Genomic DNA, 72,089 nt, shown 5'->3' on the forward strand with positions numbered 1-72,089 from the left:
ATTTATGATCGACGGAGTGTCGACAGGAGGTCACGCATGGCAAACGACTTGGCTTGGGAGCCAACCCGTATCCTACCGTTGTGATGTTACATTCCTGTATTGATGTGAAATATTTGGATTTTATATGCTTAGTTGAATGTGAACTTTACCGTTTTACCCCTGTTTACTTACTAAGCATATAACTTACCCCATTCCATTTGTTTTCCTTAGCAGGGGGCCGACGCGGGGATCGCTCGGGAAGGTGTTCAGTCTTTTGATTAGAGAATAGTTGAATTTATCCTTGTTATAAGTTGACTAGTAAGATGTATATAGTTATCGTGGTGGTTGTAGTTATCAGCTTTTCTAGGGTTTACTTTCCGATACTCATGGCATGTATGACTTGATGTACTAGTTTATGCAACATTTGGAGCTATTGTAGAGTACATAGAACTTACTTTTGGCGTGAACTTTAATTTCTTACGTTTTGAGAGAGTTGGTCCTGGCGAGAGCTGGGCAGGCGACCCGCCGAAACCTGGGGTACGCCCTAGGGGGAGGTTGGGCCGTCACAGGTGGTATCAGAGCCTGCTTCGCGTGGTCTCTGCGCGGAGCGAGCTTGGGGCAAGTGGTGAATAGGTATGAAGGACTAAATGCTCGTTCGAGCATAAGTTATGGATCATAAATGTTGTAGGCCTCAAATCTTTCTCATGGTATCTGAGGACCATAGATAGGTACGTCAGGTAGGAATTTCGAATGTAGATAGTTTACTCTTGGGACTGGCCAGCTCGAGATGTGAATTATCTTATTTCGGATTCTCGTGCCTGAGTACTCCAGAGTTGAGGCGCTGCTAAGTACTTGAGACTTGTATTTTGGAACATGAACAGGCTTTGTCTGGCTAGAGTGAGTACAAGAGATCAACGGACACCTTGGGAAGTGGAGTAAGAAACCGGACGGGGGTGATTTTCACTGAGTGTGGGACGACAAGTCGCGTTTTTTTTCATTTTGCCCTTGCATTGTCCCTACATGTCATTCACTCGTGGTATGTTAATGCCTACATATATAGTACTTACTGCACTTGACTTTGTCTAACTTGAAATGTCCCTTGGTGTACATGGCGCATTATATTGTGTATATTGTTGACGTGACTTGTATATATATGTACACATTTTGATCTTTTGATTATTTCATGCATTTTATAACTTTTAAACATTTTGATCTTGTACCATATTTTGTCCCAATTATAGAAACTATAAAACCATCAAATGGAGACTATGAGATAAGGATTATACGGTTGGATCTTGGATTGCGATACATAGAGTGACTAATTCTTGAGGTAATCCTTACCACTACTGATGAACTCGTTAATGAGGTTTTCGAGTATTCCAACCCTTAGCTCGTTGATTGCAATTTCGAGGACGAAATTCTTTGAAGGAGGGGAGATTGTGATACCCTAATTTTTAGGATCACCTTTTGTTTAGTCTCAAGGAGGATATTACGGTTTCTTTCGTTTATTTTTATTTTCAAACATTATTTTGTTTTAAAGAAGAAACTAAAGTTATTGCTTTGGGTTTGATTTAAAACCTTGTGTTATTTTATAAGACTGGAAACCCTAAAAGTCTAATCAAAACCCTAGTTTCACTTGTGACTGACTGTTTTCTCAAATTTCTGATATTTCAACCGAAACCCTAAATTCAATTTGTGGAATTGTAAAACCCTCACGTTTTTTTTAAAAATGCCCTTTTATTTGGAAATTATTAATTTATTATGGCCCTACTACCCAATCACCCCATAATAAGTGTAAATGAATATAGAAGTAAGGGTTTTCGTTGTCCGTTTCCAAGTTAGAGCGAATTAGGGTTTTCACGTTTTTCCGTAGTGTGACTATTCGGTACGGAGTGATGATCAAATTTGGTAGGTAAGAGTGACTTTTGGATGAGAAAATATTATATGATTAGAAGTGATAATAATAAGTTAGTGATTAGAAGTTAAAACTCAAGTATATGCGATTTAAGGAAAAACGGCTCGGACCGACGGGTGTCGCGCGCTATCGATTGAACACTACTTGATCCCTACTTTATTACCTTAATCTTCTTATTTTATTACAGCTAATTAACCCTCAAAATATCTCATACATCAGCCACAATTGTTGACTTTAAATACCAAGAGAGAGAAGGGAAAAAAATGAATGGAATTGGTGGCGACAAGTGGCGGTATTTCATTGGATGGTTGACTAACTAATTTCAGCTCAATCGGAGCAACGTAGCCTATGAAAAGACCAAAATACCCTTGCTGCCCTAGGATATTTCCAGTGATCCGTTTTCGTCAGTTCATCCAATTGACCGTGTTTATTCACTATGATCCGTGCTAATTTAGCCATTTTCCAAAACATGAAAGTTTTAGTACCTTGTCTTAGATTTTCAACGCAACCAACAACACCTCAAACGGATCTATGTAACCTGAGTTATGGCCAAAATGGTCGCATCTATTTTAAACTCAGCATTCTGCCGTGTTTCTTGTTTTAGCCTCTGACCATGTTCTGTCCGTTTTGATAACATACGAACTGGGAGGTGACCTCTTCATCAGAAATGTAGATCTTGGTCTTAGCTTCGAAACGGTATAGAGTTCATCCAAATCCGAGTTCCGTAGCTTCAGTTATGACCGAAACAAGATCGGTTGTCAGAACTGCCTTCGAATTTGGACAGTTATGACAGGAATGTTTGGACCCATTTTCCTCCAAGCTCCGTAGTGATTCAGCTTTTGGTCCAAACATGAAAGTTATAGCCTTATGAATCAGCTTTCTAACGCCTCTGGAATTTCTTGATTTCGATTTCTGAGCCGTGAGTTACGGTCTTTCAAACAGGGCCTGTTTGATAAACCGACATGAGATGGCTGGAACTATTTCGTGCATTTTTGACCAATACCTATTGAGATCTGTGTAGACACCAAATTTTTATTATTTTTAATTTCATTTTTATCATTTATTATTTATTTATTAATTGGGTTAGATTCATCATTTTCATTTTTGTAAGATGTTAAAAGTGGCTTTAATTCTCTTAAACTTGGTTTGAAAATTGTTAATTTATTTTTAATTGATTTTTGAAGAAAAATGAAAATGACAAAAAGTAAGGGAAAATGTGTGGATAGGTGGAAGTGTGCATGTTGAACAAGTGTACAAAATAATCATTAGACAAGTGTCTCTCTTGTGTTTTGGACAACAAGGCATCTATGGGGGTTAGGTGTTAGATTTTTGGTGGCCCAAGATTTGAAAAAATAACAAAAAAGGGGACGGCTGAAAAAGGGATGGCCGGAGCTGGGAAATTTTTGAAGAGAGCCACAGGGCAAAAATAAAAAGCCAAGCGGATGAAAAAGGAAAAGGAGAGGAGCTACGGTGGAATTGAAAACAGCGAGGGTACTTAACTGCAGCTCAACCCGCCGTTTGGAGCTTGAACACTTGCATCTTCAATTGTAAGCAGCATTTTAGTAGTCGTGCAAGGATATTCCAACTCAATTCCTTCGATGACCGGTTTCTCTTGGGTTTGGACGGCACGTACCAAGGCTTGAAGGGACTCCTTGAATCTCTTAGCTCGTGCTCGTGTCACTGGGCCTTGGGGCACCATCACAGGGTCTACTTGTACACTTTGGGCCTCGTGCTCAATCGCATCAAGGTGTTAGGTGGGAGTACAAGTGGAGTTCTACGGACCTTATTTATGATCGACGGAGTGTCGACAGGAGGTCACGCATGGCAAACGACTTGGCTTGGGAGCCAACCCGTATCCTACCGTTGTGATGTTACATTCCTGTATTGATGTGAAATATTTGGATTTTATATGCTTAGTTGAATGTGAACTTTACCGTTTTACCCCTGTTTACTTACTAAGCATATAACTTACCCCATTCCATTTGTTTTCCTTAGCAGGGGGCCGACGCGGGGATCGCTCGGGAAGGTGTTCAGTCTTTTGATTAGAGAATAGTTGAATTTATCCTTGTTATAAGTTGACTAGTAAGATGTATATAGTTATCGTGGTGGTTGTAGTTATCAGCTTTTCTAGGGTTTACTTTCCGATACTCATGGCATGTATGACTTGATGTACTAGTTTATGCAACATTTGGAGCTATTGTAGAGTACATAGAACTTACTTTTGGCGTGAACTTTAATTTCTTACGTTTTGAGAGAGTTGGTCCTGGCGAGAGCTGGGCAGGCGACCCGCCGAAACCTGGGGTACGCCCTAGGGGGAGGTTGGGCCGTCACAGGTGGTATCAGAGCCTGCTTCGCGTGGTCTCTGCGCGGAGCGAGCTTGGGGCAAGTGGTGAATAGGTATGAAGGACTAAATGCTCGTTCGAGCATAAGTTATGGATCATAAATGTTGTAGGCCTCAAATCTTTCTCATGGTATCTGAGGACCATAGATAGGTACGTCAGGTAGGAATTTCGAATGTAGATAGTTTACTCTTGGGACTGGCCAGCTCGAGATGTGAATTATCTTATTTCGGATTCTCGTGCCTGAGTACTCCAGAGTTGAGGCGCTGCTAAGTACTTGAGACTTGTATTTTGGAACATGAACAGGCTTTGTCTGGCTAGAGTGAGTACAAGAGATCAACGGACACCTTGGGAAGTGGAGTAAGAAACCGGACGGGGGTGATTTTCACTGAGTGTGGGACGACAAGTCGCGTTTTTTTTCATTTTGCCCTTGCATTGTCCCTACATGTCATTCACTCGTGGTATGTTAATGCCTACATATATAGTACTTACTGCACTTGACTTTGTCTAACTTGAAATGTCCCTTGGTGTACATGGCGCATTATATTGTGTATATTGTTGACGTGACTTGTATATATATGTACACATTTTGATCTTTTGATTATTTCATGCATTTTATAACTTTTAAACATTTTGATCTTGTACCATATTTTGTCCCAATTATAGAAACTATAAAACCATCAAATGGAGACTATGAGATAAGGATTATACGGTTGGATCTTGGATTGCGATACATAGAGTGACTAATTCTTGAGGTAATCCTTACCACTACTGATGAACTCGTTAATGAGGTTTTCGAGTATTCCAACCCTTAGCTCGTTGATTGCAATTTCGAGGACGAAATTCTTTGAAGGAGGGGAGATTGTGATACCCTAATTTTTAGGATCACCTTTTGTTTAGTCTCAAGGAGGATATTACGGTTTCTTTCGTTTATTTTTATTTTCAAACATTATTTTGTTTTAAAGAAGAAACTAAAGTTATTGCTTTGGGTTTGATTTAAAACCTTGTGTTATTTTATAAGACTGGAAACCCTAAAAGTCTAATCAAAACCCTAGTTTCACTTGTGACTGACTGTTTTCTCAAATTTCTGATATTTCAACCGAAACCCTAAATTCAATTTGTGGAATTGTAAAACCCTCACGTTTTTTTTAAAAATGCCCTTTTATTTGGAAATTATTAATTTATTATGGCCCTACTACCCAATCACCCCATAATAAGTGTAAATGAATATAGAAGTAAGGGTTTTCGTTGTCCGTTTCCAAGTTAGAGCGAATTAGGGTTTTCACGTTTTTCCGTAGTGTGACTATTCGGTACGGAGTGATGATCAAATTTGGTAGGTAAGAGTGACTTTTGGATGAGAAAATATTATATGATTAGAAGTGATAATAATAAGTTAGTGATTAGAAGTTAAAACTCAAGTATATGCGATTTAAGGAAAAACGGCTCGGACCGACGGGTGTCGCGCGCTATCGATTGAACACTACTTGATCCCTACTTTATTACCTTAATCTTCTTATTTTATTACAGCTAATTAACCCTCAAAATATCTCATACATCAGCCACAATTGTTGACTTTAAATACCAAGAGAGAGAAGGGAAAAAAATGAATGGAATTGGTGGCGACAAGTGGCGGTATTTCATTGGATGGTTGACTAACTAATTTCAGCTCAATCGGAGCAACGTAGCCTATGAAAAGACCAAAATACCCTTGCTGCCCTAGGATATTTCCAGTGATCCGTTTTCGTCAGTTCATCCAATTGACCGTGTTTATTCACTATGATCCGTGCTAATTTAGCCATTTTCCAAAACATGAAAGTTTTAGTACCTTGTCTTAGATTTTCAACGCAACCAACAACACCTCAAACGGATCTATGTAACCTGAGTTATGGCCAAAATGGTCGCATCTATTTTAAACTCAGCATTCTGCCGTGTTTCTTGTTTTAGCCTCTGACCATGTTCTGTCCGTTTTGATAACATACGAACTGGGAGGTGACCTCTTCATCAGAAATGTAGATCTTGGTCTTAGCTTCGAAACGGTATAGAGTTCATCCAAATCCGAGTTCCGTAGCTTCAGTTATGACCGAAACAAGATCGGTTGTCAGAACTGCCTTCGAATTTGGACAGTTATGACAGGAATGTTTGGACCCATTTTCCTCCAAGCTCCGTAGTGATTCAGCTTTTGGTCCAAACATGAAAGTTATAGCCTTATGAATCAGCTTTCTAACGCCTCTGGAATTTCTTGATTTCGATTTCTGAGCCGTGAGTTACGGTCTTTCAAACAGGGCCTGTTTGATAAACCGACATGAGATGGCTGGAACTATTTCGTGCATTTTTGACCAATACCTATTGAGATCTGTGTAGACACCAAATTTTTATTATTTTTAATTTCATTTTTATCATTTATTATTTATTTATTAATTGGGTTAGATTCATCATTTTCATTTTTGTAAGATGTTAAAAGTGGCTTTAATTCTCTTAAACTTGGTTTGAAAATTGTTAATTTATTTTTAATTGATTTTTGAAGAAAAATGAAAATGACAAAAAGTAAGGGAAAATGTGTGGATAGGTGGAAGTGTGCATGTTGAACAAGTGTACAAAATAATCATTAGACAAGTGTCTCTCTTGTGTTTTGGACAACAAGGCATCTATGGGGGTTAGGTGTTAGATTTTTGGTGGCCCAAGATTTGAAAAAATAACAAAAAAGGGGACGGCTGAAAAAGGGATGGCCGGAGCTGGGAAATTTTTGAAGAGAGCCACAGGGCAAAAATAAAAAGCCAAGCGGATGAAAAAGGAAAAGGAGAGGAGCTACGGTGGAATTGAAAACAGCGAGGGTACTTAACTGCAGCTCAACCCGCCGTTTGGAGCTTGAACACTTGCATCTTCAATTGTAAGCAGCATTTTAGTAGTCGTGCAAGGATATTCCAACTCAATTCCTTCGATGACCGGTTTCTCTTGGGTTTGGACGGCACGTACCAAGGCTTGAAGGGACTCCTTGAATCTCTTAGCTCGTGCTCGTGTCACTGGGCCTTGGGGCACCATCACAGGGTCTACTTGTACACTTTGGGCCTCGTGCTCAATCGCATCAAGGTGTTAGGTGGGAGTACAAGTGGAGTTCTACGGACCTTATTTATGATCGACGGAGTGTCGACAGGAGGTCACGCATGGCAAACGACTTGGCTTGGGAGCCAACCCGTATCCTACCGTTGTGATGTTACATTCCTGTATTGATGTGAAATATTTGGATTTTATATGCTTAGTTGAATGTGAACTTTACCGTTTTACCCCTGTTTACTTACTAAGCATATAACTTACCCCATTCCATTTGTTTTCCTTAGCAGGGGGCCGACGCGGGGATCGCTCGGGAAGGTGTTCAGTCTTTTGATTAGAGAATAGTTGAATTTATCCTTGTTATAAGTTGACTAGTAAGATGTATATAGTTATCGTGGTGGTTGTAGTTATCAGCTTTTCTAGGGTTTACTTTCCGATACTCATGGCATGTATGACTTGATGTACTAGTTTATGCAACATTTGGAGCTATTGTAGAGTACATAGAACTTACTTTTGGCGTGAACTTTAATTTCTTACGTTTTGAGAGAGTTGGTCCTGGCGAGAGCTGGGCAGGCGACCCGCCGAAACCTGGGGTACGCCCTAGGGGGAGGTTGGGCCGTCACAGGTGGTATCAGAGCCTGCTTCGCGTGGTCTCTGCGCGGAGCGAGCTTGGGGCAAGTGGTGAATAGGTATGAAGGACTAAATGCTCGTTCGAGCATAAGTTATGGATCATAAATGTTGTAGGCCTCAAATCTTTCTCATGGTATCTGAGGACCATAGATAGGTACGTCAGGTAGGAATTTCGAATGTAGATAGTTTACTCTTGGGACTGGCCAGCTCGAGATGTGAATTATCTTATTTCGGATTCTCGTGCCTGAGTACTCCAGAGTTGAGGCGCTGCTAAGTACTTGAGACTTGTATTTTGGAACATGAACAGGCTTTGTCTGGCTAGAGTGAGTACAAGAGATCAACGGACACCTTGGGAAGTGGAGTAAGAAACCGGACGGGGGTGATTTTCACTGAGTGTGGGACGACAAGTCGCGTTTTTTTTCATTTTGCCCTTGCATTGTCCCTACATGTCATTCACTCGTGGTATGTTAATGCCTACATATATAGTACTTACTGCACTTGACTTTGTCTAACTTGAAATGTCCCTTGGTGTACATGGCGCATTATATTGTGTATATTGTTGACGTGACTTGTATATATATGTACACATTTTGATCTTTTGATTATTTCATGCATTTTATAACTTTTAAACATTTTGATCTTGTACCATATTTTGTCCCAATTATAGAAACTATAAAACCATCAAATGGAGACTATGAGATAAGGATTATACGGTTGGATCTTGGATTGCGATACATAGAGTGACTAATTCTTGAGGTAATCCTTACCACTACTGATGAACTCGTTAATGAGGTTTTCGAGTATTCCAACCCTTAGCTCGTTGATTGCAATTTCGAGGACGAAATTCTTTGAAGGAGGGGAGATTGTGATACCCTAATTTTTAGGATCACCTTTTGTTTAGTCTCAAGGAGGATATTACGGTTTCTTTCGTTTATTTTTATTTTCAAACATTATTTTGTTTTAAAGAAGAAACTAAAGTTATTGCTTTGGGTTTGATTTAAAACCTTGTGTTATTTTATAAGACTGGAAACCCTAAAAGTCTAATCAAAACCCTAGTTTCACTTGTGACTGACTGTTTTCTCAAATTTCTGATATTTCAACCGAAACCCTAAATTCAATTTGTGGAATTGTAAAACCCTCACGTTTTTTTTAAAAATGCCCTTTTATTTGGAAATTATTAATTTATTATGGCCCTACTACCCAATCACCCCATAATAAGTGTAAATGAATATAGAAGTAAGGGTTTTCGTTGTCCGTTTCCAAGTTAGAGCGAATTAGGGTTTTCACGTTTTTCCGTAGTGTGACTATTCGGTACGGAGTGATGATCAAATTTGGTAGGTAAGAGTGACTTTTGGATGAGAAAATATTATATGATTAGAAGTGATAATAATAAGTTAGTGATTAGAAGTTAAAACTCAAGTATATGCGATTTAAGGAAAAACGGCTCGGACCGACGGGTGTCGCGCGCTATCGATTGAACACTACTTGATCCCTACTTTATTACCTTAATCTTCTTATTTTATTACAGCTAATTAACCCTCAAAATATCTCATACATCAGCCACAATTGTTGACTTTAAATACCAAGAGAGAGAAGGGAAAAAAATGAATGGAATTGGTGGCGACAAGTGGCGGTATTTCATTGGATGGTTGACTAACTAATTTCAGCTCAATCGGAGCAACGTAGCCTATGAAAAGACCAAAATACCCTTGCTGCCCTAGGATATTTCCAGTGATCCGTTTTCGTCAGTTCATCCAATTGACCGTGTTTATTCACTATGATCCGTGCTAATTTAGCCATTTTCCAAAACATGAAAGTTTTAGTACCTTGTCTTAGATTTTCAACGCAACCAACAACACCTCAAACGGATCTATGTAACCTGAGTTATGGCCAAAATGGTCGCATCTATTTTAAACTCAGCATTCTGCCGTGTTTCTTGTTTTAGCCTCTGACCATGTTCTGTCCGTTTTGATAACATACGAACTGGGAGGTGACCTCTTCATCAGAAATGTAGATCTTGGTCTTAGCTTCGAAACGGTATAGAGTTCATCCAAATCCGAGTTCCGTAGCTTCAGTTATGACCGAAACAAGATCGGTTGTCAGAACTGCCTTCGAATTTGGACAGTTATGACAGGAATGTTTGGACCCATTTTCCTCCAAGCTCCGTAGTGATTCAGCTTTTGGTCCAAACATGAAAGTTATAGCCTTATGAATCAGCTTTCTAACGCCTCTGGAATTTCTTGATTTCGATTTCTGAGCCGTGAGTTACGGTCTTTCAAACAGGGCCTGTTTGATAAACCGACATGAGATGGCTGGAACTATTTCGTGCATTTTTGACCAATACCTATTGAGATCTGTGTAGGCACCAAATTTTTATTATTTTTAATTTCATTTTTATCATTTATTATTTATTTATTAATTGGGTTAGATTCATCATTTTCATTTTTGTAAGATGTTAAAAGTGGCTTTAATTCTCTTAAACTTGGTTTGAAAATTGTTAATTTATTTTTAATTGATTTTTGAAGAAAAATGAAAATGACAAAAAGTAAGGGAAAATGTGTGGATAGGTGGAAGTGTGCATGTTGAACAAGTGTACAAAATAATCATTAGACAAGTGTCTCTCTTGTGTTTTGGACAACAAGGCATCTATGGGGGTTAGGTGTTAGATTTTTGGTGGCCCAAGATTTGAAAAAATAACAAAAAAGGGGACGGCTGAAAAAGGGATGGCCGGAGCTGGGAAATTTTTGAAGAGAGCCACAGGGCAAAAATAAAAAGCCAAGCGGATGAAAAAGGAAAAGGAGAGGAGCTACGGTGGAATTGAAAACAGCGAGGGTACTTAACTGCAGCTCAACCCGCCGTTTGGAGCTTGAACACTTGCATCTTCAATTGTAAGCAGCATTTTAGTAGTCGTGCAAGGATATTCCAACTCAATTCCTTCGATGACCGGTTTCTCTTGGGTTTGGACGGCACGTACCAAGGCTTGAAGGGACTCCTTGAATCTCTTAGGCAAACGACTTGGCTTGGGAGCCAACCCGTATCCTACCGTTGTGATGTTACATTCCTGTATTGATGTGAAATATTTGGATTTTATATGCTTAGTTGAATGTGAACTTTACCGTATTACCCCTGTTTACTTACTAAGCATATAGCTTACCCCATTCCATTTGTTTTCCTTAGCAGGGGGCCGACGCGGGGATCGCTCGGGAAGGTGTTTAGTCTTTTGATTAGAGAATAGTTGAATTTATCCTTGTTATAAGTTGACTAGTAAGATATATATAGTTATCGTGGTGGTTGTAGTTATCAGCTTTTCTAGGGTTTACTTTCCGATACTCATGGTATGTATGACTTGAGGTGCTAGTTTATGCAATATTTGGAGCTATTATAGAGTACATAGAACTTACTTTTGGCGTGAACTTTATTTTCTTACGTTTTGAGAGAGTGGGTCCTGGCGAGAGCTGGGCAGGCGACCCGCCGAAACCTGGGGTATGCCCTAGGGGGAGGTAGGGCCGTCACACACAGCATCAAGAAAGAGATCTTAATTGGGATACTGTGGTGCCAGACAGTTGTAGTACACCAAGATCTGTTATCAACCTGCTGGACTAGGGAGTATGCCGAAGACGTGGAAAAGCAACCAGAGGTCGTCAAAGCCCAAACCATTCTATCTGGAACTTGAAAGGTTGGTGGAGCCATGTCCAGGATGCGCGCCACCAAACCTGCCTCTAAGTGTTGATTAAGCATAGCAATATTCCAGGCCCCCTGATCCACAAAATCGGCAACCAAATGGTCGTGAAATATCTCCATCTTCTTACAGAGCGCCCCTGACCCCATCCAATTGTCATGCCAAAAATGCATCCCGACCTGCTTGACAACCCAGCTAATGCTGTTCTCCGCCACCTGCTGCACTGCACACATCCTCCTCCACGTGTGGGAGCTCCATGGACTCACCTCCGCCAGACAAGGGTGTAAAACCGAGCAATACTTCCTTGACATGTAATACTTTCTTGTATTAAAAGACTTAACTTTGTTTATAAATAAGTCCCCCAAGTTTAATTTGCCTTATAGATTAAACTACAAGTTACAAAACTTTTCTTTCAAGTTTCCACTTAAGTTTCTTTTAAGCTAACTAACGAGATTCTTAATGTATGTGACCTACTAGATTCTCATGTACTTTAGTCATAAGTATAAGTTATAATTTTTAATAAATAAATATTTTTTTCTTTGGCTAATCTCGTACATAGGGAATGGTTGCCATTCCAAATATTTATTAATAATAATAAAAAAAGAAATTTACATGAGGGGGACTAGGCCTTACATCAATGAATACTCAAGAAACAAGAAAACAATCATTAAGCTCTAATCTTCCTAATATAAGGCATTTTAATTCTATAAAGTTTGAGTTCACCACGAATCAAATGAGAAATATCATTTTGACATTCATAAATTCAAAGTGGATGCTAATCATATGAACACCCCACATTTGATAAGATGTCCACCACCTTGTTTGCTTCCCGTAAACAATGTGAAAAACAAGATGCAGCAGAAAGGAGGTGCCAAATTTGTGAAATCTCTCTACGAATACTCCATGGGCACTTCGATCGATGCTGCAAAATTGCTATTAACACCTTTGAATCCGATTGGACTAAATCCTGAGAGAAACCACGCTGGAAACAAAGCTTCACTCCTTGTAAAACTGTCAAACCTTCTGCTTCCAAACTTGTCATCTCCCCGAAAAAAGCTGAAAATGCTAACAAAAAACTCCCATCTGAATCCCATAATACCCCTCGTCCACCAGCAAGTCCTAAATTTCCTTTGAAACAACCATCTGTATTAAGCAACAATGACCCAACTGAAGTAGCAATCCACCGAACAAGTTTGAAATGATACAACATAGGTGAATGAGACAACAAATCATATAAGTGATGGAATTTCCTAAAACTGTAGACTCAAAATGGCCTTTATCTCCCGAAAGATGACCTGAAAAATAGTATCAATTCTCATAGAATCACCTTCAAAGAAAGTCTTGTTTCGCACTTTCCAAATGTTCCAACAAACATAAGTTGGAATAAGCCAAAAGGAAACACAACTTAATTGATTTCGAAGGCGCATACTACCAACTAACTATTCTTGTGCGCAAATCAGTGGAAGAAAAAGTAATTCCACAAGTAGTTCCAAAATAATTTCATATCACATCTGCTACCTGTCCTAAAGAAAAAATATGTTCAACATCCTCTACCTAAGGGGTGAGCAGCAAAAGCAATTGGAGGGTATATTGAATCCCATGCCCATTAGCACATCATCTAGAGGCAACCACCCCACCAATAATCACATCATGAAAGAGGAAAATTTCAAAAGAATCCCCCAATGCCAAACTTGGGAGGATATGTAGGAACTAGCTCGACCCTTCCTTACCTCCTAAAAGACCGATGGCAAAGAAAAATTTCAAGACTTAGTTGGAGCCCAAACAACTTCATCAACTACTCCACGTCGAGGAATATGAGTGCGCACCACCTGAGAAACAACATTTTCAGGCAACACTTCACTTAGCGAATAAGAGTCTCAATTATTTTTGACAATAAAGTTACTAAATGATTAACTAGTAACTTCTTATGCTCTGAGAAACAACGCATCACTACCCAACCAATTGTCATACCAAAAAATGACATGAACCATCATTGATCAACCATCAAATGTAAAGCTCCATAAATTGACTCACATTTAACATTCTTCTCCAAGTAGATGAACTCTTAGAATTAATAGATGCCTGACACGGATGAATCCCCACATAGTATTTAGCTCGCATAAAATCTGCCAAAAGAGACCCCCTACGAAAATTCCACCATAACTTACATGAAAAGGTCATATACATATCCTCTAAAGAGTGAAACTCAACTCCTCTTTCTTCAACAAGATAACATAAAGTAAATCACTTAACCCAATGAAACTTATTACCTTCCATTTAGATCCCCACAAAAAATTGACACAAACTTTCTCCAAGATACAGAAGATCGATTTAGGCATAACCGTCGCAGCTAACAAATAAGTAGTGTGAGGACCCGAATTTTTCTTACTTTTATTTTATTTTACTGGCCTATTTAATTATTTAATTATCCATTTTCTCCGATTAATTTATTTCATTCATTTTAAATTCATTTACAATAAACAATGTCTCATTTTATGTTTTAAACGTTTTGTTAGTGAATTTAATTTTCTGCGGCTAGTTTAGTAAGGAATAGCGAATACACGTTTTTTGAGGCAATATTTGGTCATCGAGTGCAATGATCTTGGAGAATTAATTTTAGACTAGTAAGTATGAGTAATTGTAGTGCTAGAGGAATTACCTTGGAGGATTAGTGTATAAGTGTAGCAAACAAAAGAGAAAGTGGTAGTGTAAGACACTATTTCGCTACTATTGAGAGTTGACTTTTTATACAAACTTATGGTTAGCCTTTTCTTCATTTTTCCTCCACACAAAAATCAAACATTTCACTCCCTCACACACCCTCTCTCTTGGCCGAACAAGAAAAGAAAAAGAGGGAAGAGAAAGCTTCACTCCTTGCTCCAATCTTGCTTGACACTCTCCATCCAACCCACAAATCTCTTGAAATTTTGCTCTAACTAGAAGAAAGGTGCAAGCTTGTGGTGTTTCTTGGTGAAGTAGTGGTGGAAAGTCTTGCTTACAGCTAGGGTTTAGGAGCTTGAAGAGGTAACCACTTCATCCTTCTTTAATCTTTCAAGTTTTACCAAGAGTAGAGGTTGTATTTCATGGGTTTGAAATCCTAATTAAGATTCTAGGCTAGAGGATTTGAGGAACTTTTATGTCTTGCTTTATATCGTAAGCTAGTGGTCTTGAGGTGGCCTTTAGGTAGCTGACTTGAGGCTTTTTACTTGATTGTTGTTGTTTGTGTGATGAGTGACTTGATATTGGCTTGGTAAGAGGAGAGAAAGTTGGAAGAAACTCTTGAGAGGTGCTGGCCGAAATTTCTGCCCTGTTGTCTTGCTTGGATTTTGAATTTTTGTTGTTTATATGGCTGCTAAAATGGTTTTTATATGTTGTATTATGTGTGTGAAAATTGTCTTTCAAAAATCATTTCAATTGGTTACATAAAACTTGGGTTTTGTGGAAAGGTAGAAATCTGGAAAATAGCTGCCAGGGCAGCCGACCAGGTGTACTTTGTCTGTGTATAAATTTTTGTACAAAAGTCAAAATCAAGTTCTGTTCATGGCATTTGAAACTAGACACCAAGACCTTTCCAACAGTATAAAACTCCCCTGCTAATTCGTTTTGAGTGAGCTGTAGCGAATCGGCAAAGTAGACTGACCTGTTTTACCTTTTTCTGCGAGAGAAACTGTGAAACTGTATTTTGTGGCTCAATTTCGTCTCACTTGTGAAAGGAGTTTGGAAACGATGTTTTCTGATGATTTGAAGCATTTTGAATCTAGTTTCTAAAGCCACAAACCATTCTCAATTTGGACTTGTGTAGAGTTAGATATGGTCTAATTTCAAAACTATGTCAAAGCTGGTAACTGGAAAATTGTTGAACAGGTTGTGAAATCCAGCCATCTTCAAACTATTGTATCTTGCTGTTCAAAAATCCGAATTTAGTTATGCTTGTTGTGTTTGAAACTTTACTTGAAACTCTTACTGTGTTATAAATTTCATTGGTTAATTCAATACCTGTGAGTTTTGCCAAATTTTCAAACTTTGCTGAAAAACAAGAACTGGTTCTGCCCTGTCTTCATGAAACAGCAACTTTGAGCTGAGATTTGAATGATTTTTAGTTGGAATCTGGGAAAAGTGTCTTCTGAAAAGTTTTATTACTTTGAATCTAGTTTCCAATGGTGTAAATTTTCCAATTTTTGGGCTTACCAAACTCGAGATATGATTTTCCAAGTATTGTCGCGTAAAACTGGAAATTTCTGATTTTTTAAGAAATGAACTTTTAAGAACTTCCAACTTCCTTTTGAGATTGATAGTTCATTTCAAACTTGATTTCATGGATGATACAAGTTCTCTTGTGACTTTAACACCCTCATTTTTTTTTGAAACTCAATTCCCGATAGAATAAACCTCTCTTGATGCGTTTTCTTAGTTGTTTAACTTCTTGGTTATTGTGTCTCATTTTTAAACTTGAGAAATAGACTTCACTCCCTTGTCTTATGTCTTTGATTTCCATGAGTTTGAACTTTAAGAATGGAGCGTTTTAACTCGAGTGATTCTTAGGGAATTTCTCTAGTTTTCTATCCAAAACTTGAAACCTTTAGCTTTGACAATTTCCATGAAATGAGGAGAGTTTTGGATGAGCTTTGACTCCGTTAGTTTGAAAATGTGAACGCTCTTTATACATTTTAAAGTTTGGATATGAGATTAGAAGTTTTGACAGATGAAAACTATCTACCTTTTTCTCGATTTTTGTGCCGAAAGTGAAATTGGTACTTTCTTTTGGAATTGAGATTTACTTACCACGACATGAATCAAAAATTACTTTTGAGTTATTTTTGAATATTATTTCAATGATTTAGCGAGAAAAGTTTCTTTAACTTGACTCGAACTTGAGACTTTAAATCCTCATTTTGAATCTCGATTTTCGATGAGTAAAACTCTTTTAAGGCGTTCTCTTAAATTTTAAGCAAGTGCATTTTCTTTCTTGAATGTTAAGAGGTCCAGAGTATACGTGAGTGATGGTTGGTCACTGTTTCTTCAGGTGCTCAAGAGGGTTTCGAAGGGAATCTCAGTGTGGACAACTAAAGGCCTTATTTGCTCACTTACTTTTGAATTGGTGAGTGTCAAGTGCATGAATTGTTGCTAAGTACTTGAATTGTTTCTTATTTATTAAGTGATTGGGACTTGTCGAGATGAGTGTGTACTTTATCGCACTCGTTCTCTTGTACTTAACTAGATAATTGAATTGCGTGAACTTGCCAAATTATATTTGTACATCTGGGGATGCCCAAAACTCATTGGCTAACCTTGCGACTCAAGCCGGTATGGGCTTGGTCGAGAAGCCTGGTGAACCATGAGAAAATCATAAACTTGATCTTTTGAGGTCTTGCTTGGCATACTCGAGTAGTATTGCCCTTCCAGTGAATGTTTGGTTATGGATCCGAGAGGGTGAAATGAGGGATGGAGAAAGTAAGCGGGGTTTCTACGGACTTGCTACCTACCCAATTGACAAAGTGTCATTACGTGGAGATATTGGATCAAGCCTTGGCAAAGCAATTGGAATTTAGCTCCTGAGAGCTCCCGTATCCTTATTGTTTGTGCTTTACTGTTATTTGTGAATTACATGAAGTTTCTAGCTATATTACTTGTACCAGTGTTATTGTTACTTGAACTTATGTGTTTGCATGCTTTTCTTGGCCTCACTGAGAGTTAGCTCACCCCCGTAGTTTGTTTTCCTTAACAGGGGCTCGGAATGGAAAGATTTTTGGAGAAGCTGTCTTGACTTTATTTGGTACAATTATGGATGTAATTGATTAGTCGACTCATGGTGGTTGTATTTTGGAGAAATTTGATGTACCTTTTGGAAACCTTGTGATGTAAGACTCAAATGATTATATAAGGAAGTGACTTTTCTTTATATTGACTTTTTTTGATTGGTTGATTACCTTTAAGTTTAAATTTGACTCGTATTGAGCCTTGGTGAGAGCTAGACAGACGGCCCACCGAAACCCTAGGGTTCGCCCTAAAGAGAAGTGGGGTCGTCACAAGTAGGAATTGAAGAAAGTACATGTTTAATTAACACTAACTTTCCACCCGAAGATAAAAGTCTAGACTTCCAAGATAGCACTCTATTGATAAGTTTTTGACAAATCTCAGTAAAGTAGGATGTCTTACAATGACCCAAATAAAGAGGACATCCCAAATATTTGGTAGAAAAATGTTGCTTGGTGAAATTAGTGATGCATTCAATGACTTTTCTCCTTGCCGCTGATAGCTGAGCAGCTGACCTGAATCTTTTTTATATTTATCCAACACTAACATAATTTTTTCAATGCAACAAACGATCCATTAGCAAAAATAATTACATCATCCGCAAAGACCAGATAAGTAACTTGAGGATAGCCCTGGGGAACTTTAAAAGCCACAAATCGGGTCTGATTAGCTAATTCATTTAAATCTTTAGACAAAACCTCAGCCCTAAGAACAAATAAAGTTGGGGACAAGGGGTCTCCTTTTCTCAGACCCCTAGACGATTTGAAAAAATCATGAGCAACTCTATTTATGATAATCGAAAACTATATATTAGAAACCAACCTCCAAATCATATCAATGAAACATTCCCCAAATTCGAAACGTTGTAAAACATTAAGCACAAAAAACCAAGATAATCTGTCATAAGTTTTAGTCATGTCTAATTTTAATACCACATTACCACCTCTACTCTTCTTTTCAATTTCTGAGACAATTTTTTGTACTAGAAGATAATTGTCTGTAATTTTATGGCCCCTAGCAAAACTAGTCTAATGAGGAGAAATAAGGTGAGGCAAAGTAGAATCTAGTCTGTTCACCAAAAGTCTAGACAATATTTTATTAAAGAAATTACACAAACTAATGGGCCGAAATTTAGAAAAATCTTGAAATTTGGAACTTTTAGAATCAAAACAATGGTTGTTGAAGTCATAAACCGAGGCAACTCGACACCACAGAAAAAATTGACAACTACAATATAAATGTCATAAGCCAACACATTCCAAGCAAATGTAAAGAATTTACTCGTAAATCCACCAGGTCTAGGCGAACTTTCACCATCCATCTCAAACACCACTTGCTGCACTTCATCCACAGTAGGAATAGCCTCCAAAGCCTTATTATCATCCTCCATTACCAATTGTGGAATCAAATACAATAATTCTGAAGAGATGGAAGAATCATTAAAAAATAATTCGGTAAAAAATCGAATTGCCTTAGTAGCAACCTGATCATCTTGAGATAACCATGTTCCATTTGAATCCTTGATCCAATGAATCACCCCTTGGACTCTTTGTGGTTTTAGAACTAAATGGAAGTACTTCAAATTTTATCCCCATGCTGAAGCCACTTCACGCCTGAATTGTTCTTCTAGCAGCAAAGCATTCCGCAATTGAGCTTGGGACTTTTGCAAATTGGCATGTTCCTCTTGAGACATGTCATGTTCCAATTTCTCCTCAGATGCCAATACTTCAGTTTTTGCCTTCTTTACAGTTTGAAAAATATTGCCAAACAATTCCTTGTTCCAATGCTGAATTGCCCTTCTAGCAGCCAATAATTTTGAACATAAAATTCTCGATAGAGAACTAGGAACATCCATCTACCATACATTTCGAATAATATCAAGTAAATTCGGCCTGGTTGTCCAAACATTTAGAAAACAAAATGGCCTTATTTTATTATCAAACTAACTAGATAACGAGATAAGTTGAGGTGCATAGTCCGATGGATCATGAGCTAAATGTGAAACCGAAATAGAAGTAGAAAAATTTGCACAATCAGCATTTTTAAGGAACTGATCCAATCTTTTCCCAACTCTACCACGCACTCTTCGATTGTTGCATCATATGAAATTGGATTTCAAAAACCCACATCAAAAACTACAACATTTTTCACGAAAGACAACAATTCTAACCCCTCAGAAGGGTAATAGGCTCTACCTCCTTGTTCCTCATGCAGAGCTACTACTCAATTGAAATCTCCACCAATACACCATGGACCTTGGAAAGATTTATCGGTCAATAAAGCAAACCAAAGAACTCTCCTATTTTCCAATGTGCACCTTGCATGTGAAAAGGACAAAACCACCGTTCCTGGAAAAAATGGATGTTGAATAGATAATGATAAATGCTGATCAGAATCACTAATTATATAACAAACAAATGGATAGATGTAACATATTGATAAATCACTAGAAGAATTAACTAATACTGAATCAAAACGAAGCTTTAATTGAATGCTATCAATTTGAGAAACGTTTAGTTTCAGTTCACAAATTGCTACCAATTTGACATCATGCATCCGGATCAATTTTAACAATCTTCTCAAATTAGAAGCCTTAGAGACCCCTCTGATGTTCCAAAAAATTGCACTAATCATGAGATAAAATCTAAAAAGAATTTTTTGCAGATGATGTTGACCGAAACTGCCTATCAGTAGGAATTATAGCTTTTTTCCTACGCCCTTTAACCTCCTGAAAAACACCCTCTAAAATTGCCGATTAATCCACATTTAAAGCCAAAAGGGTAGACTGTACATTACCCTTATCCTACATAAGCTGCCTTGGTGAGAGGTTCCTCGCGGAAGGAGACAACTCTGCTAGAACATCCTCATCTATCCCTTCCGATGCATCACTCGCCTGATTAACTTATTCTTTTAGATGAAACTTAGCATCTAGTAATGTATTATGACCACCCAAGTAATAAGAATAGTTAAGTAGACAATTTCATCTTTCATTGATTGTCTCCCATGTAATTAATATCTTTACCATACTCATCTTATATTAGTGTTATAGTATGGAATATGAGCTTATTTCACTATGATTAATATTATTTCCTTAAATCGAAATATGACTCCAACGAAGAAGTAATTAGAAATACCTTTCTAAGACTTATCTATTTAACTCTAAAATTTCTTGAGTTGTTGACGGGTTTTTACTTTAAGTGCAAGTTTAATTCCGAATTATACCCGTTTTACTGCAAGTATATAGGCCAAAATCGTAATATTGGGTATGTATCGGGTCGATCCCATGAGGAGCAATTAAAACAATTATTAGATACTAATTTACTCTATTATCTAGACTCACAATAAATTTGAGCAGAAAATTCAGAATTTAATCCAACTACAAAAATTCTTAACTAGATAAATGCAATTTCACAAAAGGAGTAGAATTCACTAAATATTAAGATTTAGGGATGTAGATTCCACTTATGACACAAAAGATCTAAAATGAATGAATTTAACACTTGTTACAACTCTTGTTTAACCAAGGATTCATTTCCAACAATACCAAAATCACATTCTCATGATAATAATGGGTTAAAACAGATTAGTTTTTCCTAATCTCTTGAAAAATGCTAAATCTGTTTTGTGCATACCTGAAATATAGATTTTATCCACTTGAATGTATTTCTATTCTCATGAATATACTACTCAAGCTCTACTTATGTCATTCCATTATTTTTACCATTTCTCAATGAGTAAAAATGACTATAAACCTGCTATTGGTGATCAAGCAACAACAAGTAATCCAACATACACAAGTAGATAGGTTAATACAAGACATAACAAGTATAAATCACAATCACTTCATATCATTTGACCATAAGCTTCATCTACTCCCTAGATAAAGGAAATTAGCTACTCATGAATGATGAAACACTCATAACTTCATTAATGTAAATCATCATGAATTACAAATACAAAAAGAGTAAAGAAAGTCTTAGCCAAGATATGGTGAAGCCTTCCAAAAATCTCCTTTGTCTTGAACTTAGATGATTACAAGATGAAACCTCAATTGCCCCTTGCAAGTACCTAGCTAGAGAGACTATGTTTTTTAGTGAGAATACTAGCTACGTCTGGATCTTCAGACCTCACTCAATGTCTCTGCATAAAAACTACTCAAAGGCTCCATTTTTCCAAGTCAAATTCTAACCTTTGATTCCCAAATCTCTACTTTGTTAGCATAGTCAAAAACCAATATTTTTGACTTGAAAATAAGCCACTTTTCTTGCCCTTTTGTCTTCTGAAGCATGTGCACCGAATTCCCTTGCATCTTATAGCTGGAAAGTGGTATGAACACAAGAGAAATGGATGAGTCAAATTACAGAATTTCAGCTATAAAACGCGCCTACACAAAACGCGGCATTAACTCGCGTTTTGTCTACTCGCGTTTTCACTCTGGCCTTATTTCAACTGCGATTTTCTTCATGATAAAAGCCGAACTCGCTTTTGTACAAAACACAAAAGTTGTAGCCCTTTGAGTTAGCTTTCCAATTCTTTAAGAATCATCCAAATCGAAGCTTTGTAGCCTGAGATATGATCGAAATACTATCACCTGGTCAAACCTCTGTTTTAACTTCCGACCACATAATGCAGCTTCTGTATTCAGACTTTTTGTCCATGAAAATGGCAGAATTGGATTTTGATATCTTCATACTAATTTTAGGTCTCTTTCTTAGCTTTAAAATGGTATAAAGATCACCTCAATCCGATAAGTGTAGCTCCAGATATAGTCAAAATACCGAAGAGTGTCAAAACTGACTTGTATTACATTTCCTCACTTGAACGTTTTTCACTTCATTCTTCTTGTTACCACTTGAATTCATCACCAAATCTCTATTTTTTACCTCATTTGACATCCTTTGGTGATTGAATCATCATTCTTGCATAAAAATGAAGTTTTTACCGTTAAAATCAATAGAAATGCAATATTATCCACTTTTACCAAAAACCTCTTTATTTTATTTATAAAACTAAATAATCAACTCAAAATTAACTAATAAAATGCATTTAAAAATACGTAAAATAAACTCTTATCAAATACCCCCACACTTGAATCATTGCTTGTCCTCAAGCAATATAAAATTCCAACCATCAATGATCCAAAAATTTGAAAATAAACATATGTAGTATTTCAACTCCATTTCCTCGAATCAAAGTAAATAACCCTTATGTGATCTTTCAATTAACCTCAAGTACTCATCATATCAAGCAAAGAGGGGCCAAATATACCATAATTTTTACCAATTCAACTCAACTTCTTATTTTTATCCAATTTCGCAAGCAAGCAACTCCTATAGTCAATAAAGATGCTAACTAATCTCATGATCAACTTCTTATTTTTCTTTTAAAGAGGGATTTATTTTACTTACTCTTTGTTTTTTTTTATGTATATATTTTAAGGGTTAAATATTACTTAAGTTGTGAAAAATGCCTTTTGACGCGAAGATCGACATTTTTAGATGAAGATCCCCGGTTACTCAACATTTCGCATACTCAAGTTGCTTTTCATACTCTTAATTTAAGTACCGTTTTACGCGAAAGTCGACATTTGTAGATGAAGACTCCCGGTTACTAAGTACAAAAACTATTGGAGTAGAATAACCCTTTATATATATATATATATATATATATATATATATATATATATAATAAAATTCCCTCTAAGAATAATCATGAGAAAAGTATGACACTTATTGACCATATTAATTTCTTATCTTATAAAATCAGATGAAAAGAAGAATTTTCATCAAATATGCAAAATGTACGCATAATTTTCTCCACTTTACTAGATATACTTTCCTATAGATGTAAAAATTATAATCACATAAAAATCATTTCCAAATTCCATGAGAAAAGAAGTTTCAAAACCACATATATTTATTTCAAAAGGATAAGTGACAAAATTTTATTTATTTATTATGGTTAATAACATATATATGTATAAGGTTTTGGAAAAATTTTGACAGCATCTCCCCTTAAAAGTGGACTAAAACTCCCTGCCAGCAACCACAAGAAACACAATTTATGCACAAGAATTATATCAAACACAACTAAAACCACAAGTACCACACATATTTCTCCCCCCCGCACTTAAATTACACATTGTCCTCAATGTGTAGGGAAGGAAATAAACAAAAGTAGAAAAGAAAAGAAAGAATTACTCCCCAAGTCAATGGTTGAGATCCGTATCAGCCACTAATCACAGACCACTGTCAAAATACAAGTACCTACCACATAGAAAACAGAAAAATAAAATGAAGTTAAACATCTTAAGTTCCACAAGTTAAGATAATTAGGCAAGCAATTCCAACAACTAAAGATAGCTTCTGCAGTGTGCCAAGTCAGTCATCCCCCTTAGCATCATCGTCATCCTGTGCATCACGATTGGGCGGTGGATGAATGCCCAAATGATCTTCAATTCGGCTTAGACGATTCCTAACGTCAGCGAACTGGAATGCAAAGTCCTTCATATGGTCAAAAAGTCGCTGCCAATTAGTTTGTGGTGGAGGAGGAGGTGGTGCTGCAGTAGATGGTCCGGCTTCATCACGACCATGTCTATCCTTCTGTCTCCGCTCCTGAACAGGGCGTGGAATGTCCCCCGTGCCAATACCAAGGCGGCGAAGAGTAGTGATAGTCATCTCAGCCCGTGGTGGAACAATCTCCCACCTCATTCCTTCCAACTGAACCTCAAAACGGGGGAAGATTAAAGTCAGTAGACGAGGAAATGATAGTTTGAAGGAAGTTGTCTTACGCCTCGCCGTAGACCTAATGTGGCTGATGATGATGTTAGGCAATGAAATCCGAGCATATGGAGACGTCCGGTTATGGAACATGTAATCCAAGAAGTAGATATCGCTCTTGCGGACCTCCGTGTGCCCCGTCTTCTTTGGGATGACATTGTGAGCCATCATGTAAATGATAAGACGATGACGAGGTTCGAATACATTCGCCAATATGGTCTCCTTTCTGGTAGAGCGAAAAGGTTGGTACTCGAGACCAAACCTAGCCATGGCCAACGAGGGATCCCACCTCCTATTCGGGCGAACAAACTCCTTCTTCAGATCTACTGGACGTCCGTCATCCATACACCCCAAAATAGCTGCCAAATCTTGACGTGACAAGGTGATTCGTCTTCCACGCACCCAGGACTCAACTATTTCTCCACTATGGCGCGGCTTACTTTCAATGTTGGCGTAAAACTCGCGCACCAAGTCGGGGTAGTAATGGTTTGGTAGGGTGAGAATCGGCGCCCATCCCAGCTGAGCAAAAGCCTCTGAGATGTTATACATCATCTCAACTGTTGGGTTGACATGCATCTCAAACAGGAACTCCAAGTTAGCATGCTCCTCATGCCATTCTTGATTCCTGCGAGTATTGAACCTAGCACTGTCAAATACCGATCTACCCGCTCCACGGGAGGTGCCCTCACCAGGTGGAGGAGAAGGTGAATTCTCCTCCTCTGTCACCTCCATCTCCTCATTAACCTCCCTCTCCTCACTACTAGAGGATGAAAGTACCGCTCTTCTTCCCCTTGGCATAGTACCTAAAAGAAAATGTTGCAATTAACCACATGTATTTAGACACAATGCACAATTTGGCAATGAATATCCTAAAATGATCCACATAATCTCTAATGTGTCCTTGCAAGTGATAATTCGTCCAATAACTAATGTAAGAAATCGAATCAAGAAGAGCCATAATTTATGCCAAAAATTGCTCAAACTCACCAATTGAAACAAGATATTGAATAATTATAACCCAATCAGTGAAATTAACAACAATTATGATTATAACTATTTAAACGTAACAATAAAAATATGCTTTTAGCTATAATCATGTTTAAGCAAGAATTAAACCAATTAACTCACCAAATCAACCAAATTACTCACTATACCCAATGCATATGCTCAAACATCATCAACTAACCATTCTTAACCATAATTAAACATCACCAATGGCTCAAAAACATCCTAACTTCATTTTTTGATTTCCTTCAAATATAGCAATTATGAATTTGTAAAGCAATAATGACCAACAAATTGCTACATTTAAACTCATAAACATACTTAAACAATCTCAATAAGCATAAATAAATTCAAAAATAGTCAAATACATCATCAAATTTTTGACTTTAAAAGATGTCAGATAGCTCAGGATAAAAAAATATGACTTTCTAAAATCAAAAGATTTGATGAAGAAACTTACCTCAATCACGTAGAAGGATGTTTGGTGATGCTAAAAATGCAAAAAGCCCTATGAAACAACCTCCAATTGACCTCCAATTGAAGAAATTAGAGTTGAAGAACCCTAATCTTCAATCCTTCAAAAACTGAATTTGAGGTGTTTTTCTTGGATTTTAATCAGTTAAAAAGGTTGTATGAAGCTCAAAAGGTGTTGGGTTGATGTTTTCTAGCAAGATTATGGAACAAAATTGAAGATTTGTGAGTTAGGTAGAAGAGAAGAAGAAAAACGCGCCTGGAAAATTAAGAAGAGAGGAAGAAATGAAGCTGAAATCGCGATTTTGAAGGCTATATTCGGACACAGAAAACGCGACTAGAAACGCGCCTTCAACTCGCGTTTCTGAAGTCGCGTTTTATGCACATATCTTGCAGGAGTAAAAACGCGGCTGTGTTTGAAAACGCGACTTTGAGTCGCGTATTTGAAGTCGCATTTTTGGATTATGATCCAAGCTTGAAAACGCGATTTATCTGAGAAACGCGACTCTATGTCGCATTTTAAAGCGCGTTTTCTTCATTGTGGTTGCAGAATTGGAAACGCGTTTTGATGAAAACGCGACAACGAAGCGCGTTTTTATTCTAGGCGCGTTTTCTTCTGCAATTTTTTTGCAGAAAATGAACTTTGAAACCTTACCATTGGTACCCCAATCACTCAAAATGCATCATGGATCATTTGTTTGCAAAATTTATCAATGTATGCACAAGTAAAATGATAAAAACATGCATTTTACCCCTTTTCGACGGATCAAATACACCTTGAACGCAAATCAAGGGGTTGAGTGGATTGATCAAAGTTCGCCTTTTTTACCTCAAATGGTCATTCTTGCTTCCAATTGTCAACCCTATAACACAAAAATAACAAATTAACTAAAACACTTTTTCAAACCACAAAATCACACCAAATTAACACATATAACATAAACATTGGGTTGCCTCCCAATTAGCGCCCTTGTTTATAGTCGTTGGCTCGACTCACATATTAGGGTTCTTAAATTGAAGAGGGCTCGTCCAAAAGACATATAAGCCCCTTGGGTACGATTTCACCTGCCAAGTAGGGTTTCAATCGTTGTCCGTTGACCTTAAACCTTTCATTTCTTGAATTTGCCACTTCAACCGCTCCATAGGGAAATACTTGAGTGACTTCAAATGGTCCAGACCACCTTGACTTCAATTTTCCTGGAAATAACCTCAGGCGTGAATTGAATAAAAGCACTTTTTGCCCTACCTGAAATTGTTTAGGAATAATGTGCTTGTCATGCCAATATTTGATCTTTTCTTTATAAAATTTGGCATTTTCGCATGCATGTAACCGGTGTTCCTCCAATTCACTCAGTTCAAGTAATCTCCTTCCACCTGCAAGATTAAAATCCATATTAATTGCTTTAATAGCCCAATAAGCTTTATGTTCAATCTCTACAGGTAAGTGACAAACTTTTCCATAGACTAAACGATACGGTGACATCCCTAAGGGAGTCTTAAATGCCGTTCGGTAAGCCCATAGTGTGTCATCTAGCTTTGTAGCCCAATCCTTGCGTGATTTATTCACAGTTTTCTCCAAAATGAGCTTTATCTCACGATTAGCTAGCTCCGCTTGTCCATTGGCTTGAGGATGGTACGGGAGTGATGTCTTGTGCCTACAGCCATATTTAAACAATAAGGAATCCAGTTGTTTGTTACAAAAATGTTTTCCTTCATCACTTATTATGGCCTTAGGTATACCAAATCTACAAAAAATATTCTTTTTAAGGAATCGGAGTACAACCTTAGAGTCATTAGTAGGTGAAGCGATTGCTTCTACCCATTTAGAAACATAATCCACTGCTACTAAGATGTACTTATTATTAAAAGAACTTGGAAATGGTCCCATAAAGTCTATACCCCATATATCAAATAATTCAACTTCTAAGAAGGTAGTTAGGGGCATTTCATTCTTTCGAGATATATTTCCAGTTCTTTGGCATGCATCACAACTTTTAACATATTCCCGAACATCTCGATACATAGTTGGCCAATAAAACCCTGATTGCCATACCTTTTGTGACAGCCCCACCTCCCCCTAAGGCGAACCAAAGGGTTCGGCGGACCGCCTGCCCAGCTCTCGCCGGGACTCAGTCGTTCCTTAATCAAATCCAAAATACAACCAAAGGGATAACATACAACAATCCAAAACTTAAGTGAAACTTATATATACATTGCTATCTCAAAAGGAAGTACAACCATCAAATGTACAAAGGTTCTCACTTCACCATACAACTAGTCCGTGCCAAGCACTAGGGTGAGAACCATTACAAAAACAAAGAGCTAGACCAAGCTAGTCTATACCAAGCTCTCATCCTTGCGTGCCTTCCCCTGTTAAGGAAAACAAAACTAAAGGGATGAGCTAAAAGCTCAGTAAGGTTCCGAACACATAATTAAATAATCAATCCAATACATTAAACATAGAGCATCAATAATTCAAGAAACATTTACCATGGAAAGCGATATTAACACATACATTAAAAGGATACGGGCTCACAAGGAGCCATAAATTCGTTCGTTTGTTCGTTCTCCTGACATTTCCCCTTATTCCTCCATTCTTTAGAAAATGCATTTTTGAAAGTAAACCCTCGTTTGTTCTTTCGTTTCATTCACCCCCTCCTGGAAATTGGCCAGGCTCCACCAACCTACAAGGTAATACTCGAGTATACCAAACGTTCACCCAGGTCACCAAATCGCCCGACCGAGTCCGCTTCTGGCTCAAGTCGATCAGCAACAAGGGCAAGGGCCCAGTTCAGTCAAAAAGGCTTACATTCATGCGCAACTAGTATTTCAACATTTAATCATTGAAAATTTCATGTTTCATTTAGGTCGAGTGCGGTAAAGTACACGCTCGCCTAGAAAACTCGTTTTGGAAATCCTTGAAAGCACTTAACACATTATCAAACAGGAACACAAGTCATGAAATCAAGAAAAATATAGCAAACATGGAACACTCACCTATTTAAGCAAAATAATGCCCAAAGTATCCTCCTGGATAACACTCTCAATCGCCAAGAAACCCTAATATAGCCAAGAGAAAATATTACAGTTAAACCCCTCCAAAGTTTAAGTGAACCAAAGAAAATCCAAATAACTACTAGTACAAAGTATAAGTATAGTTTTGGAAGTGAAAAAAGTACATTTAAACCAAAGACTATGAGTAAAATATTTGTAAAACTTATGCTTGCTCGTAAAACTTTGAAATCTCCATTTAAGTCGAAGTGACAAAGAAAACGTACTCCGAGCAGTCATTATTTTATTTCTCAAGGGTATAAATTCGGCCAAGTCCTTACTCAAGTTGCAAGTATAGTTCTCGAGTTCTCGAGCGTAAATTTGGGCAGCATGCCCTTTGTGTTTTCCTATTTCCAGCCATTTATGGCTTCATTATTTTTCTCATCAACCCAAAGGTATACACACAACAATCCAAGTTCAATAGCCATTCAATAGGCTTAAGACAATACAAGGACATAAATCAACTAATAACAAATGCGGAAATGAAGTTTACAAAAGATAGATTTGACGGGTTTTTGCGGAAAGAACACATCTGAGGCTACGCTTATCAGATTGGTGTACAACTTATACCGTTTCAAAGCTAAGACGAAGGTCTACAACTTTCATGAAGGTCACTTAGTCAAATTGCCAGTGTAACCTGGTCAAATTCCCAATTTACAGAGCCAACGTCCAACTATACGGCTAATTAACCGTACTGCACTAGAATGGTCATATCTCAGGCTACCAAGGTCCGTTTAAGGTGTTCTTGTAGGTGTTGAAAAGATAAGACAGAGTACTAAAACTTTCATGTTTTGGTAAATGGATAAATTAGCACGGATCCTAGTGAATAAACATGATAAACTGGATGAACTGACTAAAACGGGACACTGGAAACATCCTAAAATAGTGATGGTATTTTGGTCTTTTCACAAGATACGTTACTCCGATTGAGCTGATATTTTGTAGGAACCTATAAAATACCATTCTATACAACTTTCATGTTTTATGCCAAGCCTAATTCAGCCTCTAACATGGTGAAATAAAACCGGACAGAATAGAGCTGAAATTTTCCAGAAATCTGGAATTTTGGGATTCAATGCTACCTTTCTTGATTTCTTGCTCCAATAATCACCACAACCACTTATATAAGCTTAAATACAACATATATCATCCATATAGCAAGGATAGGCAGCAAATTCCTCAAACCCTAACTCACATAAATCACCTTTAAATCATCATAACAACTTGTATCACCACTAATCCAACCAAAACAAGTATTATATAACAACTTAAACCAAAATAAAAGAATCAAAGCCATGGTTTAGCCTTATACCTCAACAAATGAAGCTTGCAAGAGTAATACTTCACCTCCTCTTGGAATTTTTGTTTCCCCTAGCTTCCCAAGGTCACAACTCACACTTTAATCGGTTTAGAATTTTGGTTCCTCACTTGGATGGTGCAAATCAAGATGAAATGGTGAAATTCTTGCTCTCTCTTTCTCTCTCTATTGTCCAGGCCAAACCAGAAGAAAATCAGGAAGAATGAAGCTAAATGGAAGATAAAAAGGCAAGACAATTGGTTTGGTCAAAGAGCCATAGGTGTGTGACACTTGTCACCACCAAAGCCTTCCAAATTTCTCTTTCTTTTTCCTTGCATTTTGGGCCACATATTTTGGTCACATGGCTGAGGATGAGGGGGGATATTTTGTAAAAATATCAAGGGTATGTGGTAGTAAAAAAGTGGTGATCAAGTTGTGGGTTCAATCGGTAGTGATCGATACCCGTCGGTTCGCACCGTTTTTTCTTAAATCACGCGTATTAGGGCTTCTACTTCCTATTCACTAACCTTTTATCATTGCTTCTAATCACATATTATTTCTCACCTAAAAGTCACTCTTAAACACCAAATTTGATCCTTACTCCATACCGAAGAATCACCCTTCGGAAAAACGTGAAAACCCTAACTTGCTCCAACTTGGAAACGAAAAGTGAAACCCTACTTTCTAGGTTCATTTGCACTTATTGTGGAATGATTGGGTAGTAAGGCTATAATAAATAAATAATTTCCAAATAAAGGGTATTTTTAAGAAAAACGTGAGGAATTTTACAATTCCAGTGATTAAAATTAGGGTTTCAATTAAAATATGAGGGATTTAAGAAAACCGGTTGGTCACAAGTAAATTAGGGTTTTTGATTAAAATTTTAGGGTTTCTAGTCTTTTTAAAACAAAATAAGGTTTTAAATCAAACCCAAAGAAATACACTTTAGTATTTTCTTTACAAACAACCTCCTAATTTTCGGGGTATCACACCTTTGCCACAGTCTTTGAAGTGCTAAAATGACCACCTGTTTCAAGGTTATGACAATGATATAAAATATTATGTACCTCATTTTCGGGAATACATCTACGCACCATACCATCGGCACAATGTTTATACAGCAATGGTTCCTCCCAAAAGTAACTTTTGACATCATGTAAGAATTTCTTCTTTTGATGGTAATTAAATCCCCTTGGAATCTCTCCACTTACCAAAAAATTAGCAATATCAGCATACCATGGAGAATTGATAATTGCTAGGACAAACTCATCCGGGAAATTCTCTTGAATAGGAACTTGATCCTTGACTGGAATATATTCTAGGCGTGATAGATGATCCACTACTAGATTCTCCGTTCCCTTTTTATCTTTTATCTCCACATCAAATTTCTGCAATAAAAGAATCCACCGAATTAGTCTAGGTTTTACATCTTTTTTATGTAGCAAATATTTAAGAGCCGCATGGTCCGTATATATAATAACTTTAGATCCTACTAAATAAGATCTAAATTTATCCAAAGCAAATATCACTGCCAATAGCTCTTTTTCTGTAGTTGCATAATTGAGTTGTGCCTCATTTAGCAACTTGCTAGCATAGTAAATGACGTGCAACCGTCCTTCTTTCTTTTGTCCCAAAACTGCTCCAACCGTATAATCACTTGCATCACACATCAATTTAAATGGTAGTGACCAATCGGGCGAAGTTATAATTGGGGCCGAAATCAATTCCTTCATCAACCTTTCAAATGCAACCAAACAATTGTCATCAAATTGAAAAGGGGTATCTTTACATAATAAATCACATAATGGCTTTACTATTTTAGAAAAATCTTTGATAAAACGTCTATAAAAACCAGCATGTCCTAAAAAACTCCTTATCCCCTTGACATTGCTTGCGGGTGGCAATTTTTCGATGACTTCTATTTTGGCTTGATCCACCTCAATTCCCTTGGAGGAAATCTTGTGTCCTAAGACAATTCCTTCTTTTACCATAAAATGGCATTTCTCCCAATTCAGTACAAGATTTGTTTCCTCGTATCTCTGCAAAATCAATTCCAAATTATGAAGACAATGGTCAAAAGATGAACCATACACAGAAAAATCATCCATAAATATCTCCATAATTTTCTCAATATAATCTGAAAATATAGCCATCATGCATCGTTGAAAAGTTGCAGGAGCATTGCATAAACAAAATGGCATTCTTCTAAAGGCAAAAGTGCCATAAGGACATGTAAATGTGGTCTTCTCTTGATCCTCTGGAGCTATAGCTATTTGATTATATCCTGAAAAACCATCAAGAAAACAGTAAAATTCATATCCAGCTATTCGCTCCAATAATTGATCAAGAAATGGTAGGGGAAAATGATCTTTTCTTGTTACCGTATTTAACTTACGATAATCAATACATACTCTCCACCCTACCACAAGTCTAGATGGAATCAATTCATCATTTTTACCCACGATTGTAGTTATTCCACCTTTCTTTGGTACCACATGAATTGGACTAATCCAAACACTATCGGAGATGGGAAAAACTATACCTGCGTCAAGCCACTTAAGAATTTCATTTCTTACCACCTCTTTCATGTTTGGATTGAGTTTTCTTTGTGTTTCCACCACTGGTTTGCAACCATCCTCCAATAAAATTCGATGCATGCATATAAAAGGACTTTACTTTTAATGTCTGAAATTGTCCATCCAATTGCCTTCTTATACCTTCTTAGAACTCTTAACAACTTTGCACACTGCTCATCATCAAGGTCATCACTAACAATTACAGGTAAAGTGCTATTTTCTCCAAGAAATTCATACCTTAGATGAGTTGGAAGTGGCTTGAGCTCTAACTTTGGAGGGTCAATTTCTGAAGGTGGTGAAAGCCCTTTTCCTTGGCCAAGACTTTCATACAAATTACCTCTTTTATAAGGTACTTGAAAATCCAGATACTTGGCCCATTCTTCAATCTCTTCACAAACATCTTCTTGCTTACCTAAACTCATTAAACAATACTCAAGAGGATCTAAGTCAAAGTTAACTTGACTCATCTCTTGGGTTAGTTTATCAATTGTGCCAATAGAATAAGCATGATCGGTAAAAGAAGGGTATTTTTCCATTTCATTCAAATTAAATTCTACCTCTTCTTCATCTACTTGAAACTTAAGCTTGTCATTTTTGACATCAATAATAGTACCTGCAGTAGCTAGAAATGGTCTACCTAGAATAATTGGCGTAGATATATCTTCTTCCATGTCTAACACCACAAAATCCACTGGAATGATAAATTTTTGAACTTTTATCAATACATTCTCCAACACTCCCAATGGATATCTAATAGACCGATCCGCTAGTTGCAAAGTAATATTAGTGCGTTTAAGCTCATGCAAACCCAATTGTCTAGCCACCGTTAAAGGTATTAATGATACACTAGCACCAAGATCACACAATGCCTTAGAAAAATCAACGTTACCTATGGTGCAAGGTATAGAAAAACTCCCCGGATCCTTCAACTTCGGTGGTAGCTTATTTTGAATAATTGCACTACATTCCTCCGTTAATGCTATTGTTTCGCAGTCTTCCAACTTTCTTTTTCTAGTCATGATTTCCTTGAGAAATTTTGCATAAGACGGAATCTGCAAAATAGCATCGGCAAAAGGAATGTTAATGTGCAATTGTTTGAAAAGTTTAACAAAATTTTCAAAATCTTTATCAAACTTATTTTGCTTTAATCTTTGTGGAAATGGAACCGCAGGAGGTATTGGAATGGTAGTGGAAGATGATGGTTGCTTTTCTCTTGGATTCTCCCGACTATTTTCCTCCACAATCGCCTCTTGGTTCCTCTGCTTTTCTTCTTGTTTTTCATTCTCATCTTTCTCAATTTCCACCTTTGGAGGATCTTCTAATTGTTTACCACTGCGAAGAGTAATGGCTTTGACATGCTCCTTAGGATTAACCTCCGTTTTGCTAGGTAATTCTCCTTGATTTCGATTATTCAAAGAACTAGCAATTTGATCAATTTGGACCTCTACATTCTTGTACATTGTAGTGAGTTGATCCAGTCTCCCTTCTACTCGTTCAAATCTGTCCGAGGTAACCTTAGCAAGCTTTTCCACCGCCATCTCCCAACCAGGTTTAGTTTCAGTTTGTGGTTGCCTTGATTGGAACCCCGGTGGATTGGTTAGCCTTGGTTGATTTCCTTGGTCCTTCCATCCAAAGTTTGGATGATTTCTCCACCCTGGATTGTAAGTATTCGAGTAGGGGTTATTTTGAACATTACGATTGTAATTATTGACGAATTGTACCTGCTCAAAATCAACACACTCATTAGTATCATGTTCACCTCCACATATAGAACAACACGCTACATGTGCATTAGATGAACTTGGACCAACTCCACCTTGTCTACTTAGCAACTTCATCACATTATTCATTTGAGCACTCAGCATATTGAGAGTGTCCATTTCTATCATACCTGCGTGACGTCTTGTATTACCTCTCTCATTGGCCCATTGGTAGTTATTTGCAGCCATTTCTTCTATCAAATTCTGAGCTTCTTGGGGTGATTTACCCATTAAAGCTCCACCTGCAGCTGCATCGATCATAGTTTTAGTAGAAAAAGCTAAACCATTATAGAAGGTTTGTATGATTAACCACTCCGGCAGTCCATGATGTGGACATTTTCGAAGCAAATCTCTAAACCTTTCCCATGCTTCATATAATGATTCACTTTCTAATTGGCTAAAACTAGTGATATCCATTCTTAGCTTAGCAGTCTTACCTGGTGGAAAATACTTATTCAAGAATGCTCTTGATAAATCATCCCATCCGGTGAAAGTATTAGAAGCATGAGAATGTAGCCAAAGTTTGGCCTTATCTCTCAATGAAAATGAGAACAATCTTAGCCTTATAGCATCATCACTAACTCCATTCATTTTAATTGTATCACAAATTTCCAAAAATGTAGCTAAGTGTGAATTAGGAACTTCTACTGCATTATGTGAGAACCCGTAATTTGCATTTTTTAGGTTTTCGCATTTTTCATGGCTTGTTTTCTGCATTTTCGTGATTAGGAAAAAATTTTAGATATTGTTAAGGAGCAGATATAGTTTTTAGATGATTTTTCTAGTATCGAATAGGTTTTGAGAAATTAAGAGCGTATACTGGATGTGGGACCCACTAGTGCGAAAAGTTCGGAAAAATTCGGCCAACTAGGTTAAGTTTTGAATACTGGAATTAAATTACCGGGTGTTATGAGATATTTAGAGGTTGCCAAGTGGATAGGTGTGAGAGAGACAAAAGTTAGGCAAACCATTAATGCAAGTGACATGTGTCACTTAGAGATTAAATTCTACTTTTGACTTACTATTCATGCTTTTACCATTTTACCAAAATAACTCAAAAATTTGACCAAAAAATTCCCACAAATATCAAGCTCATAGCCGGCCCTCATTAGAGAGAAAAGAAAAGAAAAGCTCTTCCAAAATTTGATCCAAACTTGCTCAATCTTCCACTCCTACCGTTTAATTTTGGTTTTGCTCCACAAAACTCCTCCACTTTGTGACAGCCCCACCTCTCCCTAAGGCGAACCAGAGGGTTCGGCGAGCCGCCTGCCCAGCTCTCGCCGGGACTCAGTCGTTCACTACATTCCTCAAACAGATTACAAGATAAAACTCAAATATTACATCAAATTCTCCAATAATTACATGTCAAAAGCGAAGCGAAAATAATTCTCAACTATACATAAAATGATTTCCAAATCCAAACTGTACAAAACATAGGCCATCCAGACATGTGAATAAGCACAACAAGACCTTCCTTCGCTTTGAGCCCTGTGGAGGGGAATAAAATATTTTTGGGGTGAGCTAGAAGCTCAGCGAGTAACCAGTAAAATCAGAAATCAAATATATTTCACAATAATGCATTTCGATCATTTCGATGATGTCATGATTCAGAGATCAAATGTCCGTTTATTGCTCTCGTGAGCCAGTGAAATCATAGTACTTGAACACCCAACGCTCAAACAGATCATTTAACATTAACATTAACATTAAGAGGGAGCCCCTTTTTGAGCTCCAGATGAACATGAACATAAACAAACGGAGGAGACGTTGGTGTTCAGCACAAGACTCCCCAAGTACTCATTTCAAGCCAAAACATGTCATGAACTCACATGCAAGCACGCATGATATGCAGTCGAGTAAATAATGCAAGAAACACTTCGTAAGTAACTTTGGAAACAGTTTAGGGTCACTTACCTCCATGGCTCAGAAATAATGCAAGAAACACTTCATTGCCTTGCTCAAATCCAAGTCCTAGATCGCAAACTCAATGCAAACAAATCCCTTCAAAGTTCGGACAGCACTTCCCCTGAATTTGCTAACTTTTCCAGCCGTCATGGCTTCATGATTTCCTCATTCCAACCCAAAGGTACACACACAACAACAAATTCATCCAATAGCCATTCAGCAAACTCCAAGTAGTACTAGTACAAGTCAAACTAGGGAAAAGTTTGGAAATGAAAGTTAAGCTCAAAACCAGAAAAAAACAGTTTTGACGTCATTTTGCGGGATGAAGGTGTAAGACCCACCATTTCGAAGCTAAGAGATAGGGGTACAATATTACAGAAGGTCACTCAACCCAGTTTCGAGTGTAACCAGGTCAAAAATGCAAGAAACTATACCAGAATCACAAAAATAGATTCACAGAACGCATTCTAGAGGAAACATCATAACTCAGGCTCTCCAAATCCAAATCCAGAAATTCCAAAACCAGCTGAAATATAAGAAACAGGGTTAAATTTCATCAGAAGACCTCAACAACCAATTCGGAAGCAATTCTAGCCAAAACAACCAATTACAGTCGCAAATCCCAATTTCGGGTAAAACCAGAATAGCAATAGTAATTTCGACTTTTCTCACTCTACGCTACTCTGATTGACCTGAAATTTTGTAGGCACCTTTATAATGTCATTCCCTACAACTTTCATGTTTTGAGCTAAGGCCAATTCAGCCTCTATCTAGGACCAAAAATTTCGGATAGAATGAAGAACCAAGAACCCTAATTTTCCAGATTTCTTCCAAAACAGAATTTACTTGCAATCTTCCACTTTTTCCACCTTCTAGAATCATTAAACATCATTTCCAATCATCATACATAACCACATAATCATACTCATATTAGAACAGAAAAATCCCCAAAAATAATAAAAGTTCATCAATTCAACCACAACTCAAGATATAATCCATCAAACCATCTCTTTAGACATCACAAGTCTCTAATTTAGCATAATCAAGAACAAAGAAAGGATGGCTAGACATGATACCTTCAAATATCAAGAAAGGTGATGACTTAGGGATTTTTCTTCCAAAACAACTCCACCAAGAGCTTCAATCTTCCTTAGCTAGCAAGTTTTATGGAGTGATTTGCAATTTAATCGGTTGGAACTCAAGATTTGGACAAGAAATTAAAGTGCAAGATGATGGATTTTCTCTCTCTTTTTCTCTCAAAATTTCGTCCAAGACAAGCTAAAATGGAGAGAAATTGGGTCCAAATTGGTTTTAGTAAAGTTAGAAAAGTCTTGGTCAAAAGTCAAGGTCCAATGGTTTTGTGACAAATGGTCCTTTAGGATTTTATTCTTATCTTTTTGTCTCTCCAATACAAATATCTTAACACATTGTAAAATAATATCACTTAATACAAAATTCCAACAAGTTGTCAAAAATATAATGCATTTACCGCACTAGCGGGTCCCACGTCCAAAATACGCTTTTAATTTCTCAAAAACTAACCGATACTAGAAAAATCATTTTAAAATTATCTTTGCTCATAAACTTTATCTGGGGAATTTTTCTAACAAAGAAAATGTAGAAAACGCGGGCGATTAAATAAAATAAACCCTAGAAAATTAGAAAATTTCCGGGTTCTCACTCTTATTCTTTCGGGGCGTCACATACTTGGTGATTTTAAAGTGATTGGTGAAGTTGTTTGAAAAGCTAAGGTGACCAATAGCTCTCTCTCCCTTGTTTTAAAGGTAAGTTGTGAAGAACCACCCTCCTCCTTTAATTGATGCTTAAATCATGCTTAGTGGTTGTATGAGATGCAAATTTATGGGTTATTTCTTGATTTGTGGTTGAAATGATGAAGTTTTATTATTTTTGGGGATTTTTCTGTTTTAATATAAGCATGATTGTGTGGCTATCTATGATGATTGGAAATGGTCTATATTGACTCTAGGAGGTGGGAAAAGTGATTAATTGCAACCAATTTCTGTTTTGGAAGAAAATTGAAAAACCTAGGGTTCTTAAGGGAGCATTCTGTCCGAATTTTTAGGTCCTAGATACAGGCCGAATTGGCCATAGATCAAAACATGAAAGTTTTAGGGAATGACATTTTAAAGGTGCCTACAAAATTTCAGGTCAATCGGAGTAGTGTGGAATGAGAAAGGTCGAATTAGTATTGCTGTTCTGGTTTTACCCGAATGTAAGAATTGCGCCTGTAATTGGTTGTTTTGGTCAGGATTGCTTCCGAATTGGTTGTTGAGGTCTTCTTATGAAATGTAACCCTGTTTCTTAGCTTTCAGCTGGTTTTTGAATTTATGGATTTGGACTTGGATACCCTGATTTATGATGTTTCCGCTAGAATGCGTTTTGTGAATCTGTTTTTCCGGTTCTGGTGTAGTTTCTTGCATGTTTGACCTAGTTACCCTCGCAAATGGACTGAGTGGCCTTCTTCAATATTGTAGCCTCTTATGTCCTGAATATATCTGCAAAATTTCCGGTCAAACGGATCTGTGTAGCTCGAGTTATAACCAAAACACTCGCACCTATTTTGTACCCTGAAATTGTGTACGTTTTGAATTTCAGCCTCTGACCGTGCATTTTTCGGTTTTGATCCTGTACGATCTGGGTGTCGACTCCTTCATAAGGAATGTAGATCTTAGTTTTAGCTTCGAAACGGTATAAAGTGCGTCGAATTCCGAATTCCGTAGCTTCCGTTATGACGAAAACAAAATTGATCGTCAGAACTGCCTTTGATCTGGACAGTTCTGACGGGTACTTTGGCACTCAATTTTCGTTCTGTTCTGAATGGATTCAGGTCTTGACCAAAACATCAAAGTTTTACCCTTATGTCTCAGCTTTCCAATGCCTTTGGAATTTTATGATTTCGATTTGTGAGCTGGGAGGTATGGTCCATCCAACATACCCTGTTCGTCACTCTAAAGTGCAAATTTCTTGAACAATTTTCCATACTTTCGACCTATTTCTGTTCAGATCCGGACTTAGGTGTCTTCATGAAAATAGTAGCCCTTCCTCTTAGCTTCGCAACGGTACCTCATGTACCTTCATCCGACATTCCTAGGCTAACTTTTGATCAAAACGGTTTGAGAAGGCAGATTTGACCATTTCCGTTTACCGTTCCGCGCAGGTGCGTGCACCCGTTTTGCCGTTTCCGCTCTTGCATGTGTCGATTTTGCCGTTTTGCTTGTTTTAAGTATGTTAGTAGCCGTTTGTGATATATTGTGACACAATCTTCAATTTCAGACGTTGGTGAGTTAGGTGGAGCCGGTGGGGCCTACTAGCTACTCCTCGCGGCACGAATTTCGTACTTTTGCTCTTTTGTTCGTTGTGTAAGTATTCAGGCCGCTCTTATGTGTTAGTTGCTTATGTGTTTTGATATGTATGAAAAGGGTACCTAGGCGAGGGTGTACTTTATCGCACTCGACCTAAACCCTAATTTACGCACACATTTGTATATGGCATATGTATATGAATCATTTTGGAACTAAACCCCTTGAGCTTGTGGCTCGGGGTGACTTTTGAATAATTTTGTGAAGTTTGTGAGTTTGGGGTTGATCTTCCGACCGAGATGGACTATTCGAGCCGGTCAGGGCTTGGTCGAAGCCAGTCCAACTTAGTCTGAGGTCACCAAGTTTGTGAATCCGGTTCACCGAGAATGTGGACCAAGTTTGTGACCCGAGCTTGTGACTCAAGCTCAAGTTTGTGATTTCGTTCGCCCGGGCAAGTTTGTGAGGTGACTGGCCAGTGAGGGTGATAAGGTGTTCGGTGGGTGTACAAGTGAAGTTTCTACGGACCTTATTTATGGTCGACGGAGTGTCAACAGGAGATCACGCATGGCAAATGACTTGGCTTTGGAGCCACCTGTATCCTTATTATGTGATGTTACTTTTCTGCTTTTGCTTTACTCTTACTGTGCAACTGTTGTTACGCGAGATTTACGCTTTTGCCCCTGTTTACTTACTAAGCATATAGCTTACCCCTTTCCTTTTGTTTTCCTTAGCAGGGGCCGACGCGGGGACTTTTGACACATACACTAGTATAGTTAGGTTTGATTGTAACAGTCGGACAGTTAGGATGTTTGTTTTTGTTTTGGTGGTTTGTATAAGAACCCTCCATAGGGTCTACCTTCTGCTGGTTGTTATTCTAATGTATTAGAGTGGTTTGACTCGATACTTTTGAAGATGTAAATAGAACTCTTTTGGTGTTAGATATCTTGTGAATAGTATGCTTGTAGGTTTATTTAATTTTATTGTTTTAAAATTTTGAGTCCCGGCGAGAGCTGGGCAGGCGGCCCGCCGAACCCTTTGGTTCGCCTTAGGGGGAGGTGGGGTCGTCACAGTTGGTATCAGAGCCTGCTTCGCTTGGTCTCTGCGCGGAGTGAGCTTGGGCTGAGTAGTGAATGGGTATGAAGGATTAAGTGCTCGTTCGAGCATAAGCTATGAACCCTGAAGTGTTATAGGTCTTCAATCTTTCTTATGGTATCTAAGAACCATAGATAGGTATGTCGGGCAGGAATTTCGATTTGTAGATGGTTTACTCTGGGGACTGGCCAGCTCGAGATGTGAACTATCTTATTTCGGCTTCTCGTGCCCGAGTACTCCAGAATTGAGGCGATGCAAGCTACTAGGTATTTGAGCCTTGTATTTTGGAAACGAGCCTTGTATTTTGGAAACATGAACAGGCTTTGTCTGACCAGAATGAACACAAGAGATTAATGGACATCTAGTTTGGATAGTAAGTGACGTGAGAGACCAGATGGGCTGATACTGGGACGACTTCACCTTTTCCTTTTGGTTCGTCCGTATGTTACGACTACCTAACGTTAGTATATGTGCTTGTATATGTGCTTGTGTACATGGTTATCTGTCCAACTTGATATGTATTTGTGTACTTGCTTATCTGTCTTTTAATATGGCGTGTTATGTGCGATATGTTACTTGTGTAATTGGTATGATAGATTTTGTTCTTTTAGTCAATTTATTGCATTCATGCATGAAAGTACCCTTTTGGAAAGAAAAGAGAGAAGGGGAAAAAAAAAAAGGGGGACGTAATCGCGGACATGGTCAGAGCAGTGAAACAAAACGAGACCAAGAGTCAAGAGAAGAAAGGGAGGAAACAACAGCTGAACCAAACATGGACCAAGAGTGCCACTTGTATTCAAGACTTTATTATGACCCATTGTTTTGCCGACAGGCTACCATCTGAGGTCCAGCAATTCTGTTAGATGGCACGTTGGGTTGAGATGTATAAGGAAATCGCGGTTCTTCGAGACGAAATAGAAGTCCAAAAGAAACTTGTTGCATACTGGGAAGGGCGATGGAAGCACGAGTATTCAGAGAAAATTGAGCTCTTGCAGAAGAACTTAGAGCTAAAAAGGAAATACGAAGGGATTTTCGAGGAGGCCCTTGAAAATGCCCAACGAATCGAGAAGGCAAAGGCGCTGGTGAAAGCTTCTCAAATAAGAAAAAGGGGTGCAGTGGGTAGCGTGAGTGAGGAACCTAGCGAAGCAATGGCACCTTCTAAAGTACGGAAAGTGAACCAGTTATTCCGGCCGCCATGGACATTGGGGGCGGTAAATGAAAGATTTATCAAAGGAAGCCAAACCGGATAGGGGGAGACTTCTCCGGAAAGCAAAAAGATGGCTTCCCACTTGACTTGTGACTATTGCGGGAAGGCCAATCACACCGAGAACGATTGTTGGAGAAAGTGGAGGAGATGTCTGCGCTGTGGGAGCGCCAAGCATCGAATTGCTCATTGTCCGATTAAAGTGCGTAAAAAGAAAGGAACCCAACAACCAACCAAGACCGACCCTGGACCGTCAAGTGGAGAAGGGACTGGAATGAAGAACCTCGTTTCTTCTGACTCTGAAGACGGAGAAGGTACAGGCCATTGGTTACTTTAAATTTGGAAGGTAAAATTTCGAGGGCGAAATTCTTTTAAGGGGAAGAGAGTGTGAGAACCCGTAATTTGCATTTTCTAGGTTTTCGCATTTTTCATGGCTTGTTTTCTGCATTTTCGTGATTAGGAAAAAATTCTAGATATTGTTAAGGAGCAGATATAGTTTTTAGATGATTTTTCTAGTATCGAATAGGTTTTGAGAAATTAAGAGCGTATACTGGATGTGGGACCCACTAGTGCGAAAAGTTCGGAAAAATTCGGCCAACTAGGTTAAGTTTTGAATACTGGAATTAAATTACCGGGTGTTATGAGATATTTAGAGGTTGCCAAGTGGATAGGTGTGAGAGAGACAAAAGTTAGGCAAACCATTAATGCAAGTGACATGTGTCACTTAGAGATTAAATTCTACTTTTGACTTACTATTCATGCTTTTACCATTTTACCAAAATAACTCAAAAATTTGACCCAAAAATTCCCACAAATATCAAGCTCATAGCCGGCCCTCATTAGAGAGAAAAGTAAAGAAAAGCTCTTCCAAAATTTGATCCAAACTTGCTCAATCTTCCACTCCTACCGTTTAATTTTGGTTTTGCTCCACAAAACTCCTCCACTTGGTGATTTTAAAGTGATTGGTGAAGTTGTTTGAAAAGCTAAGGTGACCAATAGCTCTCTCTCTCTTGTTTTAAAGGTAAGTTGTGAAGAACCACCCTCCTCCTTTAATTGATGCTTAAATCATGCTTAGTGATTGTATGAGATGCAAATTTATGGGTTATTTCTTGATTTGTGGTTGAAATGATGAAATTTGATTATTTTTGGAGATTTTTCTGTTTTAATATAAGCATGATTGTGTGGCTATCTATGATGATTGGAAATGGTCTATATTGACTCTAGGAGGTGGGAAAAGTGATTAATTGCAACCAATTTCTGTTTTGGAAGAAAATTGAAAAACCTAGGGTTCTTAAGGGAGCATTCTGTCCGAATTTTTAGGTCCTAGATAGAGGCCGAATTGGCCTTTGCTCAAAACATAAAAGTTGTAGGGAATGACATTTTAAAGGTGTCTACAAAATTTCAGGTCAATCAGAGTAGTTTGGAATGAGAAAGTCGAAATTACTATTGCTGTTCTGGTTTTACCCGAATGTAAGAATTGCGCCTGTAATTGGTTGTTTTGGTCAGGATTGCTTCCGAATTGGTTGTTGAGGTCTTCTTATGAAATGTAACCCTGTTTCTTAGCTTTCAGCTGGTTTTTGAATTTATGGATTTGGACTTGGATACCCTGATTTATGATGTTTCCGCTAGAATGCGTTTTGTGAATCTGTTTTTCCGGTTCTGGTGTAGTTTCTTGCATGTTTGACCTAGTTACCCTAGCAAATGGACTGAGTGGCCTTCTTCAATATTGTAGCCTCTTATGTCCTGAATATATCTGCAAAATTTCCGGTCAAACGGATCTGTGTAGCTCGAGTTATAACCAAAACACTCGCACCTGTTTTGTACCCTGAAATTGTGTACGTTTTGAATTTCAGCCTCTGATCGTGCATTTTTCGGTTTTGATCCTGTACGATCTGGGTGTCGACTCCTTCATAAGGAATGTAGATCTTGGTTTTAGCTTCGAAACGGTATAAAGTGCGTCGAATTCCGAATTCCGTAGCTTCCGTTATGACGAAAACAAGATTGATCGTCAGAACTGCCTTTGATCTGGACAGTTCTGACGGGTACTTTGGCACTCAATTTTCGTTCTGTTCTGAATGGATTCAGGTCTTGACCAAAACATCAAAGTTTTAGCCTTATGTCTCAGCTTTCCAATGCCTTTGGAATTTTATGATTTCGATTTGTGATCTGGGAGGTATGGTCCATCAAACATACCCTGTTCGTCACTCTAAAGTGCAAATTTCTTGAACGATTTTCCATACTTTCGACCTATTTCTGTTCAGATCCGGACTTAGGTGTCTTCATGAAAATAGTAGCCCTTCCTCTTAGCTTCGCAACGGTACCTCATGTACCTTGATTCGACATTCCTAGGCTAACTTTTGATCAAAACGGTTTGAGAAGGCAGATTTGACCATTTCCGTTTGCCGTTCCGCGCAGGTGCGTGCACCCGTTTTGCCGTTTCCGCACTTGCATGTGCCGATTTTGCCGTTTTGCTTGTTTTAAGTATGTTAGTAGCCGTTTGTGATATATTGTGACACAATCTTCAATTTCAGACGTTGGTGAGCTAGGTGGAGCCGGTGGGGCCTACTAGCTACTCCTCGCGGCACGAATTTCGTACTTTTGCTCTTTTGTTCGTTGTGTAAGTATTCAGGCCGCTCTTATGTGTTAGTTGCTTATGTGTTTTGATATGTATGAAAAGGGTACCTAGGCGAGGGTGTACTTTATCGCACTCGACCTAAACCCTAATTTACGCACACATTTGTATATGGCATATGTATATGAATCATTTTGGAACTAAACCCCTTGAGCTTGTGGCTCGGGGTGACTTTTGAATAATTTTGTGAAGTTTGTGAGTTTGGGGTTGATCTTCCGACCGAGATGGACTATTCGAGCCGGTCAGGGCTTGGTCGAAGCCAGTCCAACTTAGTCTGAGGTCACCAAGTTTGTGAATCCGGTTCACCGAGAATGTGGACCAAGTTTGTGACCCGAGCTTGTGACTCAAGCTCAAGTTTGTGATTTCGTTCGCCCGAGCAAGTTTGTGAGGTGACTGGCCAGTGAGGGTGATAAGGTGTTCGGTGGGTGTACAAGTGAAGTTTCTACGGACCTTATTTATGGTCGACGGAGTGTCGACAGGAGATCACGCATGGCAAATGACTTGGCTTTGGAGCCACCTGTATCCTTATTATGTGATGTTACTTTTCTGCTTTTGCTTTACTCTTACTGTGCAACTGTTGTTACGTGAGATTTACGCTTTTGCCCCTGTTTACTTACTAAGCATATAGCTTACCCCTTTCCTTTTGTTTTCCTTAGCAGGGGCCGACGCGGGGACTTTTGACACATACACTAGTATAGTTAGGTTTGATTGTAACAGTCGGACAGTTAGGATGTTTGTTTTTGTTTTGGTGGTTTGTATAAGAACCCTCCATAGGGTCTACCTTCTGCTGGTTGTTATTCTAATGTATTAGAGTGGTTTGACTCGATACTTTTGAAGATGTAAATAGAACTCTTTTGGTGTTAGATATCTTGTGAATAGTATGCTTGTAGGTTTATTTAATTTTATTGTTTTAAAATTTTGAGTCCCGGCGAGAGCTGGGCAGGCGGCCCGCCGAACCCTTTGGTTCGCCTTAGGGGGAGGTGGGGTCGTCACAGTTGGTATCAGAGCCTGCTTCGCTTGGTCTCTGCGCGGAGTGAGCTTGGGCTGAGTAGTGAATGGGTATGAAGGATTAAGTGCTCGTTCGAGCATAAGCTATGAACCCTGAAGTGTTATAGGTCTTCAATCTTTCTTATGGTATCTAAGGACCATAGATAGGTATGTCGGGCAGGAATTTCGATTTGTAGATGGTTTACTCTGGGGACTGGCCAGCTCGAGATGTGAACTATCTTATTTCGGCTTCTCGTGCCCGAGTACTCCAGAATTGAGGCGATGCAAGCTACTAGGTATTTGAGCCTTGTATTTTGGAAACGAGCCTTGTATTTTGGAAACATGAACAGGCTTTGTCTGACCAGAATGAACACAAGAGATTAATGGACATCTAGTTTGGATAGTAAGTGACGTGAGAGACCAGATGGGCTGATACTGGGACGACTTCACCTTTTCCTTTTGGTTCGTCCGTATGTTACGACTACCTAACGTTAGTATATGTGCTCGTATATGTGCTTGTGTACATGGTTATCTGTCCAACTTGATATGTATTTGTGTACTTGCTTATCCGTCTTTTAATATGGCGTGTTATGTGCGATATGTTACTTGTGTAATTGGTATGATAGATTTTGTTCTTTTAGTCAATTTATTGCATTCATGCATGAAAGTACCCTTTTGGAAAGAAAAGAGAGAAGGGAAAAAAAAAAAAGGGGACGTAATCGCGGACATGGTCAGAGCAGTGAAACAAAACGAGACCAAGAGTCAAGAGAAGAAAGGGAGGAAACAACAGCTGAACCAAACATGGACCAAGAGTGCCACTTGTATTCAAGACTTTATTATGACCCATTGTTTTGCCGACAGGCTACCATCTGAGGTCCAGCAATTCTGTGAGATGGCACGTTGGGTTGAGATGTATAAGGAAATCGCGGTTCTTCGAGACGAAATAGAAGTCCAAAAGAAACTTGTTGCATACTGGGAAGGGCGATGGAAGCACGAGTATTCAGAGAAAATTGAGCTCTTGCACAAGAACTTAGAGCTAAAAAGGAAATACGAAGGGATTTTCGAGGAGGCCCTTGAAAAGGCCCAACGAATCGAGAAGGCAAAGGCGCTGGTGAAAGCTTCCCAAATACGAAAAAGGGGTGCAGTGGGTAGCGTGAGTGAGGAACCTAGCGAAGCAATGGCACCTTCTAAAGTACGGAAAGTGAACCAGTTATTCCGGCCGCCATGGACATTGGGGGCGGTAAATGAAAGATTTATCAAAGGAAGCCAAACCGGACAGGGGGAGACTTCTCCGGAAAGCAAAAAGATGGCTTCCCACTTGACTTGTGACTATTGCGGGAAGGCCAATCACACCGAGAATGATTGTTGGAGAAAGTGGAGGAGATGTCTGCGCTGTGGGAGCGCCGAGCATCGAATTGCTCATTGTCCGATTAAAGTGCGTAAAAAGAAAGGAACCCAACAACCAACCAAGACCGACCCTGGACCGTCAAGTGGAGAAGGGACTGGAATGAAGAACCTCGTTTCTTCTGACTCTGAAGACGGAGAAGGTACAGGCCATTGGTTACTTTAAATTTGGAAGGTAAAATTTCGAGGGCGAAATTCTTTTAAGGGGAAGAGAGTGTGAGAACCCGTAATTTGCATTTTCTAGGTTTTCGCATTTTTCATGGCTTGTTTTCTGCATTTTCGTGATTAGGAAAAAATTCTAGATATTGTTAAGGAGCAGATATAGTTTTTAGATGATTTTTCTAGTATCGAATAGGTTTTGAGAAATTAAGAGCGTATACTGGATGTGGGACCCACTAGTGCGAAAAGTTCGGAAAAATTCGGCCAACTAGGTTAAGTTTTGAATACTGGAATTAAATTACCGGGTGTTATGAGATATTTAGAGGTTGCCAAGTGGATAGGTGTGAGAGAGACAAAAGTTAGGCAAACCATTAATGCAAGTGACATGTGTCACTTAGAGATTAAATTCTACTTTTGACTTACTATTCATGCTTTTACCATTTTACCAAAATAACTCAAAAATTTGACCCAAAAATTCCCACAAATATCAAGCTCATAGCCGGCCCTCATTAGAGAGAAAAGTAAAGAAAAGCTCTTCCAAAATTTGATCCAAACTTGCTCAATCTTCCACTCCTACCGTTTAATTTTGGTTTTGCTCCACAAAACTCCTCCACTTGGTGATTTTAAAGTGATTGGTGAAGTTGTTTGAAAAGCTAAGGTGACCAATAGCTCTCTCTCTCTTGTTTTAAAGGTAAGTTGTGAAGAACCACCCTCCTCCTTTAATTGATGCTTAAATCATGCTTAGTGATTGTATGAGATGCAAATTTATGGGTTATTTCTTGATTTGTGGTTGAAATGATGAAGTTTTATTATTTTTGGGGATTTTTCTGTTTTAATATAAGCATGATTGTGTGGCTATCTATGATGATTGGAAATGGTCTATATTGACTCTAGGAGGTGGGAAAAGTGATTAATTGCAACCAATTTCTGTTTTGGAAGAAAATTGAAAAACCTAGGGTTCTTAAGGGAGCATTCTGTCCGAATTTTTAGGTCCTAGATAGAGGCCGAATTGGCCTTAGCTCAAAACATAAAAGTTTTAGGGAATGACATTTTAAAGGTGCCTACAAAATTTCAGGTCAATCAGAGTAGTTTGGAATGAGAAAGTCGAAATTACTATTGCTGTTCTGGTTTTACCCGAATGTAAGAATTGCGCCTGTAATTGGTTGTTTTGGTCAGGATTGCTTCCGAATTGGTTGTTGAGGTCTTCTTATGAAATGTAACCCTGTTTCTTAGCTTTCAGCTGGTTTTTGAATTTATGGATTTGGACTTGGATACCCTGATTTATGATGTTTCCGCTAGAATGCGTTTTGTGAATCTGTTTTTCCGGTTCTGGTGTAGTTTCTTGCATGTTTGACCTAGTTACCCTAGCAAATGGACTGAGTGGCCTTCTTCAATATTGTAGCCTCTTATGTCCTGAATATATCTGCAAAATTTCCGGTCAAACGGATCTGTGTAGCTCGAGTTATAACCAAAACACTCGCACCTGTTTTGTACCCTGAAATTGTGTACGTTTTGAATTTCAGCCTCTGATCGTGCATTTTTCGGTTTTGATCCTGTACGATCTGGGTGTCGACTCCTTCATAAGGAATGTAGATCTTGGTTTTAGCTTCGAAACGGTATAAAGTGCGTCGAATTCCGAATTCCGTAGCTTCCGTTATGACGAAAACAAGATTGATCGTCAGAACTGCCTTTGATCTGGACAGTTCTGACGGGTACTTTGGCACTCAATTTTCGTTCTGTTCTGAATGGATTCAGGTCTTGACCAAAACATCAAAGTTTTACCCTTATGTCTCAGCTTTCCAATGCCTTTGGAATTTTATGATTTCGATTTGTGATCTGGGAGGTATGGTCCATCCAACATACCCTGTTCGTCACTCTAAAGTGCAAATTTCTTGAACAATTTTCCATACTTTCGACCTATTTCTGTTCAGATCCGGACTTAGGTGTCTTCATGAAAATAGTAGCCCTTCCTCTTAGCTTCGCAACGGTACCTCATGTACCTTGATCCGACATTCCTAGGCTAACTTTTGATCAAAACGGTTTGAGAAGGCAGAATTGACCATTTCCGTTTGCCGTTCCGCGCAGGTGCGTGCACCCGTTTTGCCGTTTCCGCTCTTGCATGTGCCGATTTTGCCGTTTTGCTTGTTTTAAGTATGTTAGTAGCCGTTTGTGATATATTGTGACACAATCTTCAATTTCAGACGTTAGTGAGCTAGGTGGAGCCGGTGGGGCCTACTAGCTACTCCTCGCGGCACGAATTTCGTACTTTTGCTCTTTTGTTCGTTGTGTAAGTATTCAGGCCGCTCTTATGTGTTAGTTGCTTATGTGTTTTGATATGTATGAAAAGGGTACCTAGGCGAGGGTGTACTTTATCGCACTCGACCTAAACCCTAATTTACGCACACATTTGTATATGGCATATGTATATGAATCATTTTGGAACTAAACCCCTTGAGCTTGTGGCTCGGGGTGACTTTTGAATAATTTTGTGAAGTTTGTGAGTTTGGGGTTGATCTTCCGACCGAGATGGACTATTCGAGCCGGTCAGGGCTTGGTCGAAGCCAGTCCAACTTAGTCTGAGGTCACCAAGTTTGTGAATCCGGTTCACCGAGAATGTGGACCAAGTTTGTGACCCGAGCTTGTGACTCAAGCTCAAGTTTGTGATTTCGTTCGCCCGAGCAAGTTTGTGAGGTGACTGGCCAGTGAGGGTGATAAGGTGTTCGGTGGGTGTAGAAGTGAAGTTTCTACGGACCTTATTTATGGTCGACGGAGTGTCGACAGGAGATCACGCATGGCAAATGACTTGGCTTTGGAGCCACCTGTATCCTTATTATGTGATGTTACTTTTCTGCTTTTGCTTTACTCTTACTGTGCAACTGTTGTTACGTGAGATTTACGCTTTTGCCCCTGTTTACTTACTAAGCATATAGCTTACCCCTTTCCTTTTGTTTTCCTTAGCAGGGGCCGACGCGGGGACTTTTGACACATACACTAGTATAGTTAGGTTTGATTGTAGCAGTCCGACAGTTAGGATGTTTGTTTTTGTTTTGGTGGTTTGTATAAGAACCCTCCATAGGGTCTACCTTCTGCTGGTTGTTATTCTAATGTATTAGAGTGGTTTGACTAGATACTTTTGAAGATGTAAATAGAACTCTTTTGGTGTTAGATATCTTGTGAATAGTATGCTTGTAGGTTTATTTAATTTTATTGTTTTAAAATTTTGAGTCCCGGCGAGAGCTGGGCAGGCGGCCCGCCGAACCCTTTGGTTCGCCTTAGGGGGAGGTGGGGTCGTCACAGTTGGTATCAGAGCCTGCTTCGCTTGGTCTCTGCGCGGAGTGAGCTTGGGCTGAGTAGTGAATGGGTATGAAGGATTAAGTGCTCGTTCGAGCATAAGCTATGAACCCTGAAGTGTTATAGGTCTTCAATCTTTCTTATGGTATCTAAGGACCATAGATAGGTATGTCGGGCAGGAATTTCGATTTGTAGATGGTTTACTCTGGGGACTGGCCAGCTCGAGATGTGAACTATCTTATTTCGGCTTCTCGTGCCCGAGTACTCCAGAATTGAGGCGATGCAAGCTACTAGGTATTTGAGCCTTGTATTTTGGAAACGAGCCTTGTATTTTGGAAACATGAACAGGCTTTGTCTGACCAGAATGAACACAAGAGATTAATGGACATCTAGTTTGGATAGTAAGTGACGTGAGAGACCAGATGGGCTGATACTGGGACGACTTCACCTTTTCCTTTTGGTTCGTCCGTATGTTACGACTACCTAACGTTAGTATATGTGCTCGTATATGTGCTTGTGTACATGGTTATCTGTCCAACTTGATATGTATTTGTGTACTTGCTTATCCGTCTTTTAATATGGCGTGTTATGTGCGATATGTTACTTGTGTAATTGGTATGATAGATTTTGTTCTTTTAGTCAATTTATTGCATTCATGCATGAAAGTACCCTTTTGGAAAGAAAAGAGAGAAGGGAAAAAAAAAAAGGGGACGTAATCGCGGACATGGTCAGAGCAGTGAAACAAAACGAGACCAAGAGTCAAGAGAAGAAAGGGAGGAAACAACAGCTGAACCAAACATGGACCAAGAGTGCCACTTGTATTCAAGACTTTATTATGACCCATTGTTTTGCCGACAGGCTACCATCTGAGGTCCAGCAATTCTGTGAGATGGCACGTTGGGTTGAGATGTATAAGGAAATCGCGGTTCTTCGAGACGAAATAGAAGTCCAAAAGAAACTTGTTGCATACTGGGAAGGGCGATGGAAGCACGAGTATTCAGAGAAAATTGAGCTCTTGCAGAAGAACTTAGAGCTAAAAAGGAAATACGAAGGGATTTTCGAGGAGGCCCTTGAAAATGCCCAACGAATCGAGAAGGCAAAGGCGCTGGTGAAAGCTTCTCAAATAAGAAAAAGGGGTGCAGTGGGTAGCGTGAGTGAGGAACCTAGCGAAGCAATGGCACCTTCTAAAGTACGGAAAGTGAACCAGTTATTCCGGCCGCCATGGACATTGGGGGCGGTAAATGAAAGATTTATCAAAGGAAGCCAAACCGGACAGGGGGAGACTTCTCCGGAAAGCAAAAAGATGGCTTCCCACTTGACTTGTGACTATTGCGGGAAGGCCAATCACACCGAGAATGATTGTTGGAGAAAGTGGAGGAGATGTCTGCGCTGTGGGAGCGCCGAGCATCGAATTGCTCATTGTCCGATTAAAGTGCGTAAAAAGAAAGGAACCCAACAACCAACCAAGACCGACCCTGGACCGTCAAGTGGAGAAGGGACTGGAATGAAGAACCTCGTTTCTTCTGACTCTGAAGACGGAGAAGGTACAGGCCATTGGTTACTTTAAATTTGGAAGGTAAAATTTCGAGGGCGAAATTCTTTTAAGGGGAAGAGAGTGTGAGAACCCGTAATTTGCATTTTCTAGGTTTTCGCATTTTTCATGGCTTGTTTTCTGCATTTTCGTGATTAGGAAAAAATTCTAGATATTGTTAAGGAGCAGATATAGTTTTTAGATGATTTTTCTAGTATCGAATAGGTTTTGAGAAATTAAGAGCGTATACTGGATGTGGGACCCACTAGTGCGAAAAGTTCGGAAAAATTCGGCCAACTAGGTTAAGTTTTGAATACTGGAATTAAATTACCGGGTGTTATGAGATATTTAGAGGTTGCCAAGTGGATAGGTGTGAGAGAGACAAAAGTTAGGCAAACCATTAATGCAAGTGACATGTGTCACTTAGAGATTAAATTCTACTTTTGACTTACTATTCATGCTTTTACCATTTTACCAAAATAACTCAAAAATTTGACCCAAAAATTCCCACAAATATCAAGCTCATAGCCGGCCCTCATTAGAGAGAAAAGTAAAGAAAAGCTCTTCCAAAATTTGATCCAAACTTGCTCAATCTTCCACTCCTACCGTTTAATTTTGGTTTTGCTCCACAAAACTCCTCCACTTGGTGATTTTAAAGTGATTGGTGAAGTTGTTTGAAAAGCTAAGGTGACCAATAGCTCTCTCTCTCTTGTTTTAAAGGTAAGTTGTGAAGAACCACCCTCCTCCTTTAATTGATGCTTAAATCATGCTTAGTGATTGTATGAGATGCAAATTTATGGGTTATTTCTTGATTTGTGGTTGAAATGATGAAGTTTTATTATTTTTGGGGATTTTTCTGTTTTAATATAAGCATGATTGTGTGGCTATCTATGATGATTGGAAATGGTCTATATTGACTCTAGGAGGTGGGAAAAGTGATTAATTGCAACCAATTTCTGTTTTGGAAGAAAATTGAAAAACCTAGGGTTCTTAAGGGAGCATTCTGTCCGAATTTTTAGGTCCTAGATAGAGGCCGAATTGGCCTTAGCTCAAAACATAAAAGTTTTAGGGAATGACATTTTAAAGGTGCCTACAAAATTTCAGGTCAATCAGAGTAGTTTGGAATGAGAAAGTCGAAATTACTATTGCTGTTCTGGTTTTACCCGAATGTAAGAATTGCGCCTGTAATTGGTTGTTTTGGTCAGGATTGCTTCCGAATTGGTTGTTGAGGTCTTCTTATGAAATGTAACCCTGTTTCTTAGCTTTCAGCTGGTTTTTGAATTTATGGATTTGGACTTGGATACCCTGATTTATGATGTTTCCGCTAGAATGCGTTTTGTGAATCTGTTTTTCCGGTTCTGGTGTAGTTTCTTGCATGTTTGACCTAGTTACCCTTGCAAATGGACTGAGTGGCCTTCTTCAATATTGTAGCCTCTTATGTCCTGAATATATCTGCAAAATTTCCGGTCAAACGGATCTGTGTAGCTCGAGTTATAACCAAAACACTCGCACCTGTTTTGTACCCTGAAATTGTGTACGTTTTGAATTTCAGCCTCTGATCGTGCATTTTTCGGTTTTGATCCTGTACGATCTGGGTGTCGACTCCTTCATAAGGAATGTAGATCTTGGTTTTAGCTTCGAAACGGTATAAAGTGCGTCGAATTCCGAATTCCGTAGCTTCCGTTATGACGAAAACAAGATTGATCGTCAGAACTGCCTTTGATCTGGACAGTTCTGACGGGTACTTTGGCACTCAATTTTCGTTCTGTTCTGAATGGATTCAGGTCTTGACCAAAACATCAAAGTTTTACCCTTATGTCTCAGCTTTCCAATGCCTTTGGAATTTTATGATTTCGATTTGTGATCTGGGAGGTATGGTCCATCCAACATACCCTGTTCGTCACTCTAAAGTGCAAATTTCTTGAACAATTTTCCATACTTTCGACCTATTTCTGTTCAGATCCGGACTTAGGTGTCTTCATGAAAATAGTAGCCCTTCCTCTTAGCTTCGCAACGGTACCTCATGTACCTTGATCCGACATTCCTAGGCTAACTTTTGATCAAAACGGTTTGAGAAGGCAGAATTGACCATTTCCGTTTGCCGTTCCGCGCAGGTGCGTGCACCCGTTTTGCCGTTTCCGCTCTTGCATGTGCCGATTTTGCCGTTTTGCTTGTTTTAAGTATGTTAGTAGCCGTTTGTGATATATTGTGACACAATCTTCAATTTCAGACGTTAGTGAGTTAGGTGGAGCCGGTGGGGCCTACTAGCTACTCCTCGCGGCACGAATTTCGTACTTTTGCTCTTTTGTTCGTTGTGTAAGTATTCAGGCCGCTCTTATGTGTTAGTTGCTTATGTGTTTTGATATGTATGAAAAGGGTACCTAGGCGAGGGTGTACTTTATCGCACTCGACCTAAACCCTAATTTACGCACACATTTGTATATGGCATATGTATATGAATCATTTTGGAACTAAACCCCTTGAGCTTGTGGCTCGGGGTGACTTTTGAATAATTTTGTGAAGTTTGTGAGTTTGGGGTTGATCTTCCGACCGAGATGGACTATTCGAGCCGGTCAGGGCTTGGTCGAAGCCAGTCCAACTTAGTCTGAGGTCACCAAGTTTGTGAATCCGGTTCACCGAGAATGTGGACCAAGTTTGTGACCCGAGCTTGTGACTCAAGCTCAAGTTTGTGATTTCGTTCGCCCGAGCAAGTTTGTGAGGTGACTGGCCAGTGAGGGTGATAAGGTGTTCGGTGGGTGTAGAAGTGAAGTTTCTACGGACCTTATTTATGGTCGACGGAGTGTCGACAGGAGATCACGCATGGCAAATGACTTGGCTTTGGAGCCACCTGTATCCTTATTATGTGATGTTACTTTTCTGCTTTTGCTTTACTCTTACTGTGCAACTGTTGTTACGTGAGATTTACGCTTTTGCCCCTGTTTACTTACTAAGCATATAGCTTACCCCTTTCCTTTTGTTTTCCTTAGCAGGGGCCGACGCGGGGACTTTTGACACATACACTAGTATAGTTAGGTTTGATTGTAGCAGTCCGACAGTTAGGATGTTTGTTTTTGTTTTGGTGGTTTGTATAAGAACCCTCCATAGGGTCTACCTTCTGCTGGTTGTTATTCTAATGTATTAGAGTGGTTTGACTAGATACTTTTGAAGATGTAAATAGAACTCTTTTGGTGTTAGATATCTTGTGAATAGTATGCTTGTAGGTTTATTTAATTTTATTGTTTTAAAATTTTGAGTCCCGGCGAGAGCTGGGCAGGCGGCCCGCCGAACCCTTTGGTTCGCCTTAGGGGGAGGTGGGGTCGTCACAGTTGGTATCAGAGCCTGCTTCGCTTGGTCTCTGCGCGGAGTGAGCTTGGGCTGAGTAGTGAATGGGTATGAAGGATTAAGTGCTCGTTCGAGCATAAGCTATGAACCCTGAAGTGTTATAGGTCTTCAATCTTTCTTATGGTATCTAAGGACCATAGATAGGTATGTCGGGCAGGAATTTCGATTTGTAGATGGTTTACTCTGGGGACTGGCCAGCTCGAGATGTGAACTATCTTATTTCGGCTTCTCGTGCCCGAGTACTCCAGAATTGAGGCGATGCAAGCTACTAGGTATTTGAGCCTTGTATTTTGGAAACGAGCCTTGTATTTTGGAAACATGAACAGGCTTTGTCTGACCAGAATGAACACAAGAGATTAATGGACATCTAGTTTGGATAGTAAGTGACGTGAGAGACCAGATGGGCTGATACTGGGACGACTTCACCTTTTCCTTTTGGTTCGTCCGTATGTTACGACTACCTAACGTTAGTATATGTGCTCGTATATGTGCTTGTGTACATGGTTATCTGTCCAACTTGATATGTATTTGTGTACTTGCTTATCCGTCTTTTAATATGGCGTGTTATGTGCGATACGTTACTTGTGTAATTGGTATGATAGATTTTGTTCCTTTAGTCAATTTATTGCATTCATGCATGAAAGTACCCTTTTGGAAAGAAAAGAGAGAAGGGAAAAAAAAAAAAGGGGACGTAATCGCGGACATGGTCAGAGCAGTGAAACAAAACGAGACCAAGAGTCAAGAGAAGAAAGGGAGGAAACAACAGCTGAACCAAACATGGACCAAGAGTGCCACTTGTATTCAAGACTTTATTATGACCCATTGTTTTGCCGACAGGCTACCATCTGAGGTCCAGCAATTCTGTGAGATGGCACGTTGGGTTGAGATGTATAAGGAAATCGCGGTTCTTCGAGACGAAATAGAAGTCCAAAAGAAACTTGTTGCATACTGGGAAGGGCGATGGAAGCACGAGTATTCAGAGAAAATTGAGCTCTTGCACAAGAACTTAGAGCTAAAAAGGAAATACGAAGGGATTTTCGAGGAGGCCCTTGAAAAGGCCCAACGAATCGAGAAGGCAAAGGCGCTGGTGAAAGCTTCCCAAATACGAAAAAGGGGTGCAGTGGGTAGCGTGAGTGAGGAACCTAGCGAAGCAATGGCACCTTCTAAAGTACGGAAAGTGAACCAGTTATTCCGGCCGCCATGGACATTGGGGGCGGTAAATGAAAGATTTATCAAAGGAAGCCAAACCGGACAGGGGGAGACTTCTCCGGAAAGCAAAAAGATGGCTTCCCACTTGACTTGTGACTATTGCGGGAAGGCCAATCACACCGAGAATGATTGTTGGAGAAAGTGGAGGAGATGTCTGCGCTGTGGGAGCGCCGAGCATCGAATTGCTCATTGTCCGATTAAAGTGCGTAAAAAGAAAGGAACCCAACAACCAACCAAGACCGACCCTGGACCGTCAAGTGGAGAAGGGACTGGAATGAAGAACCTCGTTTCTTCTGACTCTGAAGACGGAGAAGGTACAGGCCATTGGTTACTTTAAATTTGGAAGGTAAAATTTCGAGGGCGAAATTCTTTTAAGGGGAAGAGAGTGTGAGAACCCGTAATTTGCATTTTCTAGGTTTTCGCATTTTTCATTGCTTGTTTTCTGTATTTTCGTGATAAGGAAAAAATTCTAGATATTGTTAAGGAGCAGATATAGTTTTTAGATGATTTTTCTAGTATCGAATAGGTTTTGAGAAATTAAGAGCGTATACTGGATGTGGGACCCACTAGTGCGAAAAGTTCGGAAAAATTCGGCCAACTAGGTTAAGTTTTGAATACTGGAATTAAATTACCGGGTGTTATGAGATATTTAGAGGTTGCCAAGTGGATAGGTGTGAGAGAGACAAAAGTTAGGCAAACCATTAATGCAAGTGACATGTGTCACTTAGAGATTAAATTCTACTTTTGACTTACTATTCATGCTTTTACCATTTTACCAAAATAACTCAAAAATTTGACCCAAAAATTCCCACAAATATCAAGCTCATAGCCGGCCCTCATTAGAGAGAAAAGTAAAGAAAAGCTCTTCCAAAATTTGATCCAAACTTGCTCAATCTTCCACTCCTACCGTTTAATTTTGGTTTTGCTCCACAAAACTCCTCCACTTGGTGATTTTAAAGTGATTGGTGAAGTTGTTTGAAAAGCTAAGGTGACCAATAGCTCTCTCTCTCTTGTTTTAAAGGTAAGTTGTGAAGAACCACCCTCCTCCTTTAATTGATGCTTAAATCATGCTTAGTGATTGTATGAGATGCAAATTTATGGGTTATTTCTTGATTTGTGGTTGAAATGATGAAGTTTTATTATTTTTGGGGATTTTTCTGTTTTAATATAAGCATGATTGTGTGGCTATCTATGATGATTGGAAATGGTCTATATTGACTCTAGGAGGTGGGAAAAGTGATTAATTGCAACCAATTTCTGTTTTGGAAGAAAATTGAAAAACCTAGGGTTCTTAAGGGAGCATTCTGTCCGAATTTTTAGGTCCTAGATAGAGGCCGAATTGGCCTTAGTTCAAAACATAAAAGTTGTAGGGAATGACATTTTAAAGGTGCCTACAAAATTTCAGGTCAATCAGAGTAGTTTGGAATGAGAAAGTCGAAATTACTATTGCTGTTCTGGTTTTACCCGAATGTAAGAATTGCGCCTGTAATTGGTTGTTTTGGTCAGGATTGCTTCCGAATTGGTTGTTGAGGTCTTCTTATGAAATGTAACCCTGTTTCTTAGCTTTCAGCTGGTTTTTGAATTTATGGATTTGGACTTGGATACCCTGATTTATGATGTTTCCGCTAGAATGCGTTTTGTGAATCTGTTTTTCCGGTTCTGGTGTAGTTTCTTGCATGTTTGACCTAGTTACCCTCGCAAATGGACTGAGTGGCCTTCTTCAATATTGTAGCCTCTTATGTCCTGAATATATCTGCAAAATTTCCGGTCAAACGGATCTGTGTAGCTCGAGTTATAACCAAAACACTCGCACCTGTTTTGTACCCTGAAATTGTGTACGTTTTGAATTTCAGCCTCTGATCGTGCATTTTTCGGTTTTGATCCTGTACGATCTGGGTGTCGACTCCTTCATAAGGAATGTAGATCTTGGTTTTAGCTTCGAAACGGTATAAAGTGCGTCGAATTCCGAATTCCGTAGCTTCCGTTATGACGAAAACAAGATTGATCGTCAGAACTGCCTTTGATCTGGACAGTTCTGACGGGTACTTTGGCACTCAATTTTCGTTCTGTTCTGAATGGATTCAGGTCTTGACCAAAACATCAAAGTTTTAGCCTTATGTCTCAGCTTTCCAATGCCTTTGGAATTTTATGATTTCGATTTGTGAGCTGGGAGGTATGGTCCATCCAACATACCCTGTTCGTCACTCTAAAGTGCGAATTTCTTGAACGATTTTCCATACTTTCGACCTATTTCTGTTCAGATCCGGACTTAGGTGTCTTCATGAAAATAGTAGCCCTTCCTCTTAGCTTCGCAACGGTACCTCATGTACCTTGATCTGACATTCCTAGGCTAACTTTTGATCAAAACGGTTTGAGAAGGCAGATTTGACCATTTCCGTTTGCCGTTCCGCGCAGGTGCGTGCACCCGTTTTGCCGTTTCCGCACTTGCATGTGCCGATTTTGCCGTTTTGCTTGTTTTAAGTATGTTAGTAGCCGTTTGTGATATATTGTGACACAATCTTCAATTTCAGACGTTGGTGAGTTAGGTGGAGCCGGTGGGGCCTACTAGCTACTCCTCGCGGCACGAATTTCGTACTTTTGCTCTTTTGTTCGTTGTGTAAGTATTCAGGCCGCTCTTATGTGTTAGTTGCTTATGTGTTTTGATATGTATGAAAAGGGTACCTAGGCGAGGGTGTACTTTATCGCACTCGACCTAAACCCTAATTTACGCACACATTTGTATATGGCATATGTATATGAATCATTTTGGAACTAAACCCCTTGAGCTTGTGGCTCGGGGTGACTTTTGAATAATTTTGTGAAGTTTGTGAGTTTGGGGTTGATCTTCCGACCGAGATGGACTATTCGAGCCGGTCAGGGCTTGGTCGAAGCCAGTCCAACTTAGTCTGAGGTCACCAAGTTTGTGAATCCGGTTCACCGAGAATGTGGACCAAGTTTGTGACCCGAGCTTGTGACTCAAGCTCAAGTTTGTGATTTCGTTCGCCCGAGCAAGTTTGTGAGGTGACTGGCCAGTGAGGGTGATAAGGTGTTCGGTGGGTGTACAAGTGAAGTTTCTACGGACCTTATTTATGGTCGACGGAGTGTCGACAGGAGATCACGCATGGCAAATGACTTGGCTTTGGAGCCACCTGTATCCTTATTATGTGATGTTACTTTTCTGCTTTTGCTTTACTCTTACTGTGCAACTGTTGTTACGTGAGATTTACGCTTTTGCCCCTGTTTACTTACTAAGCATATATCTTACCCCTTTCCTTTTGTTTTCCTTAGCAGGGGCCGACGCGGGGACTTTTGACACATACACTAGTATAGTTAGGTTTGATTGTAACAGTCGGACAGTTAGGATGTTTGTTTTTGTTTTGGTGGTTTGTATAAGAACCCTCCATAGGGTCTACCTTCTGCTGGTTGTTATTCTAATGTATTAGAGTGGTTTGACTCGATACTTTTGAAGATGTAAATAGAACTCTTTTGGTGTTAGATATCTTGTGAATAGTATGCTTGTAGGTTTGTTTAATTTTATTGTTTTAAAATTTTGAGTCCCGGCGAGAGCTGGGCAGGCGGCCCGCCGAACCCTTTGGTTCGCCTTAGGGGGAGGTGGGGTCGTCACAGTTGGTATCAGAGCCTGCTTCGCTTGGTCTCTGCGCGGAGTGAGCTTGGGCTGAGTAGTGAATGGGTATGAAGGATTAAGTGCTCGTTCGAGCATAAGCTATGAACCCTGAAGTGTTATAGGTCTTCAATCTTTCTTATGGTATCTAAGGACCATAGATAGGTATTTCGGGCAGGAATTTCGATTTGTAGATGGTTTACTCTGGGGACTGGCCAGCTCGAGATGTGAACTATCTTATTTCGGCTTCTCGTGCCCGAGTACTCCAGAATTGAGGCGATGCAAGTTACTAGGTATTTGAGCCTTGTATTTTGGAAACGAGCCTTGTATTTTGGAAACATGAACAGGCTTTGTCTGACCAGAATGAACACAAGAGATTAATGGACATCTAGTTTGGATAGTAAGTGACGTGAGAGACCAGATGGGCTGATACTGGGACGACTTCACCTTTTCCTTTTGGTTCGTCCGTATGTTACGACTACCTAACGTTAGTATATGTGCTCGTATATGTGCTTGTGTACATGGTTATCTGTCCAACTTGATATGTATTTGTGTACTTGCTTATCCGTCTTTTAATATGGCGTGTTATGTGCGATACGTTACTTGTGTAATTGGTATGATAGATTTTGTTCCTTTAGTCAATTTATTGCATTCATGCATGAAAGTACCCTTTTGGAAAGAAAAGAGAGAAGGGAAAAAAAAAAAAGGGGACGTAATCGCGGACATGGTCAGAGCAGTGAAACAAAACGAGACCAAGAGTCAAGAGAAGAAAGGGAGGAAACAACAGCTGAACCAAACATGGACCAAGAGTGCCACTTGTATTCAAGACTTTATTATGACCCATTGTTTTGCCGACAGGCTACCATCTGAGGTCCAGCAATTCTGTGAGATGGCACGTTGGGTTGAGATGTATAAGGAAATCGCGGTTCTTCGAGACGAAATAGAAGTCCAAAAGAAACTTGTTGCATACTGGGAAGGGCGATGGAAGCACGAGTATTCAGAGAAAATTGAGCTCTTGCAGAAGAAATTAGAGCTAAAAAGGAAATACGAAGGGATTTTCGAGGAGGCCCTTGAAAATGCCCAACGAATCGAGAAGGCAAAGGCGCTGGTGAAAGCTTCTCAAATACGAAAAAGGGGTGCAGTGGGTAGCGTGAGTGAGGAACCTAGCGAAGCAATGGCACCTTCTAAAGTACGGAAAGTGAACCAGTTATTCCGGCCGCCATGGACATTGGGGGCGGTAAATGAAAGATTTATCAAAGGAAGCCAAACCGGACAGGGGGAGACTTCTCCGGAAAGCAAAAAGATGGCTTCCCACTTGACTTGTGACTATTGCGGGAAGGCCAATCACACCGAGAATGATTGTTGGAGAAAGTGGAGGAGATGTCTGCGCTGTGGGAGCGCCGAGCATCGAATTGCTCATTGTCCGATTAAAGTGCGTAAAAAGAAAGGAACCCAACAACCAACCAAGACCGACCCTGGACCGTCAAGTGGAGAAGGGACTGGAATGAAGAACCTCGTTTCTTCTGACTCTGAAGACGGAGAAGGTACAGGCCATTGGTTACTTTAAATTTGGAAGGTAAAATTTCGAGGGCGAAATTCTTTTAAGGGGAAGAGAGTGTGAGAACCCGTAATTTGCATTTTCTAGGTTTTCGCATTTTTCATTGCTTGTTTTCTGTATTTTCGTGATAAGGAAAAAATTCTAGATATTGTTAAGGAGCAGATATAGTTTTTAGATGATTTTTCTAGTATCGAATAGGTTTTGAGAAATTAAGAGCGTATACTGGATGTGGGACCCACTAGTGCGAAAAGTTCGGAAAAATTCGGCCAACTAGGTTAAGTTTTGAATACTGGAATTAAATTACCGGGTGTTATGAGATATTTAGAGGTTGCCAAGTGGATAGGTGTGAGAGAGACAAAAGTTAGGCAAACCATTAATGCAAGTGACATGTGTCACTTAGAGATTAAATTCTACTTTTGACTTACTATTCATGCTTTTACCATTTTACCAAAATAACTCAAAAATTTGACCCAAAAATTCCCACAAATATCAAGCTCATAGCCGGCCCTCATTAGAGAGAAAAGTAAAGAAAAGCTCTTCCAAAATTTGATCCAAACTTGCTCAATCTTCCACTCCTACCGTTTAATTTTGGTTTTGCTCCACAAAACTCCTCCACTTGGTGATTTTAAAGTGATTGGTGAAGTTGTTTGAAAAGCTAAGGTGACCAATAGCTCTCTCTCTCTTGTTTTAAAGGTAAGTTGTGAAGAACCACCCTCCTCCTTTAATTGATGCTTAAATCATGCTTAGTGATTGTATGAGATGCAAATTTATGGGTTATTTCTTGATTTGTGGTTGAAATGATGAAGTTTTATTATTTTTGGGGATTTTTCTGTTTTAATATAAGCATGATTGTGTGGCTATCTATGATGATTGGAAATGGTCTATATTGACTCTAGGAGGTGGGAAAAGTGATTAATTGCAACCAATTTCTGTTTTGGAAGAAAATTGAAAAACCTAGGGTTCTTAAGGGAGCATTCTGTCCGAATTTTTAGGTCCTAGATAGAGGCCGAATTGGCCTTAGGTCAAAACATAAAAGTTGTAGGGAATGACATTTTAAAGGTGCCTACAAAATTTCAGGTCAATCAGAGTAGTTTGGAATGAGAAAGTCGAAATTACTATTGCTGTTCTGGTTTTACCCGAATGTAAGAATTGCGCCTGTAATTGGTTGTTTTGGTCAGGATTGCTTCCGAATTGGTTGTTGAGGTCTTCTTATGAAATGTAACCCTGTTTCTTAGCTTTCAGCTGGTTTTTGAATTTATGGATTTGGACTTGGATACCCTGATTTATGATGTTTCCGCTAGAATGCGTTTTGTGAATCTGTTTTTCCGGTTCTGGTGTAGTTTCTTGCATGTTTGACCTAGTTACCCTCGCAAATGGACTAAGTGGCCTTCTTCAATATTGTAGCCTGTTATGTCCTGAATATATCTGCAAAATTTCCGGTCAAACGGATCTGTGTAGCTCGAGTTATAACCAAAACACTCGCACCTATTTTGTACCCTGAAATTGTGTACGTTTTGAATTTCAGCCTCTGACCGTGCATTTTTCGGTTTTGATCCTGTATGATCTGGGTGTCGACTCCTTCATAAGGAATGTAGATCTTGGTTTTAGCTTCGAAACGGTATAAAGTGCGTCGAATTCCGAATTCCGTAGCTTCCGTTATGACGAAAACAAGATTGATCGTCAGAACTGCCTTTGATCTGGACAGTTCTGACGGGTACTTTGGCACTCAATTTTTGTTCTGTTCTAAATGGATTCAGGTCTTGACCAAAACATCAAAGTTTTAGCCTTATGTCTCAGCTTTCCAATTCCTTTGGAATTTTATGATTTTGATTTGTGAGCTGGGAGGTATGGTCCATCCAACATACCCTGTTCGTCACTCTAAAGTGCGAATTTCTTGAACGATTTTCCATACTTTCGACCTATTTCTGTTCAGATCCGGACTTAGGTGTCTTCATGAAAATAGTATCCCTTCCTCTTAGCTTCGCAACGGTACCTCATGTACCTTGATCCGACATTCCTAGGCTAACTTTTGATCAAAACGGTTTGAGAAGGCAGATTTGACCATTTCCGTTTGCCGTTCCGCGCAGGTGCGTGCACCCGTTTTGCCGTTTCCGCACTTGCATGTGCCGATTTTGCCGTTTTGCTTGTTTTAAGTTTGTTAGTAGCCGTTTGTGATATATTGTGACACAATCTTCAATTTCAGACGTTGGTGAGCTAGGTGGAGCCGGTGGGGCCTACTAGCTACTCCTCGCGGCACGAATTTCGTACTTTTGCTCTTTTGTTCGTTGTGTAAGTATTCAGGCCGCTCTTATGTGTTAGTTGCTTATGTGTTTTGATATGTATGAAAAGGGTACCTAGGCGAGGGTGTACTTTATCGCACTCGACCTAAACCCTAATTTACGCACACATTTGTATATGGCATATGTATATGAATCATTTTGGAACTAAACCCCTTGAGCTTGTGGCTCGGGGTGACTTTTGAATAATTTTGTGAAGTTTGTGAGTTTGGGGTTGATCTTCCGACCGAGATGGACTATTCGAGCCGGTCAGGGCTTGGTCGAAGCCAGTCCAACTTAGTCTGAGGTCACCAAGTTTGTGAATCCGGTTCACCGAGAATGTGGACCAAGTTTGTGACCCGAGCTTGTGACTCAAGCTCAAGTTTGTGATTTCGTTCGCCCGAGCAAGTTTGTGAGGTGACTGGCCAGTGAGGGTGATAAGGTGTTCGGTGGGTGTACAAGTGAAGTTTCTACGGACCTTATTTATGGTCGACGGAGTGTCGACAGGAGATCACGCATGGCAAATGACTTGGCTTTGGAGCCACCTGTATCCTTATTATGTGATGTTACTTTTCTGCTTTTGTTTTACTCTTACTGTGCAATTGTTGTTACGTGAGATTTACGCTTTTGCCCCTGTTTACTTACTAAGCATATAGCTTACCCCTTTCCTTTTGTTTTCCTTAGCAGGGGCCGACGCGGGGACTTTTGACACATACACTAGTATAGTTAGGTTTGATTGTAACAGTCGGACAGTTAGGATGTTTGTTTTTGTTTTGGTGGTTTGTATAAGAACCCTCCATAGGGTCTATTTCTGCTGGTTGTTATTCTAATGTATTAGAGTGGTTTGACTCGATACTTTTGAAGATGTAAATAGAACTCTTTTGGCGTTAGATATCTTGTGAATAGTATGCTTGTAGGTTTATTTAATTTTATTGTTTTAAAATTTTGAGTCCCGGCGAGAGTTGGGCAGGCGGCCCGCCGAACCCTTTGGTTCACCTTAGGGGGAGGTGGGGCCGTCACACATTACCTCCAAATTGAGATTGTTGAACCATTTGGATAAGTGATGGTTTAATCTCAAAATTGTTAGCATTTACCGTAGGCTTTACTATACTTGTTTGAGATCCTTGTGTTCCCGGTAGAGCAAAATCTCGTAGAACTCCCCTATTTGCTTCGTTTTCGGCCATTTCTTCTTCAATTGGAAGCTCTATTAAGATTTCCTCTATTGGTTGCCAAATCTCTTGTTCCTCTTGCTGAGGTGGATGCCTCCTTTGTCTACGTAGTATCCTCTCAATTTTTGGATTGAAAGGTGTAAGTTCCCGAGATACCCGGTGCATACACTACAAACAGAAATAAGAGATATTATGCAATTTCAATTGTCAAAAACTGATTACAATATAAGATTAAATATAATCAGCTCAACTAATAAAAATAAATCTGTCTAAATTAATAGAGTTGATTAGGCTCTAATATTGCCGCTCCCCGGCAACGGCGCCAAAAACTTGACGGATTTTTACTTTAAGTGCAAGTTTAATTCCGAATTATACCCGTTTTACTGCAAGTATACAGGCCAAAATCGTAATATTGGGTATGTATCGGGTCGATCCCACGAGGAGCAATTAAAACAATTATTAGATACTAATTTACTCTATTATCTAGACTCACAATAAATTTGAGCAGAAAATTCAGAATTTAATCCAACTACAAAAATTCTTAACTAGATAAATGTAATTTCACAAAAGGAGTAGAATTCACTAAATATTAAGATCTAGGGATGTAGATTCCACTTATGACACAAAAGATCTAAAATGAATGAATTTAACACTTGTTACAACTCTTGTTTAACCAAGGATTCATTTCCAACAATACCAAAATCACATTCTCATGATAATAATGGGTTAAAACAGATTAGTTTTTCCTAATCTCTTGAAAAATGCTAAATCTGTTTTGTGCATACCTGAAATATAGATTTTATCCACTTGAATGTATTTCTATTCTCATGAATATACTACTCAAGCTCTACTTATGTCATTCCATTATTTTTACCATTTCTCAATGAGTAAAAACGACTATAAACCTGCTATTGGTGATCAAGCAACAACAAGTAATCCAACATACACAAGTAGATAAGTTAATACAAGACATAACAAGTATAAATCACAGTCACTTCATATCATTTGGCCATAAGCTTCATCTACTCCCTAGATAAAGGAAATTAGCTACTCATGAATGATGAAACACTCATAACTTCATTAATGTAAATCATCATGAATTACAAATACAAAAAGAGTAAAGAAAGTCTTAGCCAAGATATGGTGAAGCCTTCCAAAAATCTCCTTTGTCTTGAACTTAGATGATTACAAGATGAAACCTCAATTGCCCCTTGCAAGTACCTAGCTAGAGAGACTATGTTTTTTAGTGAGAATACTAGCTACATCTGGATCTTCAGACCTCACTCAATGTCTCTGCATAAAAACTACTCAAAGGCTCCATTTTTCCAAGTCAAATTCTAACCTTTGATTCCCAAATCTCTACTTTGTTAGCATAGTCAAAAACCAATATTTTTGACTTGAAAATAAGCCACTTTTCTTGCCCTTTTGTCTTCTAAAGTATGTGCACCGAATTCCCTTGCATCTTATAGCTGGAAAGTGGCATGAACACAAGAGAAATGGCTGAGTCAAATTGCAGCATTTCGGCTATAAAATGCGCCTACACAAAACGCGGCATTAACTCGCGTTTTGTCTACTCACGTTTTCACTCTGGCCTTATTTCAACTGCGATTTTCTTCATGATAAAGGCCAAACTAGCTTTTGTGTAAAACACAAAGGTTGTATCCCTTTGAGTTAGCTTTCCAATGCCTTAAGAATTATCCAAATCGGAGCTTTGTAGCCTGAGATATGATCGAAATACTATCACCTGGTCAAACCTCTGTTTTAACTTCCGACCACAGAATGGAGCTTCTGTATTCCGACTTTTTGTCCATGAAAATGGCAGAATTGGATTTCTATATCTTCATACTAATTGTAGGTCTCTTTCTTAGCTTTAAAATGGTATAAAGATCACCTCAATCCGATAAGTGTAGCTCCAGATATAGTCAAAATACCGAAGAGTGTCAAAACTGACTTGTATTGCATTTCCTCACTTGAACGTTTTTCACTTCATTCTTCTTGTTACCACTTGATTCATCACCAAATCTCTATTTTTTACCTCATTTGACATCCTTTGGTGATTGAATCATCATTCCTGCATAAAAATGAAGTTTTTACCATTAAAATCAATAGAAATGCAATATTATCCACTTTTACCAAAAATATATAATTTTACCAAAAACCTCTTTATTTTATTTATAAAACTAAATAATCAACTCAAAATTAACTAATAAAATGCATTTAAAAATACGTAAAATATACTCTTATCAGTTGTACTTCTACAAGTGATCAATAATGAGATAAATTCTCAATATAAGAGTTGGCAAATCCTTATAGGGTATTCACTATCTTTTCATCCATATGCCATTTTAAATGTCTCACATCATAATAAATGAACTCTATTATTTCTTATTTAACAAGAGACATAGTGTGTGTTTAGATAGCAAATTATTTACATAAATTTATCCGCTTGTATCATAAACACATTTTTTAATCACCATTTTATTTTACATACATCACATTAAAAAAATGCTATAGCATTTTTTTCAAAAAGTTATCCCAAATGATTTCCTATCCAAACACACTCATAGTATTACTAGTCTAACCGCATCAACAATATCCTATTTTATTAATACTTTGACTAGATATATTTAAGAATAAACCTTTTATATAAATGAATGAATCTCATTATCATAACTTGTATGATTTCATACATTAAGTTTACTCTAAGAATTTTTATCATACAAATGTATATACATAAGCAATCAATATGAAAAAGATGTTATATATTATAATATAAACAGTCAAACTATATATGAAACCCTAAAGGTTGATTAACATTAGGACATATACACTATCACAAAGAAGGTACGGGGATAACATCAGTGCAACATGTCATGGAGTAACCATCATTCAAAGGCGTGTTTTTTAAGGGATTCCTTACATACTCTAGTTAAACAAAAGGAACATGCATAAGCCAAAGTTTAAGATTTAGACTTTGTAATTAAATTACTGAAAGAACTTGGTGGAGTTTAGAGAATGCTATCTTATCTAATAAAGAATTGAAATGACAAAACTAACCCGGTGTACCAACTTAAGCTGCGATGTCTAAAAAAAAAATGCATTTTCATTTAGAAGCCTTGGGCATTTAGCATGAATAATGGTGTAAACCTATTTGGGCTTGGAGGAGGAGAAAGGAAGGAAGGAAGGGACGAGAAGGAAAAAGAGGTGAGGGATGGGTGGTGGTTAGGGATGTGGAGAAGAAGGATGGAGGCCGGAAGGGTTGTGAGTAGGAGGAAGGGACAACAATAGGGTTGGGTGTGATGGAATGGGTTAAAAGGAGAAGTAGGGGAAGAAAACTGCTTGGTGATGAAAGTAAATTTTGGAAAATTGAATCTTAACACATTCATATTGTACTTAATTTTTATTTTGCTCTTTTTTATTTTTTGTAATTGTTTTATTTATTTTGAAATTTTTTTCATTAAATCCTTAAAATCTGGCACTTTTGCCCCTTAAGAATCAATCATGTGTGGTTCACATAACTGATTCCTGCCAAAAAAAAGTTGTTAGAATTAGAGTTTTGGACTAAATATAACGGAATTTCTATTGTGGGGAACGTATAATCTACATTTAACATGTGGGGGACGTAAAATTTCCCCTAATAGAATGTAATAGACATTTTATGCAATTTTCTGAAAATCCAAATTAAGTTTGCTGTCTAGGCGATTTTATTTTCTCATTTCACCAACTTAATTGGTTTCGCGCTTAAATTTTAGTGTTAAGATTTTGACGGGTCTTTTATATAAGTACAAGTTTAATTCCAAATTACACCCATTTTACTGCAAGCATACAGGTCAAACTAGTAGTTTAAGATATATATCGAGTCGATCCTACAGAGAGCAACTTTGCAAGTACTAGATCCTTACTTACTCTATTATTTAGACTAATGATCAAATTAAGCAAGAGAAGTTGTAATTACTACTACCTAACTAATCTTAACTAAATATTAGCAAGGTAACAATGGAGAAAATTCACTAAATACTTGAGTCTAGGGATATAGATTCCACTTATGACATAAAAGATACAAATAAATAGATTTACCTCTTGCTACAACTCTTGTTTAACTAGGAATTCATTTTCAATATTACCAAATCTCATTCTCATGATAAAATGGCCTAAAATAGACTAGTTTTTCCTATTCTCATGGTGAATAATTAGATCTACTCTTGTTTCCTTCATGAAATGCAAGTTAATCCACTTAAGTGTATCTCTATTCTCATGAGAATACTACTCAAACTTAGTTATGTTGTTCCATCATTATTACCAACTTTCATTGAATAATAACAACTATAAACTTGCTATTGGTGATCAAGCAACAACAAGTGATAAGCATGCATAAATAAACAAGTTAATACAAGGTGTAACAAGTGTAAGTCATATTCACTTCATATCAAGTAGCCATAAGTTTCATCTACTCCCTAGATCTAGGAACTTAACTACTCATAAAATATATAACAAGAAAGAACATGGCTTCATTGCATGAACACATATCGAATCATAAGTAAAAGATATATAAAGAAAGCTTAGCCAAGATTAGTGAAGAAGCTCCTACTGATCTTCTATTTCTTCAACAAAATGTGTTGTACAATGAAGTCTCCAATTGTTCTCACAAAAGTTCTAGTTAGAGAGAACAAAACAACACTAAGTACTAAGCTCTAATGCAAAAATCTGATGAGAACTACTGCAAATATGTTCTATTCTCCATCTTCTAATGATTGTAACATCTCTAGCATTAAGAGAGTCAAAAAGTGGTTTTTGGACAAGACATAAAGTTCCTTTTTTCTTCCAAAAGGTTACTTGAACATATGCAACCGAAATTCTTGTCTGGAGTAGAGCTGGAAAGTAGTGTGAAAGCAGAGCAAGTGGCTGAGCAAATTGCAGAAATCAAGCTACAATATGCAACTTTGGAATATGCAACTTCAGCTCACATATTGCGAAGTCGCGTATTCACTTCTGTGAATTTAGCATCACTTCAACTGCTATTTTCTCAATAATGAAGGCTGAACTAACTATTGTGTAAAATATGAAAGTTGTAACCCTTTGAATTAGCTTTCGAATGCTTCAAGAATAATCTAATTTGGAACTCTGTGGACTAAGATATTACCAAAATACCATCAATATGTCAGAGCTCTGTTTCAGCTTTCGACCATACACATGCACTTCTATATTTTGACTTTTTGACAATGAGAATGACTAAACTGGAATTCGATGTCTTCATACCAAATGTAGATCTATCTCTTAGATTCAAAATGGTAAAGAATCACCTCAATCCGATGGTTGTAGCTCAACATATTGCCAAAATACCACAATGTGTCAAAACTGTCTTCACTTGCATTTCTTCCTTTGAATGTTTTGCACTTCATGTCTTCTTTAAACATCTTTAAATCATCAATAATCATCCAATTCTCTTCTCAATTCATGCCATTTGATGATTGAATCATTAAACCTATAAAACATGAAGTTTTTACCATTAAAATAGATAGAAATGCAATTTTTGCCACTTAAATCACAAAATGTATATTTTTACCAAAATCCTAGTTAATTAGTTATAAAACTAAATAAAACATACCAAAACTAACTAATAAAACACAGAAAAAAAACGTGAAATGTACTCTTATCAAACTCCCCCACACTTGAACCATTGCTTGTCCTCAAGCAATTAAGAATTTCAATCTCACAATGATCCAAAATTTTGAAAATAAACATATGTGCACAATCCAACATCATTTCCACAAAACTAGGTACATAACCATTATGCAATCATTCAATTAAACTCAAGTACTCATAATATAAAGTAAAGAAGAGCCAATTATACCGCCATTATAACAAGTTCAAGTCAATTTCTCATTCTTACCCAATTTCACAAGCAAGTAACTCATGTGGTCAATAAAAATGCTATCTAATCCCATGATCATCCTCTTATTCGACTTAAAGAGAGATTTATTCATATAATATAGCTAAATATTACTCAAGTTGTGAAAGTACCTTTTGACGCGAAAATCGACATTTTTAAATAAAGATTGCCAGTTACTCAACACTTCACATTCTCAAGTTGCTTTGCATACTCTTAATTCAAGTACTATTTTACGCGAAAGTTGACATTTGTAAATGAAGACTCCTGGTTACTAAGTACAAAAACCATTGGAGTAGAACAACTTTTATTCTTTTTTTTCTACTTTTTCTCTTTTCTTTTTCTTTTTTTTTTTAAAAGTAAATCCCTCAAAAGTATAATCATGAGAAGAGTATTACACTTATTGACCATATTAAGCACTTAACTATTTTTTTTAAAGAAATAAAATTTTATTTAAAGGAGGGTTAACGTATATGAAGGGCAGCTGGCATTCCGCCAGTAAGCCTAGGCCAAACGTACATAAGGCATCGGTACCCTATCTAGGCGGGCTAACCCCGTATATGGTCGGGAACTGGGGAGGGAGGGAAACTGTGGCTGACACGTGTGGAGCTTGCCAGGCATGCCAGGCCATCTGTAACTGCATTTGCTTCTCTGTGGACATGAGTGAAGTTGACCTGGTGGTCCAGCACTAAAGATTGGATACGCGAGATAGTATGCCATAACCTCCAAGGTACTCTTCCGTTGCTAGTCACCATATTCAGCAATACCTGAGAGTCCATTTCAACTTACAGGGAGTGAAAGCTAGCGGAGAGTTGCAGACCTTCTAGTAGTGCCATGGCCTCCGCTTCCATATTGGTTCGTGATCCCAAAAATAACGAGAAGCCGGCTAGAATGTTACCGTCCGAGTCACGAAGCACCCATCTAGCTCCAGCGTGCCCTGGATTCCCTAAGGAAGAGCCATCAATATTTAGCTTGACACACCCGATTGGCAGCTTTGTCCATGCAACCCAGCGTGGCAGCACCAGCTCCATCCGCTCCATGCGAAACAATAAGCCAGAGCGAACCAACTCACCGTCACCTTGTGTTACCTGGACAAATGGATGGACCTGCGAGATGCTGAGCAGCAAGGCTTGGATACTCCAGCAAATCTATGTCGGTGTCATTTCAATCCCCTCGTACATTGCCATGTTCCTAGCCTTCCACAACCCCTAACATATA

The 72,089-nt window shown here is 38.7% G+C and overlaps 1 protein-coding gene and 1 non-coding gene across 2 annotated transcripts; one reads left to right on the top strand and one right to left on the bottom strand.

The window, feature by feature from the left end:
- Nucleotides 1–12,365: 12,365 nt before the first annotated feature.
- Nucleotides 12,366–18,734, bottom strand: LOC113729155 (uncharacterized). The gene is made up of 2 exons (XM_027253479.1): nt 18,626–18,734; nt 12,366–12,733 (listed from the first exon to the last, which is right to left on the bottom strand). The coding sequence occupies exons 1-2, from the start codon at nt 18,732–18,734 to the stop codon at nt 12,366–12,368; spliced, it is 477 nt and encodes a 158-aa protein (XP_027109280.1).
- A 15,868-nt stretch (nt 18,735–34,602) lies between these two features.
- On the top strand, nt 34,603–34,709 carry LOC113733579 (small nucleolar RNA R71). The gene has a single exon (XR_003459083.1). It is a non-coding gene; the product is annotated as a small nucleolar RNA R71 (small nucleolar RNA).
- Nucleotides 34,710–72,089: the final 37,380 nt, after the last annotated feature.

Source organism: Coffea arabica, chromosome 2e (genome assembly GCF_036785885.1).
Source record: "Coffea arabica cultivar ET-39 chromosome 2e, Coffea Arabica ET-39 HiFi, whole genome shotgun sequence".
NCBI classification, from domain to species: Eukaryota; Viridiplantae; Streptophyta; class Magnoliopsida; order Gentianales; family Rubiaceae; genus Coffea; species Coffea arabica.

Coding starts and splice junctions, on each gene's coding strand:
- LOC113729155 (XM_027253479.1), bottom strand. CDS start 18,734: ATGGAGGATGATAATAAGGCTTTGGAGGCTATTCCTACTGTGGATGAA. Junction 12,734..18,625: donor TAGACCTGGTGGATTTACGA/GTAAATTCTTTA, acceptor TGCTTAATACAG/ATGGTTGTTTCAAAGGAAAT.